Source organism: Ranitomeya variabilis, chromosome 2, assembly GCF_051348905.1.
Source record: "Ranitomeya variabilis isolate aRanVar5 chromosome 2, aRanVar5.hap1, whole genome shotgun sequence".
NCBI lineage: Eukaryota > Metazoa > Chordata > Amphibia > Anura > Dendrobatidae > Ranitomeya > Ranitomeya variabilis.
The window spans coordinates 345,292,930-345,355,233 of NC_135233.1; the positions used below are offsets into that span (position 1 = coordinate 345,292,930).

Here is a 62,304-nt window from a genome sequence, read left to right on the forward strand (position 1 = left end):
ACGTCTAAATATTATGTTCTGCTTCTTTCTATCTCATTTATTTCATGCTGCTTATGTAACAGATGCGACATAGCTGCAGTATATTTTGCAGGGCTTTGTAGACACTGACCTCGCACTTTAGTCTCCGTCCCAATATGGAGCTCACAAAATAATTTCTCTCCAAACTACGGTTCTGGGGTGTAGGAAAAGAACCCACACAAATATAAGTGGAAACTGCAAAAAAAAATGCAGGTAGTGGTCTTGGTTAGATTCATATCCTGGACCCAAGCGCTGCAATAACACGGAGCCGACCACTGGGGTCAGTTCCAGCTACATTCAGAGACAAAAACATATGAATGAATATGGTAGAAAAACCCAAGGGTCCCATTACCCTACATGTGTACATTTCTGGCTATAACTAGAGCAAATCTACCTACACACATCGACTGGCGCTCATTTAAAGGGAATCTGTCCCCAGGTTTTTGCCGCCAAAGCTTAGGGCAGCATAATGTAGAGGCAGAGACCCAGATTCCAGCGATATGTCACTTACTGGGCTGCTTCCTGCAGTTTTTAAAAAATTGTTTTTTTATCTGCTGCAGATCTAGCAGTTCTCTGACTGCTGAGCTCTGTATAACCCAGCACACACCACCGATTGGCTTCTTTGTGTGCAATGTGCATAGGCAGAAAGATGCCAATCGGTAGTGGGGGTGGGGATATACAGAGCTCATGAACATGGATAACTACCTGGCAGCAGGTTACTTGCCATCTAGTGATAAAACTGTGATTTTGATAAAAACTACAGCAAGCAGCCCAGTAAGAGTGACATAGCTGGAATCAGGATCTCTGACCCTCCATTATGCTGCTCTCAGTTTAGGTAGAAAAAAACCTGCTGACAGATTCCCTTTAAAGGCACGCTCGTATGGACTGATTTAAACTGTAAAGGTACTGATGGTTTGGTCCCCAGACAGTTTGCATACTGTTGGCAGCACGGGATGATGTGATACCGGCAAAGATGAATTATAGGTTTGTATAAATGATCTTAACAGCTGACAGAAGCATTTTCACTTTTTTTTGGAGGCTGCTCCCTTTATAAATACCAGTACCAAGCAGGATGCAGATATGGCACAATGTTGTAGTAGGGAGGCCATGCAAGTGTAAAATATCGATGAACAACCTCTCACATACTTAGCAGAATTCTGGAGGAAAACATGACCTACCAAGTCGCAATATTTTTGCGCAACTCAGAAGTTACGGAAAAGTTTTGTGATATTTGGAGTCTGCACACCAGCTATGACCATCCGTCAAATTTATGAGAAGTTGTCCACTTTAGTGAAGTAACTAACTCCAGAAATGTACTCCAGTCATTGACTGGAGTACATTCCTGGTTCCAGCGCATGAGAGTTGACAGATCAGTCTGACGGTGCAGTGAGACGGCCGCATAAATCAGAATGACGTGCACGGACTGGCCGGCGGCTCTTCTGACCCAGGAGTGGCAACTTCATGTATTTCTATGCAGCTGTCGTGGTCGGATTGGAAGAGCCGCTGGCCAGTCTGTGCAGTTCGTTCCGATTTATTCGGCCGTCTGACTGCACCCTAATTCATTAATTGTTGTGTGCCTCTTAGTAAACACAGTGCATTGTACTCCAACGAGCCCCTTCATTATCACAGGCGTGCACAATACCAGGCTTAATAAACCCGCCCAACATTTTCTCAGGCTATTTTTATTGTGTTTTCGTCACGTACTTAGTAAGTACTTAAAGAGTAATTCATATTTTGCCCTTTTTTTTTTTTTTTTTTTTTTAAAGGCCCTAAAATTCTGTCTTTCAGTGGAGGTCTGGGTCCTGAAATCACCTTCCTCCCCCCCACACCACACACCAATCCCTCTAAAGACCATGAAGAGCGCAGCTCCGGAGGCAGATGCACCCAGAGAAGAGTACAGATTCGGTAGAAGGTCATTGGCTTCCAATTGTATCTGTACTCTTTTCTGTTCCTTCTGAACTGCGCACTTCTCAGGAGGTCTTTAGAGCAATTTGAGAGGGTCTCAGTACCTGATGAAACATAAAAAAAAAATCAATTTAGACCTATATAAAAAAGCAAGAATTAAAGCTTTATTAGCAAGGTTGTAATTTACAGACTGGATGGCGTTTATTAGAGCTTTATAAAGAAGCCAAATTGTAGTGAGGACGTGATACCTTGGAAGAAAAACTGAACTCCAGAGTCATTTTAGGGAAAGTCAATCCAGACATGGCGCTGACTCTGGAACACATCAACTCCACCCGCATTTTTTTATGTTCATGGACAACCTCTTATTCCACGAAATATTTTCATAACAAAGGTCCTGAAAAACTGCTAAAAGGAACCCGTCATGTCGGATAATGTTATTACCCAGCAGATATAGGGTTAATTCACAGGTTAAGGGCTCCTTCTCACTTGCGAGAAATATGTCTGAGTCTTGCAGGTTAAAACCCTGCTCTGGCGCCGGCACTCCAGAGCGGAGCATGCGGCCGCACAGCAATACATGGAGCTGCACGCTCCGCTCTGGAGTGCCGGCGCCAGAGCAGGGTTTTAACCTGCGAGACTCGCACGTATTTCTCGCATGTGTGATCCCGGCCTAATAGCATTATGCTGGCTCCCAGGTGGAGTACTGAAATTGTGCTTTATTTCTCCGGGGAGCCGCCGGCTTCGAGTCATGCAGGCGTGCCTGCGATGCTACATTCACTGCTCACAATAGGTAGGCACTTCCCCGGCACTTTGACAGCTGGCTCTGTAGCGCATCAGTACAGAGTCGACTGTCAGTCAGTGCCGGGGAAGTGCTTAAAGTCACTATTCTCAGTGCTGTAAGAGATGACTATAATTAGTATGGGCACGCCCGCATGACTGAAAGCCGACGGCTCCTTGGAAGAATAAAAGCTAATTTTCTCCTTGGTGCCGCACTTTCAGCACAGCGACCGGACACCTTAGCCCAATATCTGCAGGTTTACAGTATTGTCTGACAGGTTCTCTTTAATAGCTATAGTAAAGTCATTTGAATAAAAATCTATTTTGCTTCCATGTGTTCACCACGGTGCTGCCTCCTTCTGGCAGCTGACCATTTAGTCCTCTCTTACCTCTCCTGCAGGAGTTTTCACCACTATCCGCCCATGCTGCCAAAAGTCTCTGCTCCTTACCTGACAAGCAGATCAGAAAGCTGCTGTTACTGGCTGCCCCCAGGACACAGAGGTGCACTGTGCAGAGGTAAGTGACTGAGCATGTGTGTCCAACCTACACCTGATGCTGCAGGACTATGAGTAAATATAAGAACTCATCCCTCGAGGTTTATTAGCATGTACATGGCACAGAGTTAACATTTATGATCTATACAAAGAATATAATATTTAAAGGGGATGTTCCATAATTCTATCTGCCCTAGGGTAGGGAATGGTATATATTGATGATGTATATTACTACTCTGACTCAACCTCTGCTCTGTAGAAATGCAAAGAGGAGACTCCTAATTCTTTTCAGTGGCTTCAAAATCCTTTTAGGACAACCCCTGAGCAGAAATCCTATTTAGGCATCATGACGTCACAAAGTTTCTAATTTTAGTGCTCAAGGTTTCTGCCCTGAGCCCCTCTATGATCCGAGGCTTGTGTAAAGATCGCCGTGATTGAGCAGCTTCCTCCTGAGATAAAAGCCGATTCTTAGGACAATTTATTCTAACAAGATTGTCGACTTAGGTAACAAATTTCCACTAGAACCTGATGTGTAAAATGCTTCTCATACTAAGACTTCCAAAAAGATGAGATCTCCATACAGCAGCTTCGTTCATCTAGCCAACCCTGATGATAATCCCAAGGGCTGCACTCAGAGCCCATGAAGAGGCGGCCACCAGGATGACCATCGTACACACAGGACCTACGTATAAAGACAAAAGAACGAGGGTGGACATCTAGATATTGAACGCAGAGGGCGGTGTATTCAGATCCTAATCTCAGGAAGCAAGTTACAGCTAGTTATTATATCAATCTTCTCCGACACCCCTTTCAAGTCATCAAGAGCGAGTCTGATATTGTGGGATGCATTAATGATTCCATTCTGGGAGTTGCTCAGTTGAGCAGTCAGCGTCCGGATCTCATTAGTGGTCGTATGGTAGACCTGACGGATGGTGGTGTTGACATCGTGGTAAAGACGAGCATTGCTTTCCAACAGTTTTTGCTGCAGTAACGTGCTGTAGCGTCCTGCCTGCTGTATATTGACCGTAGGCTTTTCTTCAAAACTAACTGGAGAACTTTCTCCTTCATTCCTGATGACCACTAAAGGAGGAAGGCCCTTCTCTAAACACACGGAAGGAGTCTTATTTCTCTTAACGCCTCCATCACCCTCTTCATCAGTCTCAGAGGCTTCTCCTTGGATTTTTACACCACAGGTGCCAGAGACTGACCTGGTTGGGATAGAAGTCACATACATCTCCTCTTCGTCATCAGTTTCAGAAGCTTCCCCCTTAATGATTGTTTGGAAATCTCGAGAAGACATTATTGACCGGCTGAGAACAAAAAAGACAAGGAGAATTCACTCAGATACTCGAATCATCATTTTGGTAACAGTCATCTCCCCCATATAACCGGAAGCTTGGCTCAGAGGAGCTCATGGGAGAACCGCTGCTAGACTCCTCAAATGGCGGCTTATCGTCCAAAGAACAAAAGGATCGGTCATTGGGAACCCAACATGCTTGATCCTTCTCTCTCAGACATCCTCCCGTACCGGCGCCATTCCCGCTGTGTCGGCTCTCGTGCAGTTGTGACTCCGGCGCCCAATCAGTGCTGGTGTCATTGGCTCATCTTACAGACAAATCGAACATGAAGAGGAAGTCTGGGCTTCGGAAGTTATCTGAAGACGGGGAAAGACGCCAGTGATGATTGGGCACCGGCATCACAACATCGCACGAGAGCGAGTGCCGACACCGCAGGAATGGTGCCGGCCTGGGTAGTAAAAGCTTTCATTAATTTATGTGGGCCAAACATTTTGATCAATAAGGGGGTGTCCTAGTAGTTGACAACCCCTTTAAGGTTAATTTGGTTCTAATGAACGTCATCCAGATGGTTCTAATCCAGACTCATTTGTGCATCCACATCTTGGCTGCAAGTCCAGTCCAGCTACGAATCCGATAACCATATAGTTTCCTATGAGGCGGATGAAATTGGGTCACTGTGACGCCCACACCCATCAGTTTTGCATGGACAGGACATGCACAATTATAGTCTATGGGCTGTCCACAAGCCTGGGTTTTTCTTTGAGAGGGGGGGGGGGGGGGAGAACAGATACAAAAAATGTATGAAAACTGGACCTGGCAAACGATGAAAAACCCGACATGTGAGCGAGGCTCGAGATAGCGAACTACTGAGTGCCGGTGATGGCAACAACCATCTAGCCACGGTCGGTGGAGCATGCAGGTCTCTCCAATGGAAAGCAAGATGCTGCCAGACACATTTATTAGAAATAGGGGGCGCCACTGAGCTGAGGACCTGCATCATGGAAAGAGAAGGGGCAGCAGCACAGTGTACATGGGGGACAGAGAGCACGAGCAGCGCCTCCATCACTGCGGGACATCCTCACCTCACAGCTTCTGACCACTGGTAACAGCAAAGGATCCACCACCAAGCAGCACTGGCCAGGAAAACAAGCTGAGGCTCAGTCAGTCACGTTACCGGAAGTGGGGCAACCGTCGCTCCTCAGAGCTGCCCACACGCTACATATGCCCATTCACTATCAGCTTCACTATCGCAGACGTGCTGCTTAGACGGACGCTATCACTCGTCTGCCAACTAGTGACCGCAATGCAAATTCATAAACTTTATAAACAATTTTAATTGGAAACATTGCGATCTCCGCCGGAAGTGGGGCATCAGGTGACTAGTGTACAGGAAGTGGAGCATCATGTGACTCTTGTACAGGAAGTGGGGTATCAAAGGACAAGTGCGCCGTGAGTAGGACGTCTTATGACACCGGAAGTGGGGCAGCAGGTGACGATGACGTTATTTTTACAGAGCCGGAAGTGTAGCTAGAGTAACCCGGAAGAGGGGAATTAGTGTGAATAAGCTCTCTTGTTGTAATCATCTGTGCGGGTGCAGCCTGCTCCGGGGTCCCGGATGTATAATAGTTACTAGTTAGTTTTTTTTTCTTTTTTTAAAGAAGGAAAGAGTGACGACTCTGCCATCTGTCACCCTAATGATAATGTGGTCACCCAGCCCGGGGCACAGAGGGATGAGATAAGACGCTGGGTTGTCGGAGGAAGCATCTAATGAGGCAGTGACCGGATCCCAGGCTGGCGATGGCGGACGAGACGTTATTTGCGCTGTTACATATGGAGATGATCTGTCATGCACATAAGAGCGCGGGGCAGGACGAGGAGGTAAGGCCACAAGACATTGATGGTGTATTCTTCGTCATCATCACCTCATCGACGTGACTGCGGCTCCAGCGAGCGCCGTGCCCCCTTTATTACTTGCCATGCACAGCGCCCCACACATTGATATGGCAGTGCCAGGTATTGCATTCTAGTCTTTCTTAGTTGTATGGAAGCTGCAGTACCAGTAGCATCCACTAGAAAGTGTACGGCGCTGTGTCCAAAAAATAATAAAGGGGGCGTTGAGATCCCCGGAGAGCCGCAGTCACTTGTCATCTGTGGACGGTATAGAGAAGGATCAGCCGAGCTGAATGACATATAGGTTTGTTGGAAAAGATTCAGTATAACCTGTATTTTATCCATTGAAATTTATGGGGTTTGTATACATAGGAGTCCAATGGGTGGTCCGACTGGTGATTGACAGCTGCGTAGGCATGTATAATTTATACAGGGAAGATTGTCAGTCAATAGTAGGACCGCCCACTGAACTCCTATAGCTATCAGTCACTAGTAGGACCGCCCACTGGACCCCCTACAGCTGTCAGTCACTAGTAGGGCCGCCCACTGGACTCCTACAGCTATCAGTCCCTAGTAGGACCGCCCACTGAACTCCTATAGCTATCAGTCACTGGTAGGGCCGCCCACTTGACTCCTACAGCTGTCAGTCACTAGTAGGACCGCCCACTGGACTCATAAGGACACCTGGGATTGCCATGAACAAAATTTAAGTTTTATTGATACTTTTCCCACAAAAAAAGCAGTGATTGGTTACTGTGGTCACTTGGATAATGGGCAACAATTCATCACTTCCGGTATTAGTGGGGACCACCTGAGCAGTGCGGCGTGCGAGGGGTATATTTTATAACATCACCTACTCTTTGGCCACTTATGTAAAATCATAGAGACCACCGTTAAGCTGAATGTAGACACGAGCTCACTCTTGTTCACTACTGGACAATCCCCTAATTCATGTCCCCAAAGTGCAGCATATATAAAAAAACTCAAATCTTTACTTACCTTGTGGACCAACGTCGCTCGCACAGTAATGTGAAGGCTGCAGCCGCTCAGGAGACACAGGGCTGAGAGCGGAGGAGCGCTGACGATCTGGGAGGTTAATAGTTGTTTGTTTTTTTATTTTACGTAGAGCCCAGGGGCCATTAATAAGAAAACCCCCTTAAATAATAATTTCAATACACAGTAACATCACCCTGTGGCTAATTCTGTATCACATCCAGTGTACTCCACTAATTCCAAATGTGGAAAATAAATAATAGGTGAAAAAAGGATGTGATAACATTTTATTAGACCCCGAGGTTCTCCCAGCGAAACGCAACTGTAATAAAAATTATTTTTAATGAATCACATTAATATTCGAAGGATTAGAGGTTTTCCACTACTTACATATTGATGACGTATCCTTTAGATAAGAATGAAAATCAGGACAGTCGGTGTCCAACACCCGGTGCGTCCTCCCCCATCAATTAGCTATTTGCAGTTCTGGCAATAAACAGTATATGGACCCAGGACATCTCCATACACCGCATATTGGAGTGACTGGGACCTGGGGCCGGACACTACAGTTTTGTATACTGTGTACATCCGCCCATCCCAAACAGCTGATCAGTGCGGGCGCTGGGGCGCCTCATAGGTAGTGGACAACCCCTCCAAAGACCGACCTGTCTAATCCTTCCTGTGAACTATACGTAGTGGATTCTGTCAGGATTCTCTAGAATGGATTCATCATGACAAATGTGATATGTATGGTCAGATCAAGGAAGAACCATAATAACGTCCCTGGCCACAGGCAGGATGATAATAATGATATTATCCTATCATAAATATTTACACAATGAAACATTCTGTTATAGGATCAAGGAAAACACATCCGGATCTTAGAAGGGATGGGTTTCCGTGTGGGTCAAGGACTGATTGAACGGTGAGTATTTTCCACTTTCCACATTTTTCCCATTTTTTTGCTGTACGAACCCTTGAACACAATATTCTGTAACCCGGTCACCAGGACGTCCTGCTTATATTGGGAGTGCTGGTAACGCCATTGGCACAAAACTGTGAAAGCTGAAAAACGTGTCTTTCCACTGCTGCTTGATTGATATATTAGAGCAACCAGCTTATTTCAGTTTATCCTGAATTTGACCTGTCCTTTCACACTAAACAACTAGAAAGGGATCGTCCTACCCTCATCCCCCCACAGCAAAAATGCTTTTGGAGCACATACCGAGTAATATACCGTGTCCAGCAACTGTCCCGATTCTCAAGCTCTGGAGCTTCTACACTTTTTGAGTGGCCTACACTTAATCAGCATTCTGTCAGCACTATAGGGACTGGACGTTCTTTTCCCAGCATGCATTGTGCATGTCCTCCCCTCCCATAAGCCTGTTATTCTGTATGTAGTTTGACAGACAGGAGAGAAGGAGCTTCGCCCCGACAATCTGTTATCCCTCCCGGTGTGTCTGCTCCAGGAGATGGATCCTACATGACCACAGGCAGGGAACAAGTCACATGGAATGGAGACACCTAGTGGTCAGCACTTTTAACTGATTTATTTATTTTTGGAGGGGGTAAGACATAAAACAATATGCTTTAACCCCTTAATGATATAGACGTTTTTGTTTTTTTTCCTCCCTTCTTATAAGTCATAACATTATTTATTTTCTCGCCTACACAGCCATATAAGAGCTTGTTTGTTTGTTTGTTTGTTTTTCTTGCAAGACCAGTTGTATTTTGGAATGGCAGCATCTATTTTTCCATATAATGTACTGAAAAACAGGAAAAATAAATCCCACATGTGTTTAAAGGGTGAAAAAAAGTTATTCTTTTTTTTTTTTTTTCATTTCACTGTGCTGTAAAAAATGACCTGGCACCACAATTCTTCACGTCAAGACGATTACACCGATACCAAACTTAGTAGTGTAGTATTTTTATTTTTATAGTAGCTTAAAAGAAATGCGTTACCACTTTCCAAGATCCGTAGCTTTTCTTTCTATGGGGCTGTATGAGAACTTGTACTTGGCATGGCAAGTTTTTATTGGTATCGTGGCACAGGCACAGCGATTCCGGTGTTTTGATTTTGTTTTCTTTGCCTTATGAATGAAATAATTTTATATTTTGATAAGTCGGACCTTTATGGATGCGGCTATAACAAACATATTTCTTGGGTGGTTGTGGTTTGTTTTTTTTTTTCAAACTTCAAGTTTTTTTATCTATATTTATTTATTCATTTATTCATTATATATATATATATATATATATATATATCTCTACTATATAATTGTCTAAGGGTCACTTCCGTCTGTCCTTCTGTCTGTCTGTCGCGGTTATTCGTTCGCTGATTGGTCTCGCCAGCTGCCTGTCATGGCCGCCGCGAACAAATCAGCGACGCGCACAGTCCGGAAGAAAATGGCCGCTCCTTACTGCCCGGCGCCCGCATACACCCCTCCGCTTACCACTCACACAGGGTTAATGCCGGCGGTAACGGCATTCGGGTACCGCTGCTATTAACCCTGTGTGACCAAGTTTTTTACTATTGACGCAGCCTATGCAGCGCCAATAGTAAAAACATCTAATGTTAAAAATAATAAAAAAATAAAAAATGATTATTATTCACCTACGCCGCCTTTCCCGCTCCTCGCGATGCAACTGCCACGTTCCGTTGGCACGGATGCAATATACTACGTGGCTGGGCATTATACCATGTGGCTGGGCAATATACTACGTGGCTGGGCAATATACTACGTGGCTGGGCAATATACTACGTGGCTGGGCATTATACTACGTGGCTGGGCATACTACTACTACGTGGACATACATATTCTAGAATACCCGATGCGTTAGAATCGGGCAACCATCTAGTGTGTGTATATGTGTGTATATATATATATATATATATATATATATATATATATGTATATATATATATATATATATATATATATATACATACATACATACATACATACATACATACATACATACATACATACACACATATATATATATATATATATATATATATACATATATACATATTGTAGCGTTTCACCCGCTACGGGTCTTGGGGATACTCGCTTGGCAGCAGGATAAACACTTCAGGCACGATATCTCACACATATCAGTCCATATGGTTTATTCAAACTCCGCATAAACCAGACGGGGTACAGTCCATTTCATTACAGCCATGAAACATTGGACAGTTCACGTAGCAGATAGGCTTCTCTGCTGTATATTATAATCCCGTTGTCCGGGGTTACCTCTCAGAAGTTCCACTCCTTATACTGACTTCAGGTCAGTCCCAGGTCCTCAATACAGACCGTCCAGGTCTACGGTCTCCAGGTGCTTCCAGGACGACTCCACTCCCAGGAGTCTCCAACACCAACCGTCCGTGCTATGTCCAGCACGCAGGCTCTCCAGCCTGGAATGGTCTCTGTGTGCTTCCAGGACGTCCCCACTTGGAACCGTCCAACACACAGGCCATTCTGCAGTGTCCTGCCAGGACACACCAAAGTGTGTCCACCCTGACAGACACTCACTCAATCTCTCTCTTACCATGTGCTACACACACCTCCTTACATAGGTGTAACCACACCCAGGTACCTGTCACATGGCTAGTCAGGTAAGTGTGACATCACCACAGGTCCTTTCACACAAAACCATCTTACGTGTTCAGACACGCCTCTTTGGCTGGGTTTGTAGGTGACTGAACCCACCCATCTCTCCAATACATACCATCCATCATTCACATGACCAGTCGCTATGCTACAATATACACACACATATTGTGGCTGGGCTTCACAAGAGTATCGCAGTGGCGATCATTGCGGTGGAATTTAGACCCCACCGATATCACACCAGTTAGATTCCACTGTCGGAGATTGACAGCGGCATTTTAGTGGTTACATAGCAGTGATCAGAGCCAGCTCCGATTATGGCTGTTAGAGGCGGGTGATGGCTGTATAACACAGCTGACACTCTAGCTGCTTGGAGCAGACTCCGCTCCGGAGCCTGCTTCATTCTCTTGCACCCTCCTTAATATATTCTGGGAATTGAAGAGGTTAAATAAAGAAATTTGCCTATTTATCACATTACCTATGAAATGAGATCAGGTTGTCTGGAAGTCTATTGACCAGTATCTATAACTTTGCCCTTTTGCCTCTAGGCTGACGAAGGATAGCCCGTCTTTCAAGGATGACCTGGATACCGTAAAATTCATCTGTAAAGAGTTTTGGAACATCATATTCAAGAAACAGATTGATAATCTGAGAACAAACCATCAGGTATTTCTATAGTTTTTGATGTAATGAAGTGTTACTCTCACATATGTGCAGACTGACAATGCTGCACGGATTGGAGGGTCCCCGGCAATCAGCACATTATCACCTGTCCCCCTATTGTCCTTCAGGAAAAATGTATCTGTGATACTTACCTTTCCACATCTCTTTGTGCAGGGTACATATGTCTTACAAGACAACAGGTTTCTGCTGCTGACCCAGATCTCCTGCAGTAAGCAATATTTAGAGGAAGCGCCAAAGGTACGACGTATTAATATGCATCCATCCATTACATATGCGGCACATTATGGCTGATGGTATCACCCGCTGTCTTTCAGTTTCTGGCTTACACTTGTGGACTCATCAAAGGTGCGCTCTCAAATTTAGGAATCAGTTGTACCGTCTCTGCTGAGGTCCCAGTGATGCCCACATGTGAGTTATTACTTGTATACATTGTTTTGATCAAAAATGTATCTATTACACCATCTCCATCATTGGATGGCTGCGGGCGTATAAGGCTCTGGAGCTGAGCTCACTCCATTCATACGTGCAGCCGGCACCTGTTTCCAGAAGCAGCGAACGGAGTGAGCTCTGATTACTGCTGATTTACCATTTACATGCATCTGTCAGCCCCTGACAGTAGCATTGGAACATTGCGATCATGGGGTCTATTGGGGTGTCTAATGCCTTCCCGGAATGTGACCATGGGGTGACGAGGGGGTGCTAAGCAGGGGAGCTGCTGAAGGCATCAGTCACCGCCATCTTGGTACTCCTATGAAGCATAGGCACAGGCTGGGCCTCATAAGAGATCGATATTTGTATTATATACTGCAATACCAAAGTATGTGCAGTATATAATGCGGATCCCAGGTTCAAGTACCCTAGGGGGAGTTAAAATTAAAAAAAATGGATTAAACAAAATTAAAAATATATAAAAGATTTGAATCGTTCCTCCTTTCACCATCCAAAAATAAATAATACAAAAAAAGCATCCTGTTTCACCACATCCACAACTGTCTTATCTATGAACATAGAAAATTATTTAAACTGTAAGTTAAATGTCGTAAAAAAGAAAAACGCAAAGTTGATATTCTCTGCTGATCAGTTACTGATCTATCCTGCCAGAGGTCTGGAACTTAGTTCCCTTTTACTTCCCTCCTGCACAGACATAGATGATGAATGCCAATTGTAGGGATAAAAAAAAGACCCGAACCACATGGCCACATCTGGATTGGAAAAGCCCGCTCGCCATTTACTGATAAGCTATCCTAAGTAGATCTTTGCTCTATTAGCTGTAGCGCTGCCTGTGCAGAGCAGCATCTGCTGCCGGGCTAAAGGTACCTTCACACGAAGCGACGCTGCAGCGATAGCGACAACGATGCCGATCGCTGCAGCGTCGCTGTTTGATCGCTGGAGAGCTGTCACACAGACCGCTCTCCAGCGACCAACGATGCCGAGGTCCCCGGGTAACCAGGGTAAACATCGGGTTACTAAGCGCAGGGCCGCGCTTAGTAACCCGATGTTTACCCTGGTTACCAGCGTAAAAGTAAAAAAAACAAACAGTACATACTCACCTGCGCGTCCCCCAGCGTCTGCTTCCTGACACTGACTGAGCTCCGGCCCTAACAGCACAGCGGTGACGTCACCGCTGTGCTTTCACTTTCACTTTAGGGCCGGCGCTCAGTAAGTGTCAGGAAGGGGACGCGCAGGTGAGCATGTACTGTTTGTTTTTTTTACTTTTACGCTGGTAACCAGGGTAAACATCGGGTTACTAAGCGCGGCCCTGTCTTGGTAACCCGATGTTTACCCTGGTTACCAGTGTAAAACATCGCTGGTATCGTTGCTTTTGCTTTCAAACACAACGATGCACGGCGATCGGACGACCAAATAAAGTTCTGGACTTTATTCAGCGACCAGCGACATCACAGCAGGATCCTGATCGCTGCTGCGTGTCAAACTAAACGATATCGCTAGCCAGGACGCTGCAACGTCACGGATCGCTAGCGATATCGTTACAAAGTCGTTTCGTGTGAAGGTACCTTTAGCCTCCTTGGCGCTTGGCATAGCTGCATCCCTGCACCATGTGGACAGATTGCTATAGCCACTCGTTCCATATGGCGTCACACTGCAGATGTGGAGCAGATAGGTAGATATCCTCATGCAGTCTCCTGCTAGCTGAAAAAACCCGCTGCAGTGCTGTGCGACAAAAAATTGAGGCCCCTTCAATGGTTTATCCAGTGCTTTTTTTTTTTTTTTTAACTTTGTTCCTAAAAACTAACAGGCAAGTAGTTGTTAGAAGATAGTCCTACCCGGCTCAGAGCTTGGTGATTCAGCTGCTCCACGTCAGGGCAGCTTTTCTTCTCCCAGGCTGCTGTCCACAGGACATGACTGTCGACGCCATACTGATTGACAACCGGCTCCCTGCAGTAAAGCAGCGGGGAGCCGGCTGTCAATCAGCATGATGTTGACAGTCACACCGTGTAAGGCCGGTTTCACACGTCAGTGGCTCCGGTACGTGTGGTGACAGTTTTCTCTCGTACCGGGAGACACTGACTCACGTAGACACATTAAAATCAATGTGTCTCTGCACATGTCAGCGTGTTTTCACGGACCGTGTGTCCGTTTGAAAAACACGGAGACATGTCAGTGTTCGTGGGAGCGCACGGATCACACGGACCCATTAAAGTCAATGGGTCCGTGTAAAACACGTACCGCACACGGATGCTGTCCGTGTGCCGTGCAGGAGACAGCGCTACAGTAAGCGCTGTCCCCCCAGCTTGTGGTGCTGAAGCCGCCATTCATTTCTTCTCTCCAGCAGCGTTCGCTGGAGAGAAGGAATGAAAAATCATTGTTTTGTTTTTTTTGTGTTTAAAATAAAGATCCTTGTCACCACCCCCCTCCCACACCCTGTGCGCCCGCCCGCTGGAAATAAAATACTCACCCGGCTCCCTCGATGCTTCCTCTCAGCGCCGCAGCTTTTCCTGTATGAGCGGTCACGTGGTGCCGCTCATTACAGTGATGAATATGCGGATTCACCTCCCATAGGGGTGGAGCCGCATATTCATCACTGTAATGAGCGGTACCACGTGACCGCTCATACAGGAAGAAGCTGCGGCGCTGAGAGGAAGCATCGAGGGAGCCGGGTGAGTATTTTATTTCCAGCGGGTGGGCGCACAGGGGGTGGGAGGGGGGTGGTGACAAGGATCTTTATTTTAAACACAAAAAAACAATGATTTTTCATTCCTTCTTTCCAGCGAACGCTGCTGGAGAGAAGAAATGAATGGCGGCTTCAGCACCAGATGCAGGGGACAGCGCTTATCTCTAGCGCTGTCTCCTGCATGGTCCGAGTGGTACCCAGTCGGCACACGGCTGCCGCACGTGTGCCACACTGATGTGCCACATGAGCACACGGACACGGATAACTCTGGTACTGATTTTTCCGGTACCGGAATTATCTGGACGTGTGAGACTGGCCTAAGCAGAGCGGAAGAAAAGCCTCTGCACTGTCAATGCGACATCATCAGAAGTCACTGAATCGCCAGCAGGGATCGGTAAGTGACCACTCTGCCAGCATTGATCGGCGCAGGTCATAACAGGCTAAAAAAAAGGTTCCTGATAAGCCCTTTAATCTATGACATCTCCCACCACTGGTGTGTGGGCTCACACTGTATCTGTGCGTGTATCCTGACCCCAGGAAGGTTCACACCAAGTGTGGGATTATTTCATGTATATTTTCCTACCCCAAATACAGATCTCTTTGACTCTATCAGCTTTATATGACACCCGGAGCTGTAACATAGATGAGGAAATGCAGCAATAATTCTGCCGGACCGTCCCTGGAGCGTCATTTCCATTGTGCGTCTTTCTTGTTCCCCGCTGTAACTCGCCCTTTTGTTCCTTTTAGGTAAATTCCAAGTTGTCGTCTCCAAGAACTAGAGAAATAACATCCAGAATTCTCGTACAACTACAATCAGGAGCCGTGTTTAATGCGGAGCACAGAGTATCCTAGAGGCAGCAATATTAGCTATGCAACGCGTTCCGCAGGTTCCACGTGTGCTGTTACGTCTCGTAGCCTTTCCTTCTCACTTCTCACCGGCGATCTTGCACTTTTTTGCTCATTTTGTCCCATCGATCCACAGTAAATGTTCCCGTCTCATGCGGTATTTATAGATGTATGTACATTGACAAGTCCACACTTTGCCTCTTCTTCACTGCCATGTTACATAATGGGAGCGGCTGGTATATTAACCCTTGATTATCTGCAGCCTCGTTCCCTAATGGTACGCGCTCTCACGTGACTGCAACGTTTACTGGTGACCTCAGACGTTCATTGCTTCGCAAACTTGTAGGGAAACTAATACTCCCAGCATGCCTTGGTAAGTGTGGGCGGTAATGACATGCTGGGAGTTGTAGTTCCTCGCCATCTGGGGAGTCACACTTTTAGAGGCCATTGGAATCGATGGTGGAAGTTTACTCCGTGCCCCTGCGTAGCCCACCACATACTACTGTACGTTACACTGTGATTATGTTTGTTAGTTTCACGAGCCTGCACTGTTTTGTAAAGTGACTTTCCGAATTCTTGGTTTGCTAATAAAGTTTAATTTAATACAAATGCGTTAATTACTGATGAGATCTTCAGTAGGAAATTCGTCAAGAAGTCGTCTTCAGAGAAGGTTGGATCAGAAAGCTAATGGAAACTGATCTTAGGAGCTGCTCCGCCCCCTACAGACATATTCATGTATACCATATTTGAGAATAATATATGCAGATGTAGCAGAGCAGATTCTGCCATGGGACTGACTTTTCACAGGAATCATTAAAGATTAGCTGTTGATGGTCTAACCTTAGGATGGGTTATCAGTATGAGATTGGTGGGGGTCTGACACCCGCCACCCTCTCCGATCAGCCATTTACAGGTTCTACAGTTGTCAGATGTAAGCATTGCCCAGCTCCATTCACTGTGTAGTGGCCATTCTCGGGTACTGCAGTTCAGCTCATGTTGCAATTAGCGTGATCTAAGCCGCAGTGCTTGAGAACGGCCACTAAAGCAGAGTATGGTGCTGTGCGACTTCAGCGCCCTGCACTGTGTACATCTGGCCGGATATGCAAAAAGCTGAGCAGTGGGGTGTCAGCCCCCCATCAATATGATGTTGATGACCCACACTAAGTATAGCACATCAATATCTTAGTAGTGGAAAATCCCTTTAAATGGGGTTGTCTCACTATGAAAACCACTTTACGTAGAGGGGGTCATCTACCATCAAGTGCATCATATGGCAACAGCAGAAATCCATTATCCTATGTGATCTGCAGTTGAAATCTAGGCCACTTCCCTCGCCCTTAGGCCGCATCCCTCGCCCTTAGGCCGCATCCCTCGCCCTTAGGCCGCATCCCCGGCCCTTAGGCCGCATCCCCGGCCCTTAGGCCGCATCCGTCGCCCCTTAGGCCGCATCCGTCGCCCCTTAGGTCGCATCCGTCGCCCCTTAGGTCGCATCCGTCGCCCCTTAGGTCGCATCCGTCGCCCCTTAGGTCGCATCCGTCGCCCCTTAGGTAGCATCTGTCGCCCCTTAGGTCGCATCTGTCGCCCCTTAGGTCGCATCCCTCGCCCTTAGGCCGCATCCCTGGCCCTTAGGCCGCATCCCTGGCCCTTAGGCCGCATCCGTCGCCCCTTAGGTCGCATCCGTCACCCCTTAGGTCGCATCCGTCGCCCCTTAGGTCGCATCCGTCGCCCCTTAGGTCGCATCCGTCGCCCCTTAGGTCGCATCCGTCGCCCCTTAGGTCGCCTCCGTCGCCCCTTAGGTCGCCTCCGTCGCCCCTTAGGTCGCCTCCGTCGCCCCTTAGGTCGCCTCCGTCGCCCCTTAGGTCGCCTCCGTCGCCCCTTAGGTCGCCTCCGTCGCCCCTTAGGTCGCCTCCGTCGCCCCTTAGGTCGCCTCCGTCGCCCCTTAGGTCGCCTCCGTCGCCCCTTAGGTCGCCTCCGTCGCCCCTTAGGTCGCGTCCGTCGCCCCTTAGGTCGCGTCCGTCGCCCCTTAGGTCGCGTCCGTCGCCCCTTAGGTCGCGTCCGTCGCCCCTTAGGTCGCGTCCGTCGCCCCTTAGGTCGCGTCCGTCGCCCCTTAGGTCGCGTCCGTCGCCCCTTAGGTCGCGTCCGTCGCCCCTTAGGTCGCGTCCGTCGCCCCTTAGGTCGCCTCCCTCGCCCTTAGGCCGCATCCCTGGCCCTTAGGCCGCATCCCTCGCCCTTAGGCCGCATCCCTCGCCCTTAGGCCGCATCCCTCGCCCTTAGGCCGCATCCCTGGCCCTTAGGCCGCATCCCTGGCCCTTAGGCCGCATCCCTTGCCCTTAGACCGCATCCCTCGCCCTTAGGCCGCATCCCTTTCCCTCACTCTTAGGCCGGCGTCACACTGGCGAGTTTTCCGGACGTATGAACGTATGGACGTATGATTATGCCCAAAGGCCACATGCGGAGCAGACCCAACTTTGTAAGTACAATAATGTCTTAACATTATGTCTCCTTCAAAAATGCTTGACCGACCTTTTTTAGTTCAAAATGTGACTTTTTATTCTGATATTCTGGCAACTTTTTGTCACAAAGCAAAGATGATTAACATGATATAGTGTTAACGGACATAGCTAAGATTGATGTTGCGTTGTGTCCTATTTTTGTAAGCACAAAACTCGTACAGAGGGTTGTGGGCCATGTTCTTTTACTCTGTCCTAATTGAGGTCTTACTTTAGGATAATAATTTCCTAATGCTTTTGAAGTATCGTCTTTAAAATATCCAGAAATGTAACTCCGCAAGGACAGGGTTCTCTCCCCTCAGTACCAGTCTGTCACTGTAAACTTGTTTACTGTAAAGGATATCTAGACCCCTGTATGTAACCCCTTTCACATGTACAGCACCATGGAATTAATGTTGCTATCTAAACAACTAATAATAAGATTATTTATCTATCAATGACAACTGTTTTAAGCAATGTGCAGAATGAGGGCTTGGTAATAACAAAATGTTGGACCATGTCATTGCAGTGGATGATGTTATGAGAAGATGGCGCAGCATCCGGGACCAGTACCGGCGGGAACGTCAGATGCGTGCAAGAAGTGGGTCAGCAGCACCACCAAAAAAAAGAAAATACATATATTATGACCGTCTGTCATTTTTGGATGGCAGTATGGATTTAAGGCAGTAAGTCATAACCACACAACACTTTTTTCAAATACTATTTTTTTATTTTATGTTTTTAAGGATATTCCATGCCACTTTGGATGTAAGGAGTGGTAAACATATGCAAATTCAAAATGGCTAAAAAATTTTTTAAAAATATGGGCCAGGATGAGAGAGGACACTGGCCGCCAAGCCTCACAAGCTCCAACAAGGGATGGGTGACAATACAGTATGCGTGGGTCCAGCTGTTCATTCTGTTTTTTGTTTCATATGTGTTTACTGCAGGTTATGTGATTGTTGTAAGAGGTGGGTCTTCACTCTGTTTGTGTAGCTTTTCAATGGTAGGCGACAGTATGATGTGTTGTGGTAGTCTTTTCCTCAGTTTGGGTGACTCACGGGATAAATCTTGGATCCCATTGTGTGAATAGCATATAACATGTGTTTTTGGAATGAGATCTATTGAGGATCTGATGTTTTGTGGACATATTTTTAATGAGATGAGGTCACAGATGTGTGAGCAAATAATGTCTACTAAATATTCACCTATTTCCTGGTTTCTTTTTGTCTTTATTGTTTAATGACAGAACACAGTCCAACCTCACAGAGAGGGAGACCGGGTCGGATTCGGAAGCAGTAATAGATCCGGTTGGTGTGGATGAAGAGGTGGCAGGCCCATCTTCTTCATCTGCTCACTCCATCATTCCGAGACCAACTGCTCCAGCATCACAAGACACAGCACCAAGTGTCCAAGATCCTGAACCACCACCCTCAGCAGCACATGAACCTGCAAGCCAGGAGGAGCAAGGCCAGAGCAGCAGTCCTACTGGCCCACCGGTGTCATCCCCACAGGCAGCTGTGCCTTTACCCAGAGGGCGCCGAAGGAGAGAGGTGCAAGCGACAAGGAGGGATGTGGACGCAGGTATCCTCAATTATTTGTCCAGGGCAGCTACGGATGATGGAGAGGAGGGCTTTTCTCGCAGCCTTGCCCGCTACCTTCGCCCCCTTCCCCGGGAGGTGAGGCTACGTGTGAGAGGGTGCATGCAAATCCTGATTGATTTAAGCACCCCTCCAAAAAACCCTATGAGGTATTTGAATTCATTGAGAGAAGGAAGCTTTCACAAACAAACCTCTTGCGCCTTCAATTTCCTCAACAGGTGCAGGATCAATCAGGATTTGCACCACCTACTCCACGTATGCCTCCACCTCAGCCCATCCCACCCCAAAATATGCAAAGGCCTGCACTGCACCAAATGGCAGCCTACAAACCCCCATTCCCAATATGGCCACTTTTCCAGACCCAGTGATGTAGGCTGGTCCCAACCTGGGTTTGGACAACATGGCCATTTTGGGATGGGGTATGACTACACCCAATATCTGCGTCAGCAGGAGTTGCAGAGAGAATTTATTTATGGCCAACAACCAAATGCCCAATATGGACAAGGGCAGAGTTCCGCTCCGCAACCATCTGCCTCCTCACAGGCTCAAGGACAATTGGCGCAACAAAGGCCCCCTGAACAGGACCCCGAGCTGCCGCTATCTCCCCCGCCTACTTACAGGGATCTGTAATTTCTATTTTCTTTTTGCTGAGGTCCATATATGTTATGCCAAACCATGGCTGTTGTTGTTTTGTATTGTCTGGATTGTTTATTTTGTTTGTTGTTTAACCCAAAACAAAAATTCCCCCAAAAAATATGTTGGCAAGTTGCCAAAAAAAGTTTGAGTCAGTTGGACAAAAAAAAAAATTCTAAAGCAAAATGATGTTTGTGGACTAATCATTTCAACACCAAACACATATGGTCTGCTCCAAATCTGGTAATTAAGGAAATCAAACACACACGTTACCGTTTAAAATGGCATAATAAATTGTATTTAAAAAATATAAGGGCAAAAAAATTACATCACAACTGAGACACAGCATAATCTTGCCAGGGAGTGGCACCAGGAGGAGAGACAAAATAATTGGTGAAAACATCCCTAACTTTTATGCCAGAAAGGGGACGGCGCGGAGGAGGGCCATGTGGTGTAGGCCTAATCACATTGCTCAACATGTGTTCACCAATAGCATCTGATGAGCAATCATGTATGCGGGTGTAATTGTGCAAAATTACACACGCTTTGATCACTTCGTTCACTGAAGTTTCACTGAGCTGAATGGCAGACTGGAGAACACGCCATTTGGACACCAGAATCCCAAAGGCACACTCCACCAGTCTCCGCGCCCTAGAAAGCCGTAAATTAAATATTTTCCTCCGGTGGTCGAGGTTGCGCCGTGGATAAGGCCTCATGACATGTCTGGTCAGTTGGAACGCCTCATCTCCAACAAAAACAAAAGGCACTGCTTCTGCACTGGAGCCTGGCAGTTGTTGAGGCGGTGGGAGATCTAACAGGTTGTCACGTAGCCGCCGACCCATAATGGACGAATTGAAGACCCTAGAGTCTCCAGTTCGCCCATAGACCCCAATGTCTACAATTATAAACCTGTAGTGACTGTCAACTACAGCTAACAGAACTACAGAGAAAAACTGCTTATAATTGTAGAATTGGGAGCCAGAGTTCGGCGGCTTACGTACCCTGATATGTTTCCCATCAACGGCTCCAATGTAGTTAGGGAAGTCACAATTTTGCTGGTAACCACGGGCTATTTGTAGCCAATCAGCCTGCTTTGGCTCAGGCATAACAAGGTCTTTCATTTTCTCCCATATTTGGCGACAGGTTAAACGTACAATGCCAGATATTGTTGAGCGTCCTATTAAAAACTCAAGGTGAAGTCCCGCATATGACAATCCTGTTGTCAGGAAGCTGAAAAATGAAACAAAAAAAATATTAGTTATGTTAAACCAGTACACACAAAACATTAATAGGCAAAATTTTTGTTGTTTTCCTGTAAAGCAGGATAAGGTCTACAAAAACAAAAAGTTACTAAGGCAACTTGACTAGTAAATTTTTGTAAAGCTTATATATATGTTTGTGACCTACTGTCCACATATACCTGGAAAGAAATGATAAAAAACAACTGTTTTAAAAGTAAAAGAAAACAGTATGTGAGGAGGGTGAATATGTAATACATACCGTAAGGTTAGGAGAAGACGCTCCTCTGCGGATATTGCTTTGCGCAACCTTGTGTCCTGATATGTTATACCGGGACGTAAAATCTCCAACAATCTATCAAATGTTGGGATGGTCATGCGACAGTATAGATAGAATTTATCGGGATGTTGCCGCAGAGCTGTATAGAGCCTCTTGAAATGGCCTTTAGTGAGGCGTTTCGTGAGAAGAGGATGCACCCACATTCTGGTTCTCCTCCTTCGCGGATCAGCAATAACTGGATATGGATGGCCATAGCGACGTGACAAGAGCCAGTTATACAAAACCCGCTGGGTTGGGGTGAAGTGAAGGAGGTCAGACATGGTGCAAAGGTTGAGAGAATACACCAACAAATGCACAAAAACCAAATGGCCATATGGGAGGGTGGCACTTGTTGTCGAGGCCTTAAATAGGGTTTCTGAGGCTGATTTAAATCAATTACAGCCTCCAAAACCGTTAAATGTCCATTTTGGCAGGTTGCGTGAAAAATACGCATTACGGCTGGCATATGGATTACATACGCAACATTACATGCGCAAAATACGCTGACACACCCTGCCTATGGATCACTATTTTGGGAACATTTCTCCGTATTACGGCCGTAAAAAACGGACCGTATTGTCTTACGCTGAGTGTGACGCCGGCCTTAGGCCGCATCCCTCGCCCTTAGGCCGCATGCCTCGCCCTTAGGTCACATCTCTCACCCCTTAGGCGAGAACAGAAGAATCCATAATTTTATATTTTACAGCTCGTTGCCCAGGTTACCGGCCACCTCTGCAATCCCAGCATGGCCGCTTACAGCACGCTCATGCTACGCACTCCTTCCTATGCGTTGCAGCCTGTTGGCGTCACTCTGAAGCTGGCGGATGTGTACAGAACAGGAAATGTCAGTCTATTGGGAGGACCAGTGATCCCGCTAGATTTCCGGATATTTTATTTTTAAACCACGACGTGGAAAATGAAGAAAAAGTGTTTAAAGGGGTTTTCCTTTTTCAGAAAACCCCTTTTACCGGCTGCAAGTTGTTTGAAAATAAAAACCATGTTGGACTTTACTCCCCCTCCCCGGGTCCAGTGCTGAGTGTCTGCCGCTGCTGCCAGTGTCCATTATTGTCTGCAGAACTTATGTCACATCGACAGCACTGCAGCCAATCAGCTCAGCGGCTCATGGTCAATTCTGGCAGAACTCAGATTGATGGCAGTGCTGTCTAGTGCAGCAGTCTATACAAACAGCGGGAGCAGTGCAGCCCTGGACCGGGGGAGAGGGGGGTTCACTGTTAGGTTTTCTTTAAAGGGAACCTATCACCCCGTTTTTTAAAGATTAGATAAAAATAGTGTGAAATAGGGGCAGAGCTGGGCTTTACATTAGTGCCTTTTCGGTGCCTTTACACCCCCGTTAGGCTGCCGAAATACCTTTGTGAAGTGGCCGTTTTGTCCTGTCACTCAAGTTGGTCAGGTCGGATGGGCGTGGTCACAGCGCTGTTTCTCCCCCAGATCAGGCTCATCATTACGTTGGTGGCGTAGTGGTGTGCGCATGTCCAAGGTCCCGAATCCTGCACAGGGGTGTGAAAATAGCAGCGATGTCCGTTATTTCATTGGTGGTCGGTGGGCGCGGCCATCTTGCTTTGGCCGCGCGTGCGCAGAAGCGGCGCTCTGCTGGCCGCGGCTTCAGGAAAATGGCTGCGGGCATCCGCGCGTGCGCAGATGGCTATCGCGGCGGCCATTTTCGTGAAGCCGAAATGTGAACTCTGCTTCACGAAAATGGCCGCCGCGATAGCCATCTGCGCACGCGCGGATGCCCGCGGCCATTTTCCTGAAGCCGCGGCCAGCAGAGCGCCGCTTCTGCGCACGCGCGGCCAAAGCAAGATGGCCGCGCCCACCGACCACCAATGAAATAACGGACATCGCTGCTATTTTCACACCCCTGTGCAGGATTCGGGACCTTGGACATGCGCACACCACTACGCCACCAACGTAATGATGAGCCTGATCTGGGGGAGAAACAGCGCTGTGACCACGCCCATCCGACCTGACCAACTTGAGTGACAGGACAAAACGGCCACTTCACAAAGGTATTTCGGCAGCCTAACGGGGGTGTAAAGGCACCAAAAAGGCAGTAATGTAAAGCCCAGCTCTGCCCCTATTTAACACTATTTTTATCTAATCTTTAACCCCTTAAGCCCGTATGACGTACTATCCCGTCGAGGTGGGGTGGGCCTTAATTCCCGGTGACGGGATAGTACGTCATACGCGATCGGCCGCGCTCACGGGGGGAGCGCGGCCGATCGCGGCCGGGTGTCGGCTGCATATCGCAGCTGACATCCGGCACTATGTGCCAGGAGCGGTCACGGACCGCCCCCGGCACATTAACCCCCGGCACACCGCGATCAAACATGATCGCGGTGTACCGGCGGTACAGGGAAGCATCGCGCAGGGAGGGGGCTCCCTGCGTGCTTCCCTGAGACGATCGGTACAAGGTGATGTACTCACCTCGTACCGAACGTCTTCTCCCTGCAGGCCCCGGATCCAAAATGGCCGAGGGGCTGTATCCGGGTCCTGCAGGGAGCACTTCCGGGTCGGAGCAGGCTGCAGATGAAAGCTGCAGCCTGCTCCGATGAAAGTATGATCGCGGATCTGATAGAGTGCTGTGCACACTATCAGATCTGCGATCTGTGATGTCCCCCCCTGGGACAAAGTAAAAAAGTAAAAAAAAAAATTCCCACATGTGTAAAAAAAAAAAAAAAATTCCTAAATAAATAATAATAAAAAAAAAAATATTATTCCCATAAATACATTTCTTTATCTAAAAAAACCAAACAAAAACAATAAAAGTACACATATTTAGTATCGCCGCGTCCGTAACGACCCAACCTATAAAACTGGCCCACTAGTTAACCCCTTCAGTAAACACCGTAAGAAAAAAAAAAAAAAAAACGAGGCAAAAAACAACGCTTTATTACCATACCGCCGAACAAAAAGTGGAATAACACGCGATCAAAAAGACGGATATAAATAACCATGTTACCGCTGAAAACGTCATCTTGTCCCGCAAAAAACGAGCCGCCATACAGCATCATCAGCAAAAAAATAAAAAAGTTATAGTCCTCAGAATAAAGCGATGCCAAAATAATTATTTTTTCTATAAAATAGTTTTTATCGTATAAAAGCGTCAAAACATAAAAAAATGATATAAATGAGGTATCGCTGTAATCGTACTGACCCGAAGAATAAAACTGCTTTATCAATTTTACCAAGCGCAGAACGGTATAAACGCCTCTCCCAAAAGAAATTCATGAATAGCTGGTTTTTGGTTATTCTGCCTCACAAAAATCGGAATAAAAAGTGATAAAAAATGGTCACGTGTCCGAAAATGTTACCAATAAAAACGTCAACTCGTCCCGCAAAAAACAAGACCTCACATGACAATGTGGAAAAATTATAGGTCTCAAAATTTGGAGACGCAAAAACTTTTTTGCTATAAAAAGCATCTTTTAGTCTGGTTTCACACTTGCGTTTTTATCTGCATGCGTTTTTAAAAAAAAACGCATGTGTGAAAAAATGCATGTAAACGCGGTAAAACGCATGCGTTTTTATAGAAAAACACAAGAAAACAAGAAAAAAACAAAAAACCCTAACCCTACCCCTAACCTGAAATACGTGGCACTGAAATACGTGGCACTGAAATATACGTTTATATACGTATATACGTATATACGTATATAAGTGCCACGATATTTAAGTGCCACGATATTTAAGTGCCACGTATTTAAGTGCCACGTATTTAAGTGCCACGTATTTAAGTGCCACGTATTTAAGTGCCACGTATTTAAGTGCCACGTATTTAAGTGCCACGTATTTCAGTGCCACGTATTTACGTGCCACGTATTTACGTGCCACGTATTTTCAGTGCCTGAAATACGTGGCACTGAAATACGTGGCACTGAAATATCGTGGCACTGAAGTATTTACGTGCCACGTATTTTTCAGTGCCTGAAATACGTGGCACTGAAATACGTGGCCCTGAAATATCGTGGCACTGAAATATCGTGGCACTGAAATACGTGGCACTTAAATACGTGGCACTTAAATACGTGGCTCTTAAATACGTGGCACTTATATACGTGGCACTTATATACGTGGCACTTATGACTGTCAGAAAATGTTCAGTAAACGGTTAGGGGTGAGGTTAGGGGTAGGGTTTCAGGTAGAATTGGGGAGTTTCCACTGTTCAGGCACATCAGGGGCTCTCCAAACGCGACATGGCGTCCAATCTCAATTCCAGCCAATTCTGCGTTGAAAAAGTAAAACAGTGCTCCTTCCCTTCCGAGCTCTCCCGTGCGTCCAAAAAGGGGTTTACCCCAACATATGGGGTATCAGCGTACTAGGGACAAATTGAACAACAACTTCTGGGGTCCAAGTTCTCTTGTTATTCTTGGGAAAATAAAAATTTGGGGGGCTAAAAATCATTTTTGTGGGAAAAAAAATATGTTTTATTTTCACGGCTCTGCGTTGTAAACTGTAGTGAAACACTTGGGGGTTCAAAGTTCTCACAACACATCTAGATAAGTTCCTTGGGAGGTCTAGTTTCCAATATGGGGTCACTTGTGGGGGGTTTGTACTGTTTGGGTACATCAGGGGCTCTGCAAATGCAACGTGACGCCTGCAGACCAATCCATTTAAGTCTGCATTCCAAATGGCGCTCCTTCCCTTCCGAGCTCTGTCATGCGCCCAAACAGTGGTTCCCCCCCACATAGGGGGTATCAGCGTACTCAGGACAAATTGGACAACAACTTTTAGGGTCCAATTTATCCTGATACCCTTGTGAAAATACAAAACTGGGGGCTAAATTTCATTTTTGTGAAAAAAAAAAAAAAATTATTTTCACGGCTCTGCGTTATAAACTGTAGTGAAACACTTGGGGGTTCAAAGTTCTCACAACACATCTAGATAAGTTCCTTGGAGGGTCTAGTTTCCAATATGGGGTAACTTGTGGGGGGTTTGTACTGTTTGGGTACATCAGGGGCTCTGCAAATGCAACGTGACGCCTGCACACCAATCCATTTAAGTCTGCATTCCAAATGGTGCTCCTTCCCTTCCGAGCTCTGTCATGCGCCCAAACAGTGGTTCCCCCCCACATAGGGGGTATCAGCGTACTCCAGACAAATTGGACAACAACTTTTGGGGTCCAATTTATCCTGATACCCTTGTGAAAATACAAAACTGGGGGCTAAAAAATCATTTTTGTGAAAAAAAAAAATAATTTTTATTTTCACGGCTCTGCGTTATAAACTGTAGTGAAACACTTGGGGGTTCAAAGCTCTCAAAACACATCTAGATAAGTTCCTTAGGGGGTCTACTTTCCAAAATGGTGTCACTTGTGGGGGGGTTTAATGTTTAGGCACATCAGGGGCTCTCCAAACGCAACATGGCATCCCATCTTAATTCCAGTCAATTTTGCATTGAAAAGTAAAATAGCGCTTCTTCCCTTCTGAGCTCTGCTATGCGCCCAAACAATGGTTTACACCCACATATGGGGTATCGTCGTACTCAGGACAAATTGCACAACAACTTTTGTGGTCTAATTTCTTCTCTTACCCTTGGGGAAATAAAAAAATGGGGGTGAAAAGATAATTTTTGTGAAAAAATATGATTTTTTATTTTTACGGCTCTGCATTATAAACTTCTGTGAAGCACTTGTTGGGTCAAAGTGCTCAACACACATCTAGATAAGTTCCTTAAGGGGTCTACTTTCCAAAATGGTGTCACTCGTGGAGGGTTTCAATGTTTAGGCACATCAAGGGCTCTCTAAATGCAACATGGCGTCCCATCTCAATTCCAGTCAATTTTGCATTGAAAAGTCAAATGGCGCTCCTTCCCTTCCGAGCTCTGCCCTGCGCCCAAACAATAGTTTACACCCACATATGGGGTATCAGCGTACTCAGGACAAATTGCACAACAATTTTTGGGGTCCAATTTCTTCTCTCACCCTTGGGAAAATAAAAAATTGGGGGTGAAAAGATCATTTTTGTGAAAAAATATGATTTTTTATTTTTACGGCTCTGCATTATAAACTTCTGTAAAGCACGTGTTGGGTCAAAGTGCTCACCACACATCTAGATAAGTTCCTTAGGGGGTCTACTTTCCAAAATGGTGTCACTTGTTAGGGGTTTCAATGTTTAGGCACATCAGGGGCTCTCCAAATGCAACATGGCGTCCCATCTCAATTCCAGTCAATTTTGCATTGAAAAGTCAAATGGCGCTCCTTTGCTTCCAAGCTCTGCCATGCGCCCAAACTGTGGTTTACCCCCACATATGGGGTATCAGCGTACTCAGGACAAATTGTACAACAACTTTTGGGGTCTATTTTCTCCTGTTACCCTTGGTAAAATAAAACAAGTTGGAGCTGAAATAAATTTTGTGTGAAAAAAAGTTAAATGTTCATTTTTATTTAAACATTCCAAAAATTCCTGTGAAACACCTGAAGGGTTAATAAACTTCTTGAAAGTGGTTTTGAGCACCTTGAGGGGTGCAGTTTTTAGAATGGTGTCACACTTGGGTATTTTCTATCATATAGACCCCTCAAAATGACTTCAAATGAGATGTGGTCCCTAAAAAAAAATGGTGTTGTAAAAATGAGAAATTGCTGGTCAACTTTTAACCCTTATAACTCCGTCACAAAAAAAAATTTTGGTTCCAAAATTGTGCTGATGTAAAGTAGACATGTGGGAAATGTTACTTATTAAGTATTTTGTGTGACATATCTCTGTGATTTAAGGGCATAAAAATTCAAAGTTGGAAAATTGCGAAAGTTTCCAAATTTTCGCCAAATATTCGTTTTTTTCACAAATAAACGCAAGTTATATCGAAGAAATTTTACCACTAACATGAAGTACAATATGTCACGAGAAAACAATGTCTGAATCGCCAAGATCCGTTGAAGCGTTCCAGAGTTATAACCTCATAAAGGGACAGTGGTCAGAATTGTAAAAATTGGCCCGGTCATTAACGTGCAAACCACCCTCGGGGCTTAAGGGGTTAAAAAACGGGGTGATAGGTTCCCTTTAAACAAACTGCAGCTGGTGACTGGAGTTTTCTGAAAACGCCTTTAACTTAAAAACTTTATTCAAACAGTGAGTTATTTTCTGACCACACAGCCCCTTGAGGCTGGAACACGACTAGTTGTTACAGCCACTATGACGTAGTCCACAACTGTCATTACTGTAATCATTTTGGTCTCCAAAAAAATGGCGTCGTCACCGGCCTGTAATTCAAAACAGTCACGTGACTCTTAGCCAATGAACGCGTTTACTGTCAGGGAGGCGTGGCTAGTTCTCGAAGGGCTGACAGGACTCTGCGTGCTAACATGAATGGCAGCGCGCGGTGTATGACGTCACTCTGTGGGCATATACCCCGCCCACATTCGCCTTCGCAGCATCCTGGAGAGTAGCTTTGCGGCAGCGCATCATTTCCGGTCTGTAGGAGCAGGACCTGGTGAGGAGGGTTGTGCAGGGACGGGGTTCTGGGCTCGTTGCGTCCTTGTGCATGGCGCTATGTGGTGCTGCTGTGTGGGGGGATGGGTGCGGGGCGCTGACTGGTAACAGCCGGGAGGCTCCCACCACTGGGTGATGCAGGGCCTGGGAGCTGCTGCCATGACAGCTGTGTGCAGCGTGTAGTCTGCAGCAGGCGGAGGTGCGCAGGGCTGCGGTATCCGTACATAATGCATTCTGCAGATTGTATCTATCATTTCCGGGTGTTGCCTCTTATAACTTCCCCCAGGATTGGAGCAACCTGTTCATCTGCACTGTACTGATCCGGAGCAGTCTGTGCTGTCCGGTCCATGCTGGTGTACTGTGATTACATGGAGCCTGAGTGCAGTGTCTTCTAAAAGGGGCTGTCCACCCTTATATAATAGTTATATAGGGGCAGAGACCCTGATTCCAGTGATGTATCACTCACTGGGCTGCTTGCTACAGGTTTTTTTTTTTTTTTATAAAAAAAACACTTTTTTTCTGCCGCAGACCTAGCAGTGCTGTGAATGCTGAGCTGTGTATAACCCCGCCCATGCCACTGATTGGCAGCTTTCTGCCTATGCGCAGTGTATGGGGAAATGCAGGGTTAAACACAGGTCATGAATATGGAGGACTACCTGGCAACGGTTTCCTAATCCTCTAGTGATGATCTGCTGCTGATAAAACAGTGTTTTGTTTTTTATTATAAAGAATACAGCAAGCAGCCTAGTAAGAGACATATTGCTGGATGAAGGGTTTCACAATCAAAACTATATGCATAAGTGATTCTTTCGAAGAAAATTCCAGCAATACCTTTACCTAGATAGATGGTTCCTCCCGCCCAGCGCTGCCTTCTCTTGCTTGACTGATGGCTCCTTTGCCTGTAGTCACATAGCCTACAGCCTGTCAGTCAAGGAGGAGGAGGCAGAGCTGGGCGGGGAATAGAGCTGGAGTGACAGAGGCTTCAGCTCTACCATAGCCTCTCATCTGCATATCAATTCAAACGCTGATTTCATGTGCACTGTGGATGTTGATGTGGATTTTGTTTTCCATAGGTTAACATGGTACTGCACAATACATGGAAAACTGCTGCAGATCCGCAGCGTCTTATCTGCAACGTGTGCACATAGCCTTAACCCCTTCCCGACATGCGCCGTACTAGTACTGCTCTGCGGGAACTGAGTTCCCGCAAACCGCAGTACTAGTACGGCGGCACGATCGCATGCTGGTGTCAGCTGTATGTGACAGGCGCCGGAAAGCCTCCTGCACTGCCTGTCAGATCGCTGATCTGACAGTGCTATGCAAAGTTTCAGAGCAGCGATCTGATGTACCATAGTGATGTCCCACCCTGGGACAATGTTGTAAAGTAAAAAAAAAAAAAAAACCCTTGTGGGGGGTTTCTACTGTTTAGGCACATCAGGGGCTCTGCAAACGCAATGTGACGCCTGCAGACCAATCCATCTAAGTCTGTATTCCAAATGGCGCTCCTTCCCTTCCGAGCTCTGCCGTGCGCCCAAACAGTGGTTCCCCCCCACATATGAGGTATCAGCGTACTCAGGACAAATTGGACAACTTTTGTGTTCCAATTTCTCCTGTTACCTTGGGGAAAATAAAAAATTTGAGGCGAAAAGATCATTTTTGTGAAATGTTTTTTTTTTTCTTTTAAACGGCTCTACATTATAAACTTCTGTGAAGCACTTGGTGGGTCAAAGTGCTCACCACACATCTAGATAAGTTCCTTAGGGGGTCTAGTTTCCAAAATGGTGTCACTTGTGGGGGTTTCCACTGTTTAGGCACATCAGGGGCTCTCCAAACGCAACATGGCGTCCCATCTCAATTCAAGCGAATTTTGCATTGAAAAGTCAAACGTTGCTCCTTCCTTTCCGAGCTCTGCGGTGCGCCTGAATAGTGGTTTACCCCCACATATGGGGGTATCAGTGTACTTAGGACAAATTGCAAAACAACTTTTGGGGTCCAATTTGTCCTGTTACCCTTGGGAAAATAAAACAAATTGGATCTGAAGTAAAAATGTTGTGAAAAAAAAATTAAATGTTCAATTTTTTTAAACATTTCAAAAATTACTGTGAAGCACCTGAAGGGTTAATAAACTTTTTGAATGTGGTTTTGAGTACCTTGAGGGGTGCAGTTTTTAGAATGGTGTCACTTTTGGGCATTTTCTGTCATATAGGCCCCTCAAAGTCACTTCAAGTGTGAGGTGGTCCCTAAAAAAAAAATGGTGTTGTAAAAATGAGAAATCTCTGGTCAACTTTTAACCCTTATAACTTCCTAACAAAAATTATGTTTCCAAAATTGCGCTGATGTAAAGCAGACATGTGGGTAATGTTATTTATTAAAGTAAAAAAGGGGGAGAAGCCAGCGCTACTTGTGGTCAGAACGCAAAACATAAAGTGCACATGCACATATTGATTTCTGAGTTTCAAAAATGAGACATTTAGCAAACAATTGATCAATTCTTTGAGCCACCCCGTGGTCTTGCTTCTAACATATTAAGGAGGCCGTAATGGCACAGCGAATATAAAAATCATAGAGTAGGACTGCCCCATGAGAATGCCGTGATGTGGTGGGGTGGCTCAAAGAATTGATCAATTGTTTGCTAAATGTCTCATTTTGATATACAGTTAGAAATTAATATGTGCATGAGCACTTTTTGTATTGCGTTCTGACCACAAGCAGCGCTGGCTTCTCCCCTTTTATAATGTTATTTATTAACTATTTTGTATGATGTGACGCTCTAATTTAAGTGCATTAAAACTAAAAGTTTAAAAATTGCAAAATTTTCATAATTTTCGCCAAATTTCCATTTTTTTTTCACAAATAAACGCAAGTCAAATCAAAGAAATTTTACCACTATCATAAAGTACAATATGTCACGAGAAAACAATCTCAGAATCACCGGGATCCGTTAAAGCGTTTCAGAGTTATAACCTCATAAAGGGACAGTGGTCAGAATTGAAAAAAGTTGCCTGGTCAGGAAGGGCTGTAGGAACATAATTTTCATGCTTTAAAAAAAGGTTACACTTTTTTTCCTTTGTTACTGTTGAGATTCCCTGCTGATTACATGGTGTCCAGCAGCACGTTATTGTTGTGGCACGTTTGCTCTTTGGACTAATGTGTTGTCTGTGACGACTACTACATGATTACATTAATTACGGAACTGTTTTGATATTAACATGTCGGATTGTGGAGAGTTTTCTTTACTTTGTGTATTAGCAGATGGCTGCAGGGATTTTCTTGTATTTTTTTTTCCAACTGCAGCTCTGTGCCGGGATCCTCCCATAGATAAAAGCAGCTTTATTGTCGATAACATAGGTTGCTCATTCTTTTTATGCAGATTTGTAATCTCTTGTTTCAAGAGCAGGTTTATAAACTTGTTCTGCCAGTTTTACACATGAGATTTGTTGTCAGCCCCATATTTTCCCCCTACTTTTGTGGGGGTGTCTTGTCCTATGACCCTCAAGCTTTCTCCACAAACATCCACAGGATCAACCACAATTTGTGGACTTCATTCATTCGTTCATGCATTCCAAACGTTTTGTGACAGAATGGATTGTATGAATCCTATGTCATCACACCTTTTGATAATCTGCATGGGAATTTTCCTTTTTGGTTTATACACCCCTTCAAAATATTATTATTATTATTTAAAATTGACAGTTGTCCCTTAAACAACAATTTGCAACATGTTATTAAAAAAATACTCCTGTTATCAAAAATGAAGGGGTGTTTAGTTTTATATTTGTTGCCCAGGCTGGCCACTGATGTTGGCAGTCTGTGGTATTTGGTCTCCTAGGCTAGGAGCCAGCGCTTACCAGATTTTTCCAGTAGAACTTGTAAGGTCTTCTCTACAGCTAACCAGATCTCTGAATCCGTCCAGTTTTTTGCCCGCGCGCCCCTCTGATGCTGCAAGAAGCAAAGCTTTGCTGCATCGGTGACTAAGTTGGGGTCAGCGGCTCATCAATCGATCAGGAATACACAGCCGCCTGGCAAACAGGAAGCCTGGAGGAAGGGGATCCTTGGGCTCTTGAAGATTGAAGATGAGAGTAATAGGGACAAGTAGTGGTCCTGGGGTGCTGCATAGATTAAAAAATCTATACTCCTCCACACATAATTTCTTTTGACCGCTGCAGACAACCATCAACTGCTGATTGGCTGCAGTCTTTACATTTCAACCTATACTGAACGGTGCAACAATTGTGGAGCCTCTGTCCTCTAGAGTCACAAAGGCCGGTCCTGGCTTGATCGACATCCCATATGCCAGGATATGTGATGGTTGCAGATGAGGCCAGGGCAGTACAGCTCACACCATTGCCCACGGGCCACAACTGGCCTATAATGATGTGCTCTGGCCTGTGGGAGGTCAGGATGTGATTTTAGGAGACCAGCCAATATGACTTTTCAGGAGAGAAGGCATCGCCCTTGTTAGAAACTTCTACCGTATTCAGTTGGAAAGTTTCTATAAAGTTTGTGCACAGTCTGCATGGTGCCAACTGTACAAGGGGTACGATCACGTGCTGTGGAATTGGTGCAGATACTCTTTTTCAGGCAATAATTTCCTCTAATGCTGAAATGAAGTGTGTGTGTGTGTTCCCCTTTTTTTTTTTTTCTTCTATTAGACTAGTGTAGTCATTATATCACACTTACTAACATGTCTTATATTCCCCATTTTACTCTAGGGGGAAAGACACATTTATTCTTATCCGTTTTTGATAACTTGTGCTGACTTTGTTGTATAGTTTGTTATATAAGCGATGTATGTAATTATGTATTATGTTTATTCTCTTCTTCCTCCTCAGTAAGTTGTCGGATGAAGACTGGATCGAGGATGTGGCATGAAGCTCGTAAGCACGAGCGGAAGCTGCGGGGGATGATGGTGGATTATAAAAAGCGGGCTGAGCGCCGGCGAGAGTACTATGAGAAGATCGTAAGTAGACATGATGTTGTTTTTTTTTCTTTCTCTAGGTGAGTTGCTTATTAAAGTTATAATATTCACCTTTGTCCACAAGCCTTATTAGGGTGTCATTTAGGAACCCTTCCTATTACATGGCATTTACATGTCTGGGTGTCAAGGTCCATGATTCGTGGACTGGCCGTGGGTCTCCTGACCTGAATACATCATCCTAAGGACTCATGCAGGTCCATTCAACAGGGTCCAAGCACGGACAACAATGCATGGGCTGGCCACCGCTCTCCGGACCTGATTGTGACAGCCCTATAGTAATGTATGAAGCTGTCACTCCCGAGTCCGTGCATTACGGTCTGTGGTCGCCCGTGTTGCAGGGACGTGTGCATAAGCCCTTGAAGGCGTATAGGAGGCTGTAATGTTTGGGTCAGGGGTCTCATCTGATTCACTCTAGTCAGGTACTGGAGTGAGATTTCTGCCATACAACTCATCACGAATTAGATGATCCGTAGCGTCGTTTCCCTGAACCTGGCATGGAAACTCAAGGTTTTCGACAATTTTGCAACTTTTCAAAGCTTTTACACCACTTTTTGGGGGGCGTAAAAGCTTTGATGAATTCGGGGGTGGTGGTGGGGGTGGGGGGGCAATGTTATATCGCATCCGAGCATAGACTACTTAAATGATGATTTCTAAAAGTAATTGCTGCTGTGTTGGTTCTCATACAGAAACAAATTTACCTGTGAAACCACAGGATTGGCCAGAAAATGACAATTGGTTCTTCCTCATTAGTTTTGTACTTTTTGCATTTTACTTAATTGCCATTTATACGTAGTTTTGGTCATTTTTATTTATTTATTTTTTTAAATGAAATATTCTCTTTTCAGAAAAAAGACCCAGCTCAGTTCCTTCAGGTACATGGACGATTCTGTAAGATTCACCTGGACTCTGCTGTGGCACTGGCTGCTGAAAGCCCTGTTAACATGTGAGGATCCTGATAAAAAAAACACATTTTTCTGTAATTCCGCTGCGGACTGCTTTACCATCCTCTTACATACATTTTTTTTTTTTTTTTTCAGGATGCCGTGGCAGGGGGACCCTAACAACATGATTGACCGCTTTGATGTCCGCGCTCATCTTGACTATATTCCAGAATATAAACCTCCTCTTCTCACCACAATGTAAGCCGTGGCCATTTCTGCTTCTACTTTTTTTTTACTTTTTTTTTTTTTTTTTTTTTTTTTTTTTTTTATTATTTATTTGTTTTTATGTTAAAGGGTTTTATATAAATGTTTGTTGGGGTCAGATGACTAGATTGTTTCCATATTCCTTAAAAGGAACCCATCAGCCCATTTTTACATATAGAAGCACTAATATGGTCGTATATGCGCCTGTTCCCGTAATAGAAAAAAATTATATAATTTTTTTTTTTCCTAGAGATCCATTGTGCATTTTCATGAGAAATCTATGGAAGAAGCCATATGCTAAATTCCCAGGGGTGTATCTGTGCACATGAGCAGCTTCTTCCAAGTGCAATGACACCCCCCCGATGCACTTTCAACCTGATTTGCATATGGCTTTTACTCTAGATTTCTAATGACTGCTACATCAAATTTCAGTAAAGAAAAAGTTCATTTTTATTGGGATCCAAGCAACTATACAGCCATACTATTGTATGTAAAATGTGCTGACAGGTCCCCTTTTAAATTCTTTAGTTGTCACTGGTAATCATATTTTATGAAAAAATGAGTGGCCCAAATATCTTGCATAATTGCCTCGCGTCCTTGAATTTGCTATAAATGGTAATGAGTTGTTGGAATATCCATGATGGTTTTTATTTAAGATGCGGTTTCTTACAACAGCTAAGTTTCCTTCATTTTAAAGGAGTGGTCCTCCCTATATACAAGGGGTTGTATAACCTCTTAATAATAACCACAGAATGCTGCATAAATGCAAAGAAATCTATACTGACCAAAGACCGGCCTCGCCCCTCTGCTCCAGTCCTCGCCCCATACAGTGTTGCATGAGTACTGCAGTCAACCGGTTTTATGTCTGGTGTCCTTTGGGGGACGGAGGACAGAGAATGGAGATGTCATTTATTTAATTTTTTTCTTTTTGATAATATAGCTGCGCAAAGAGACGGGTAAATAATTTTGAGGTTTTTGTCTTTGTGGATCTTCAATCTCATTTTCACCAGTATTTTTGAAGGCTTATAGTGACTTTATTTCTGCCTTTACCAGATCACCTGAGCAGGAAGCTGATGACCGAAAGTGTAATTACGAACGCTACCGTGGGTTGGTACAGAATGACTTCGCTGGAAGTATGTATTAATGATTTAATAACAAAAAGATTATGATCTTGTGATCTAAATCAATTTTAGAAAATCCTCATCATCCTGCATTTACAGATGTTGCAATTCACAAATGAGCTGCTACACTTTGCTATTTTAATACGTTTATCATCTGCTTTTTTGTGTTATTTCTTCAAGATTTAAAAAAAAAAAAATATATAGTTTTTTTAAATGCAGAAATGAAAACGCATGCAAGAAAAATAAGAAACTGTGTATTTGATCATGAATGCACGTATGTGTTTTATTGTTTGTTGTATTTCCTTCCCTTTTTAAGTTTCTGAAGAGCAGTGTCTGTACCAGATTTATATTGATGAACTGTATGGCGGCCTACAAAGACCGGGGGATGATGAGAAGAAGAGGTAAGGGTCACGATGATTCCCATTTATATCATTACAGCTTCAGCGCTGCCCCAAGAATGGAAATTGATTTAACATCTGATCTTTTTTTAAACCCTTTGTTATACCATCAGCACCCCCCCTCCTTTTCTTGATACACTATGGCGGGGTGTCGATGGGTTACTATGGCAGGCAGGGGTCCGCTAAAGTCCCTCATTGCTGCCATTTTTCGTCTTATAAAGTAGAGTTAACAAATTTGCTCATGTACCTGCTTATTCGGCAAGCTATAGCGCTTACCGATTTAGGCTGCAGAGGGAACCCGGCTTCCCAGGTCACTCCCGATAATCAGGTGTCCGGCTCCGCAGCTACTTATGTCGCGGCTGTGTGACAAGTCACAGCACATGCATGGAGAGCCCAATACACAGGCGACACATGCATTTTTCGTGACTGTCACATAGCCGTGACACATGCAGCTGCGGAGCCGAACAGCTGATCAGCCGGCGCGATACAGGTATCTGGGTTCCCTCTGCAGCTTTTATTTATACGTATGTATGTTTCTTTTTAAAAAAAAATGACCTGGCTCTCAACGGAGTAAAGGGAATGGTTGATTCTGACTTTCTGTGCTCCCATCAGCTTGCGCAGGGTTGAAATAAAAAAAAAAAAAAAAAATTGTTTCTTGCCCTTCTTGGGTTCAGCGCTGTTTTGGACTTTGTTTTTGGCTGGAGCGGTGACACTGAGCTCGAAGGCTTTTTCTTTTTTTTTTCTTTTTTTTGTAGGTTGGCAGAAAAGAAGGCCTCCATTGGGTACACATACGATGACAGCACAGTGGCGGATTTAGGAAGCTCTGACAAAGAGGATGAAGATTCTGATGATGAGAGCAAATCTGATGAAGATGAGGTCATACCAGACATAGGTATCTTTACTTGTTACTGTAATATTGGCTCTGCTCTGCTGCACGGTGGTCGTGGGGTCTGACTTGGTTTGCAGAATTTGTCTAGAGCTTATATATGTTTCCCTTAGCTTAACTGTTTCCTCACTTACTAAAAAATAAAATGTCCAGGATTGAAGCATATATACTTTCATTGCCCTGCGTGATGTAACACTATAGCTCAGTTCTTGTAGAACCAGTAGCAAAGCATGTCCTGATAATTAGTGGATCTGGACACAACACTCTCCTGACCTAGAATTTCCACATAAGCTGTCCTGCCGAGGTTGCAGGAGCACCGCACCACGCCAGAGGGTACTGTCAGTTAACTACAGTTTTCATCTACAAATGGCCCTATGTGTGCTCTGCTGTGGCCGGTAGTGCACAGTGTCGGCAAGCTTGTAAGCGCTGCTCTGACATCGGCTGAATTACTGCAGTACACTCTTTTCCCAGCGATCTTCTGTTCGGGTATGTGCTCACTCAGTCTTTTTCCTGTGTTTTCGGAACAGAAACTGAGCAGAAACTTTCCAAATCCTCCTGAAAGACTTGGAGTCTCTGCTCAATTTCCAAAAACTCAGCAAAAAGACCCAGTGTGCACATACCCTTTTCTGTGCTACTCAAAAGCCATAGACGCAAGTATATACCTCCATATAGAAGTATCGGGAGCACGCAGTCCAGGTCAGCAGTGCAACCATAGCTCTAGTCTGGTCAAGCAGCAGCGCAGCACCCCACAGTATACAGGGGAGCGGTGTGCTGAAAATACTGCAAAAAAGTGGTTTTAATTCTTTAAAGTCATCATGATGAGCTTGGATATTACCTGTATTAATCACCGACACCTAACTTACTGTTTTCAGATGTGGAAGTGGATGTAGATGATATAACGGAGGAGCAGGTTGCTGATCTGAACAAGCAGGCCACCACTTATGGAATGGCGGAGGGAGACTTTGTCAGGTATTTCAGCAAGACATGTGGGGTCCAACACTTGTGGCCTCCTGCTGGTGCTGCTACTGCTCCATTTGGTGCCATAAATGCTGGATCCTAACAATTTTCTGATTATGACACAAAGTACTTTTTACGGTGCAGCCCTACAGCCGTATAAATCGACCTGGCCTGCGGATCTCCTGACCTGAGTGACGGCTGCATATATTTTTATGAAGCCGTCACACTGTGGTCATGAGAGCCGCGGGCGGTCCAAACTTGGTCCAATTTATATGGAAAAAAGCACCATATTTACTAGCCAGTTTTCCGCTACATGAATGTTCCGCTTAATATTGCGGACTGTGATGGACTCCTGTGTTTTTTGTGTTTTTATTAGGATGCTACGTAAAGATAAAGAAGAGTCTGAAGCAATAAAACATGCTAAAGCTTTAGAAGAGGAGAAGGCCATGTATTCTGTAAGGATCTGCACCAAAAGACAGCGGGACGTGACATGGTTCATTGCAGCAGGCCTGACCTCTTCAGACAGTATCTTACCCACATCGCCCTCTTTATATTGGATTTGTCCTTAGTACATTTTCCAGATTGTTCCTTCCGATCCCTTTTACCTTTTTAAACATTTGTTTCCGAGGGATCGTGTAAAAACTTTTCTCCATGTAATTGTAGGGACGACGTTCCCGACGGCAGAGAAGAGAGTTTAGAGAAAAACGACTCAAAGGAAGAAAGATCAGTCCACCCAGGTAAAGAGAAATGGTTTATTCCTATGAGAAAATGGCAAGCCTTGGGGCACGTGCTGACTACTGCATTATTGGTCTGAGCGTGATCCAACAAATCATCTGATCTTACTCGGACCATTGTTATACTATGGGGCCGTGCACATGTCTGAGATTTTCTTTTACTTTTCTGGGGGATGAGCCAGTCCAAGAAATAAAACGCTTCATGCCAAAGTTTGATCCGATATTCAGGTCGCGCTTGGCAATGCAAGTGCGATCTGGGTGTAAACCACCAGACTGCACTCGGATGACATCTGAGGTGCAGTCCCATTTCCATAGACTGACAGAATGGAGAAAATGGAGACTTTTTTTTTTTTTTTTTTTATCTCTCTCTTTTCATCCAAAAGAACCTGATCACATTATGAGCAAACTTTGCTCCGAGGATGATTTGCGTAATCAACCAGATTTTTCTCCTGCGCCTCATTGGAAGACACAGGACCATGGGTGTTGGGCTACTTTCACACTTCTGTTTATTTATATCCGTCACAATGCATCATTTTGGGGAAAAAACCGCATCCTGCTAATTTCTTATAGACTTGTATTGCCGACGGATCGCGACGTATGGCCACACGTTGTGTCCGTCATGCACTGGATGCGTTGGGTTTTGGCAGCCCATCTCGGAAAAACGTTCAAGGGAACGTTTTTCTGTACATCGCATCCAGTTGCCCGGCAGGAAATCTCTCTGACTCTTTCCTGCCCGACAACGCAGACGGAAATGTGAAAGCAAACACTTCCGTCAGTACGTCGCACCGACGCTTCGTGACGGCCCCGTACTGACGGAAATGTGAAAGAAGCTTTAGGCTGCTGCCACTAGGAGGTTGTCACTAAGTAAGCACAAAAAGATTAGCTCCTCCAACCCGATTTTTCTCGGATGAGAATACGTCCGGTCATCTGCACCTAGGCTTAAGAGCTATTTATTGGTAGGCAATAAATAGCAGACTACATAAATGACTTATCACTTCTGTACCTTGCATCATAAAGTAAATCATTACCATTTATTTTCTTTCTTTGAACAGTTATGCACGACGAGACAGTCCAACGTATGATCCTTACAGGAGGTGAGTAGGGTTGTTCACAAAATGCAACTTTGCCATGTATTTTAGTTGACTTACTTTCTGTATGAACTCGCATGTAATTATTGTAATATTTGTGATTTTTTTTTTTTAGCTATCTTTTTTTTTTTTTTTTTTTTTTTCCTCTTTTAAAACTTTTGCGCTCCAAATTGGAGATGCTAATACTTTTTATATGGTGTGTGCCTAAAAGGGATCTGTCACTAAGTTCTTGCTACCACATCTGAGAGCATCCTGATTACAACGAAGTGTCACTGGGCTGCTTGTTGCAGTTTTGATAAAATCAGTGTTTTTTTTTTGTTTTAGATCTACCAGTTCTCTGAATGCTGAGTTCTGTATAACCTCGCCCACACCACTGATTGGCAGCTTTAAGTGTACACACTGCATAGGCAGAAAACTAGGTCCAGGTTATAGAGAGCTCATGAATATGCAGGACTACATGGCAGCAGGTTTACTAGTCCTCTAGTTAAAATCACTGTTTCATTAGCAAGCAGCCCAGTAAGTAACAGATTGCTGTGATCAGCGTCTTTCTTTGCCCCTACATTATGCTGTCACAGAAGAGATGGTAAAAATCAGATGACATTTTCTTTAAATGCTAAAATATAGTCCTGTACATTCGAGACCGCAGTGTGTTCGGTTAGTATATCCTGTATTATTTCTGGAATCTGTCGCATGATTCATGGCTACTTCATTAGAAACATGTACCGTATTTCTCGGATTATAAGACGCACTTCTGTTTCCCAAAATTTTGGGGGAAGTTTTGGGGGTGGGGCAGGTGTGCCAGCAGCACGGGGGGGGGGGGGGGGGGCGGCAGGTGTGCCAGCAGCACGGGGGGGGGGGGCGCAGGTGTGCCAGCAGCACGGGGGGGGGGGGGGGCAGGTGTGCCAGCAGCACGGGGGGGGGGCAGCACGGGGGGGCGGCGGCGCAGGTGTGCCAGGCCAGCAGCACGGGGGGGGGTCAGGTGTGCGAGCAGCACGGGGGGGGCGGGGTCAGGTGTGCCAGAAGCACAGGGGGGGCAGGTGTCCCAGGATGGGGGTTATATAGATACCAGGATGAGGGACATGTATATGATTTGTAAGACTGACACTGGCATTATAAGACCGACCCCCATTTAACATAAAATTATTTTTTTCTTCACCAAATTTGGGGCGGTGTCTTATAATCAGGTTTACTGTAAGACGCCATGGTATTTCAGAGATAAACCTAGCTGAAAACAAGGCCACGGACGTGGTGACTAGTCGAGGTGGGGATGTTCCGGCCAGCTTCTCCCCGCCTGCTCAGATTGACTGGTCTCCTGCGACATGTATCCATCTGTTCCCTGGTCTTAATCATGTGACAGGTTCCATTTAAATTCTTAAGTCCTCTCTGTCTGCACAGCAAAGCTGGAAAGTGAGCAGCCGAAAACCTGAACAGATTCTTATAAATTTACGGTCTTATAATTGTAGTGTGATATGTGTTCAGCATAGAATAGAAGAAGCTGAGCACAATGATCTATATGATTGTTGGGAAAGGTTCACGATTTTATTAACTGACATGCCTGAAGTTTAAAGGAAACCTGCCACATTGTACACGCGGTGCCGATCTGTGGACAGTATAGAGAAGGATCAGCCGAGCTGGATGACATATAGGTTTGCTGGAAAAGACTCGGTATAACCTGTATTTTATCCATTGAAATACCTGGTGTTTGTATAAGAGTCCAGTGGGCGGCCCTACTGGTGAGTGACAGCCATCTGCATGCTCGGTCAAACAGGGGAGACTGTCAGTCACTGAGTAGGACCGCCCACTGGACTCCTACATCAACACCAGGGTTTTCAGTGAATTCATTGTTTATTTAAAATGTTCCCATAAAAATGTATAATCCGTCTAATCAGCTTTTCCGGCTCTATAATATCTTGCAGATAAAGGGAACCTGTAGAACATGGTCTATTAAGTAAATAATATATTGTTAATGTTCTTAGATGCATCTGGTTTTATTTTCTGCAGGTCCCAATCGGAGACTTCGTCTGCTTCACGTTCCCGCTCTCCAAGCCAAGGGCGTGAGGAAGCTATTACTTTTATAACCAGCTTTGGGGGCAGTGAAGATGAATCAGCTTCTGGCCCCGCAGCTCAAACTCCTGCGAGCAGTGGCAACAAAAGGGCCCCACACTCACAGGCCCCTGGGACTTCTTCAGGTCGTAAAGAGGCCTCCCGGTCGGTAACTTTCGATTCTCCCCAGCCGTATGTCGTGTGGGTCGGAGTTTACGGGGGAGGGCGGGAGGCCCCGAGTCTTCTGCATTAGAAGGGCCGGAACTCCCCACCCGGTAATTGGAATGGGGCAGTGATGCTGTCTGTATACGGCCCTGTTGTTGCAATCATTACATCTAAATGCTCTAACATAAATTCTTATGAAAGAGTTTTGTTAAATATACTGGCACCTTAGTTGAAGAATCTACCCAGCCAATTTTTTTTTTTTTAAGTTGGGGAAGGTTGACAAGACCTCATTGTGCCCATATTTTCATATCCGTATTATGGATGCAATTTCCAACCCACCCAATGGTCTCGTGACCAGAACTTGCAGCACCATAGACATTTATATGATGCTGTTAGTTTGGATCATAAGTAGTAATACGGATGTAAAATACACCCACTATACAGTCAATTAATTTGTGCCTTAATGAATACTTCAGGCAAAACAGATGTGCTTATCCCCAGTGCAGGCCTCAGAGGTGACACTTTTATTTTAAAGGCTACATACTCCTTTGTGTTGAGAGAGCAGCCAGGATGAGGGTGTACTTATATCTCCTGTGTGTAGGGAGGGAAACATCTACAGTAGTGATGAGTGTCTTCGGCGTGCTCGAATAATATGTTCGAGTCCCTGTGGCTGCGTCTCTCCTGGCTGTTCGACAGCTGCAACACATGCAGGGATTTCCTGTTTGTTAGACAATCCAAATAGATCAATGGCTGCACTCCAAATTTACTGTGCTAAGGCAAGGAAATGTGCAATGTGTTGCACATTTCCTTGCCTTAGCACAGTAAATTTTGAGTGCAGCCATTGATCTATTTGCTATATGACTTTTCTGGTTATGCACCAGTTCAGACTATATTGTTCAGTCAGTTTTCTTATATTTACTATGTTAGACAATCCATGCATGTGTTGCTGCTGTCTAACAGTCGTGAGACATGCAGCCGCAGGGACTCGAACATACACTGCTCAAAAACTTAAAGGGAACACTTCAACAGAATATAACTCCCAAGTAAATCAAACTTCTGTGAAATCAAACTGTCCACTTAGGAAGCAACACTGATTGACAATCAATTTCACAGATGTGACAGTGACGTGACAGTCTGGAGACGCCGTGGAGAGCGATCTGCTGCCTGCAACATCCTTCAGCATGACCGGTTTGGCAGTAGGTCAGTAATGATGTGGGGTGGCATTTCTTTGGAGGGCCGCACAGCCCTCCATGTGCTCGCCAGAGGTAGCCTGACTGCCATTAGGTACCGAGATGAGATCCTCAGACCCCTTGGGAGACCATATGCTGGTGCGGTTGGCCCTGGGTTCCTCCTAATGCAGGACAATGCCAGACCTCATGTGGCTGGAGTTTGTCAGCAGTGCCTGCAAGATGAAGGCATTGAAGCTATGGACTGGCCTGCCCATTCCCCAGACGTGAATCCGATTGAACACATCTGGGACATCATGTCTCGCACCATCCACCAACGTCACGTTGCACCACAGACTGTCCAGGAGTTGGCGGATGCTTTAGTTCAGGTCTGGGAGGAGTTCCCTCAGGAGACCATCCGCAGCCTCATCAGGAGGATGCCCAGGCGTTGTAGGGAGCTCATACAGCCACGTGGAGGCCACACACACTCCTGAGCATCATTTCCTTGTCGTGAGGCATTTCCACTGAAGTTCGATCAGCCTGTAACTTCATTTTCCACTTTGATTTTGAGCACCATTCCAACTCCAGACCTCCGTGGGATATTAGTTGTGATTTACGTTGATGCTTTTTAGGTTTTATTATTCTCAACACATTCCACTATGTAATGAATAACGATTTACAACTGGAATATTTCATTCAGTCATATCTAGGATGTGGGATTTTGGTGTTCCATTTATTTTTTTGTGCAGTGTATCTTTTGAGCACACGGAAGACACTCGGTTAGCACCCGAGCATGCTCAGATAACACCAAGCATGTTCACTAATCGATAGTCTTATGAGGGCAAATAAAATGGGGTGTAGAAAAAGAACAAGGCAAATGAAGCCTGTGCAAGATAGAAGCTGTGCTGAAAAATGAGCGCACTAGATACTCACAGATCACATCCAGCCTGTATCGCTGGGAGGGCCACTCACAAGACAAAGATGACACTTTGATCACGTGGCAAACTCTATATTGGGGGTCTGAAAATGAATGACTGGATGTTGTAGACTGAAACTTAGTGCAATTTTATTAACTAAAGCATACGCAAAAATTATTTTTGCATGTCAGAGGTGTTCATAGCCTTTAAATCTGTGCTCTGTTTATAACACTGTGTCTGTTTTGCCTAAACTGTTCATTTCATTCCCTACATTTTCTATAGACACCTCATCCTGCCTGGCACTTGTTGCTACCAGTGAAGTGTGAGGTTGGTGATATGTCCCCAGTTCTGTGCTTTCAATGGAAGTTTGCACTACAATAACAAATGGAAATAAAAGATATAAATGCAGATTGTCAGGAAAAGGGAGTCCATTTTTTTTTTTTTTTTTTTTTTTTTTTTTTTAATTTTTCATCACTGTGTTTCATTCAATTTTAAAGTAATTTTGTTATGGTAAGTAAGGATGTTGTCAGAAGGAGCAACAGCCAACTAGTGTTTTTTTGATTACTGTGATTATATATTTTTTTTCTTATTATAATATTTTTCTCTCATTAATGTACTAGCCCTGTTGGGAGTAGTCTCGTACGCTTGAACTGCCCTATAGCTACTTTAGAACGTAACATTTTCCTTACTTCTTTTTTTCCTAACTTCCATATTTAGACGGAGGTCTTCGTCTTCATCTTCCTCTTCGTCTTCCACTACATCGTCCAGCTCCAGAACAACGTCCAGGTCCAGGTCTAGATCTAGGTCTAGGTCAAGCTCCAGATCAAGGAGGGATAACCGCAGACGTAGGTCAGCGTCCCGATCCCGCTCTCGTTGGTATTCTCGAAGCCCCGCAAGAAGGTATTCTGGTGGAGGAGGAATAAGAGACAGCAGAAAGTATTCCAGATCGAGATCCCCAGACCGTGACCGATATTATGGCGGAAGGCGGAGGTCTCGGTAAGTTGTATATAAACACAAAGTTGTTACACCTTAATGTGAAATCTGTTTTAAGACATTAAAAAAAAAAAGAAAAAGAGAATATCCTATGAAATGACACTTGATTAATGACTTGTCATACATTAAAGGCATGGGGCTTTTTTTTTTTTTTGTTAAAGGGGTTATCCACTACTCAGACAAACCCATGGAATGGCACTGGAATAGAGAACACAGGCTGTTTTTATTGTAGATGGGGGACTATAATGATAGAGGGGCTTCTCTGAGACGTGGGCAACCCCTTTAAATGCATATATTTGGGGCTAAAAATAATTTCTTTTCAATTGGGTTTCATTACAAATTATACAGTTTGCGTTTCTGCACTGTTTACTCTGTCGCCTCATTGGGGGACACAGGACCATGGGTGTTATGCTGCTGTCCACTAGGAGGCGACACTATGCATAATCTGAAAAAGATTAACCGTGGCTCCTCCTGTGCAGTATACACCCCTGGACGGCATCAGCCTTCTCCAGTTTTTGCTTAGTGTCGCATAGGAGGCACACCTAAAAGATTTTTACTCCGTTTTTCCCGACGGGATTACAGATGAAGACCGGCATGGCTCCTTTCTCGGCCCCCTATTATGGGGTGCCCAGTTGAAGTTGAGATGGCTATTCCCCATGCTGCTCCTTCCCCAACCCCTCGGGTGTTGGTTCGAAGTCGAGACCCCCCTCCTTCCCCAATTCCTTTTGGTTTCTGGGTTGAGGTCGAGGCGAGGATAAAGGCCCCTGATGGTGACAACAGCACCACTCCCTAATCCCCCTCTGGGGGTATTAGGTTGAGGCACCTCAGGTAGGGCCTGTACAGGCAGCATTCTACAGCTCCCAGCAATGGGCCAGCACACTGCGCCTGCATCCAGGGACCCCAGCCCAGCTGCGGGCTCCTGTTGGGGCTGGGGGGAGTGCAGGCAGGCATGGCACAATACAGACACAGGGCTCCCTGCACCCCTGTCTCTGCGGCAGCACCAGCTCTATACTGCCTCAGGGAGACCCCAACCGGGCTCCCCCTCCTGCTTATATCCCCACCGCCATCCTGCCTTTAAATCCGGGGGGGGTCCAGTTCAGATCCGACCCCCTCCCGGACTTTTGCGCCGGCCTGGAGCCCTCCTGGGCCTCAGGCATCTAATTTAGGCCCCGGCTTCGGCCTAGCTGAAGCTGCCGCCTCCTCTCCGCCCCCCGGCCCGCCCCCCGGATGACAAATATGACACTCTATAGTGTCATAAAGGGGGTGAATCGAGACAGAAAGGGCGCGTTTTTACACCGCCTTGCCTTCTTTTATCCAGCACTCCGCCCCCTTCTCAGCAGCCATTTTTCTGCTGCAGATTAACCCTGCATCTCCTGGTCTGCAGGACCAGGCAGCCAGTCTCCGGGGGGCACAGGACTGTGGATCTTCGGCGCTGGACCTAGGGGCACACTGGTGGGGTAAGATCACAGCTGGGTTTTTTACTCAGCTGTGAATCCATATTACCTATAAGGCTCCCCTATAGGTTTCTCTACCCCTGTAAGGTCCTCTGCTGGCAGCCCTTCTGCACTCTGTGCACTATGCCGGGCTCAAGGTCCAAGAGAACCAGGCAGAACTGCTATTATGCATTCTGCACAGCCTGCGGGACCGCTCTCCCCAGTGGCAGCACCTACCCGCATTGCCAGAACTGTATACAAACTAATGTGTCAGAGCCCCAAGAAGCCCCTGCCAATGCCTCGGTGTCTAATGCCACGCCGGAATGGGCTACTCAGATATCGCAATCTATGACGCAGTCTATAGATAACCTAACCTCCACAATGCTTCAGGCTCTGCAGAGTCATGCCTTGGCTATGACCGTTCCCAGCAAAGTGAGCGCTTGACTCAGGAACAAGATGACCCTGGCACATCCACGTCTAGGTCAGGACGCAAGCAGACCCATAGATCAAGTCCATCTGCGTCATCCCATAGCACACGGTCATCCCCCTCTAGGGATAGACACCGTAGCTCCAGGTCATCTAGACCGTCCCATTCCAGGGACAGACAATGCAGATCTCCACAATCCCCGACCAGAGAAGGCCTCCTCCCCGGCTCACTCAGCAGGGGACGCCTCAGTGATACACAGGATTCGGAAGGCATCTGCGACTCTGACTCAGACAGGGAAACGGAGGGGTCCCTAATCCCAATCCTCCCTAGCAATACAGCGCTAGTTGAGGACATTATCTCTTCCATCCATCGGGTGCTGGACATTTCTGATCCGCCACCAGAGGCCCCAGAAGATAAGATTTCCTTTTGAAGGACCTCTCAAGCCGCCTAAGGTTTTCTCTAACCACCCAGAGTTTAAGGCGATCCTTAAAAAGCAGTTCTCACAGCCTGAGAAAAAATTCGCTAATCGCAAATATCTGGAGGCAAGGTACCCCTTCCCACAGAAGGACACCAAGGAATGGACAGACCCACCCGAAGTGGACCCCCCTCCAGTCTCAAGGCTAGCAGCACAGACCCTCCTTTCACTGCCAGATAGCTCAACCTTCAGGGACGCAGCAGACCGGCAGGTAGAACGCATGGCTCGTTCATTTTTCGAGGCAGCAGGGGCATCCCTGGCTCCCGCGTTCGCCTCAGTTTGGGCTGCCAAGGCCATTCTGGCCTGGGCAAAAAAATTTACAAGGTCTCCAAGCATCCGTTCCTGAGCTGTCGGACCAAGGGGTTCAAATAGCAGTTGTAGCAGACTACATGCTTCATGCAGCTCTGGATTCAGCAAGGGGAGTAGCGGGGATAGCATCAAACGCCATCACAATTCGGCGTATCCTCTGGCTGCGGGAATGGATGCGGGAACTGTCCTCCCAAAACCGCCAGCCAAGGCTCGTGCCTACCACCAAGCGGTCTCCTCGCTTTTTCAAGCAGGAGTCATAGTACCGGTCCCCACGACCGACCGCTTCCGAGGGTTCTACTCCAATCTGTTCGTAGTTCCCAAGAAAGGAGGCAGCGTACGGCTCATACTAGACCTAAAACAGCTCAACAAATATGTACGGGTCCGTCACTTCCGCATGGAGTCCCTTCGGTTCATCTTGCGTCCATGGAGAAGGGAGAATATCTCGCCTCCATAGACATAAAAGACGCATACCTGCATATACCCATTGCACCTGCCCATCAGAGGTTTCTCAGGTTCGCAATAGGCCTGGACCACTACCAATTCGTGGCTCTCCCTTTCGGACTCGCCACGGCTCCCAGAGTGTTCACCAAAGTCATGGCAGCCACCATGGACGTCCTGCACTCCAGAGGCATAGTAGTCGTTCCATACTTGGACGATCTACTCATCAAGGCTCCCACCTTCAAGGACTGCAAGCTCAGCGTCTCCATCACAACCGATACTCAGTCGCATGGGCTGGTTAATCAACTTACAAAAGTCATCACCAACCCCGAGTCAGTCCCTGACCTTCCTGGGAATGCTATTCAACACCTCCAGGGGTCTAGTGCTCCTTCCCAAGGACAAGGCACTGGCTCTCCGCCTAGGACTTCGCACCCTCCTCCGGCAAGATGGGGGCAGCAATACAAGCGGTCCCATTTGCCCAGTTTCACCTCAGGCCTCTCCAACTAGCCATTCTCAAGTCCTGGGACAGGAATCCCTTTTCTTTCGACAGGAAGTTCCAGCTGACGTTGTCAACCAGGAGGTCCCTGCACTGGTGGCTCAAGCCAACCTCGCTAGCAAAGGTGAAATCCTCTCTCACAGGTCAATGGAGGGTTCTGACCACCGACGCGAGCCTGACAGGTTGGGGTGCGGTGCACCTACACCACAGGGCAAGTGGTCCCCCAGTGGAAGCGACCATGCCCATCAACATCCTGGAAATTCGTGCCATCCTCCTGGCATTGAGGGCCTTCCATCACTTACTGGCAGCCTCTCACATCAGAGTACAGTCGGACAATGCCACGGCTGTGGCATATGTGAATCACCAAGGGGGGACCCGCAGTACCCAGGTGATGCGATAAGTGTCACACATCTTCCGCTGGGCGGAGGACACAGGGTCAGTCCTTTCGGCGGTCCACATGTGGACAACTGGGAAGCAGACTTCCTCAGCCGACAAGGAATAGACTCGGGAGAGTGGTCTCTCCATCCCGAAATTTTTCGCCAGATCTGTCACCACTGGGGGACCCCGGATGTGGACCTAATGGCATCCCACTTCAATGCCAAGGTCTCCAACTTCATGGCCAGAACACACGATCCACGGTCACTCGGAGCAGACGCTCTGGTTCAGGACTGGACCCAGTTCCAGGACTGGACCCAGTTCCAGCTTCTGTACATTTTTCCACCTCTCCCCCTGATATCCAGAGTGGTGAGGAAGATCAAACAAGAGGGAGTTCCAACCATCCTAATTGCACCGGACTGGCCCTGACGTACATGGTACGCCGACATCGTACAACTTACAGCAGACGCCCCCTGGCGTCTCCCCGACCGCCACGATCTTCTATCACAAGGCCCGTTCTACCACCAGAACTCAGGGGCTCTCAATTTGACGGCGTGGCCCTTGAGACCTGGGTTCTAACCCAGGCAGGGCTCTCGACGGACGTCATTGGAACCATGATCAGGGCACGGAAGCCAGCCTCTGCCAAGATTTATTACCGTACCTGGAAAGCTTTCTTTACCTGGTGTGAATCTCGTGGCCAGACCCCACTCCCTTATTCTCTACCCAAAGTACTTGGTTTTCTCCAATCCGGTCTGGAGGCCAGGCTGTCGTTGGGCTCGCTTAAGAGCCAGGTGTCAGCCCTCTCAGTGCTTTTTCAAAGGCGCATTGCTACCAAGCCGCAAGTAAGGACTTTCCTTCAGGGGGTTTCCCGATTGGTTCCCCCCTACAGACGACCACTAGAAACGTGGGACCTCAACCTGGTCCTGACAGCATTGCAGGAACCACCCTTCGAACCCCTTAAGGAGGTCCCGCTCCGCCTTCTCTCCCAGAAGGTGGTTTTCCTGGTGGCAATCACCTCGCTACGCAGGGTGTCTGAACTGACAGCACTCTCCTGCAGACGGCCCTTCCTGGCTTTTCACCAGGACAAGGTAGTTCTTCGTACGGTACCATCCTTCCTCCCGAAGGTTGTGTCCGACTTCCACCTCAATGAGGAAATTTCACTACCATCCCTTTGTCCGGTTCCGGTTCATAGAGTGAAGAAGGCTCTGCATACGCTTGACCTCGTCAGGGCATTGCGTATATACGTGTCTAGGACTGCGTCCTTCCGGAGGTCTGATTCTCTTTTCCTCCTTCCAGAAGGTGGCCACAAGGGTCTGCCCGCTTCCAAAGCTACCCTTGCCAGGTGGATCAAATCCACCATACAAGAGGCCTACCGCCTTAAGAATTCTCCTTTTCCAGCTGGTATTACGGCACACTCTACACGGGCGGCAGGGACCTCCTGGGCCATTCGGCACAAGTGTGTAAGGCGGCCACTTGTACTAGCCTAAACACGTTTTCTAAACACTACAGGGTTCATACCCAGTCCTCAGCGGACGCGAGCCTGGGTAGATGTGTCCTGCAGGCGGCGGTGCCCTAAGTATAGGGGCCTGTCTGCACACTATTCGTCCATTGCTTCCCACCCAGGGACTGCTTTAGGACGTCCCATGGTCCTGTGTCCCCCAATGAGGCGACAGAGTAAAGGAGATTTTTGTGTACTCACCGTAAAATCTCTTTCTCTTAGCCTCTAATTGGGGGACACAGCTCCCACCCTGTTGCCCTTTTCGGGCTGTTACTGTTGAGTTCTCATTGTTCGTTGAGCTCGTACATAGTGGCCTTCTTATAGGCATGTCTGTCATTCATGTTACATTCCTCCTACTGCTTTTGCACAAAACTGGAGAAGGCTGATGCCGTCCAGGGGTGTATACTGCATAGGAGGAGCCACAGTTAATCTTTTTCAGATTATGCATAGTGTCGCCTCCTAGTGGACAGCAGCATAACACCCATGGTCCTGTGTCCCCCAATTAGAGGCTAAGAGAAAGAGATTTTACGGTGAGTACACAAAAATCTCCTTTTCCTGCATGTTCAATTTTAATGTGGTCATAAATCAGCTTAGAGGAGCTCAGAAAAAACTAATTAGAAACTCTCCCGTGAGAATATACTCACTGACGGACTGTCAGATAACTTATTCTGCTGACAGACTTCCAGTTGACTCTTTCTGTAGTCAGCAAGAGACAGTGTTTCCTAACGGTGTTTTTTCTTTTTCCCCCCTCTTCATAGAAGTCGTTCACGGTCACTTGACCGATATGGCCGCGGTGGAAAGACCAGTGGGCGTTCTCAAGAGAGTAGCCAAAGTAGTATTTCTAGAAGTCCTTCTCCAAATCGAGAAAAAGGAGCTAGAAGGACAATATCTCCAGCCGTGGGAGAGCGATTGAAAAGGTTAGTAATCGCCTGCCACTTTTACCAATTCAGAACTTGCATCACATGGATTATCTAATCAAAGATGACCCCTTATTATGAAATCCAAATATACAGGTTCCCTGGGCGTTCAATTCAGAGGAAATGTAGTATTAAATGGCCTTCAATGGGTATTCCCATCCCCCAAGATCATATCCCAATATATATATATAGTAGGTGTAACAATATTAGCAAATACCTCTAATTATACATGTAGTATAGTTCTTCTGGTTCGCTATGTGTCTTTCCTCATGTGCAGGCATTGCAGGACCTTAGATATCCATGTTTGCGACCACTGATATAGTGACCGTTATCTAGTTGCTAGTGGTTATAACCATGGATGCCTAAGGTCCTGCGCATGAGGTAAGCGACATAGAAATGTATAGTTTTCCTGGTTTGCTAATTAGAGGTATTTGTTGTTATTATTAATAATAATAATAATTATTATTACATCTACTACATATTAGGATAGGATCCTGGAGATTGGAATACCCCTTTAGTTTGGATCCCTGAGAAGTCACTGCTTGTTAGTCACTTTTCTTTCTTGCTCATACGTGGGGTCACATTAGGGCAACAATGTTAGAGGTTGTTCGCTATACTTTATCATTGATGACCTACCCCGAGGATAGGTCAATAATGTCTGATAGGTCGGCACCCCTGCCGATGAGCTGTTCTCTCTGTCTCTCTGAGTCTCTCTGTAGTCTGATAGTAACCGCAGGCAGATGTGTAGTACCCCTGCTCCTATTCAAATCTGTAGGAGGCAGATGTGCAGTACCCAGCCGAGGCCATTATCAGAAGACCTGAAACGGCTCCGAAAGTGAGCAGTGGTGGCCGCCGACCCAACACCGATAACTTACCGGCAGGGGTGCCAGACCCCAACTGATCAGATATTGATGACCTAGCTAAAGGATAGGTCATCAATCGTAAAGTAGTGGACAACCTCTTTAAGTTTGTGTTTGTATAGATTTCTAAGATATCTATATCTTTTGAAATCTGTCCTGAATGTTTTATTTTTTCCTTTTTGTAGGCCTGAACTTGCCGTTTCCAGAGAGAGCGGAGCAGCCAAAGTCAGTAAGAATTCTACCGCTTTGTTGATTGACGCAGGATGCGGTGTTGTGGTTAGAGGCATGTGTATTGCACAGAGCATGGCGTATATATCCATCCTTATATCTCACAGCGTGTCGTAATAAACCATCCGCTGATAAGATTTACACCGCAGGCCGATGACACAATTTAGTATATTGTCATTTTTGGTTAATAAAAGGGAGAACACTGCGTGAAATGTGGGGTTACATGATGAGCTTCAATTATGGAAAATTCTGATTCTATTTGTTTTATGTTAATGGTTCTGTAATCCATCATTCTTCTGACGTCCTCGTTAACCTGTTATTCTTTTTACAAGCAGAAATTCTCGCCTGCGCCAACACTGTTTCCACAGAATAATTTCTTTACTACTTCTACTAATGCTTCTAATGACTTCCAATATTCCTAGGCCAAGTTAACGCCACAGGAGAAACTAAAACTTCGTATGCAGAAAGCCTTAAACAAGCAGTGTGAGTATCGTGCCTTATAGCCATGGTGGTCGTACGTTTGATAAAATGGGTATGGAGAAAAAAACACAAAAATGCATGTTATTGGGAATCCAGATACCAGTGAGGTGGATCGATTTGCTTTTTGTGGAAGAGACAGATCCTTTTGCTTTTATTTTTTTTTTTTTGTAGTTAAAGGGTAACAGCATAGCCACTTAATCCTGACTTATAGACAATGGTTAGGGATGAGCGTTCTCGGATATTGTATTATCCGAGTATCTCGGGCATGCTCGAATAATATATTTGACTCCCCACAACATCATGTCTTACGGCTGGTACTGTTGCTATCAGATAAGAATTATTGTGCCTTTTGTGCTTTATATTTTAGACAAGGCAGATAAAAAGGCAGCTCAGGAGAAGATTATACAGCAGGAGCATGAACGCCAGGTAAGAGCTGCTCATTTTCTTGGCCACACTGCTCTCAAAGGGGCAAATACAAAGTGTCAGCTATTGGAACAGTCCTATATGTATCTTACTACTTATGTAATCTCTTCCTTAGGAACGTGAGGATGAGCTCAGAGCTATGGCACGGAAGATCCGCATGAAGTGGGTTATACTTGGCACATACGTTATGGCTCATTTTCTACATATATTTAGTTTTATTTTTATTATTTTGGGGTGGGGGGGGGGGGGGGTTCTGCTGCTTTGCACCACTGTGATCTTATCACTCTTGATTTCTCATTGCTCCTTTAAAACATGCCAGGACAGCCTCATCATTTTTTATAGGAGTTGCCCACTACTGGAGAACCTCTTCTTAAATACTGTAATCCCCCATGTAGAATAAAAGTACCCTATACTCCCCTCCCATGCTGGTGTCGGATCTCCTGAGGCTTGCATGACGTCAGCTGCAGAATTCACATTGCATAAGTCAGTGGCCGTTGTTGAACTTCTTTTGGAAGAACCTCCGAGGTCTGGGGGTGTTCTGAACTTTGCAGCCTTTATTTGGCTGGCGTTACTTTGTCACGTTTACCTCTTTAAACCCGGCGCCGACATCACTGGAAAGGTGCTAGTGCCGGAGGGGAGGTTATTTTTCCAAATTCTGAAGACTGACAAACCCTTGGGGCAACTGTTTCTTATTCAGTTTTATTAATTTCTACGCTAACATTTTAAAAAAATGTTAAATGATATTGTTTCTTTTCAGAGAACGAGAGCGGCGGGAGAGAGAGCGTGATGAGTGGGAAAGGCATTACACGAGAAGCCGATCGCCTTCTCCGAGACACAGTAAGCGCACTGTAAATTGTTGAGCCATCGTCGTAAATTTACCCAGCAGCGGATTGTGCTACAGTTGTGGAATCCACGGTTACAGATGTCTGCCGCCACATCATAAACAGTGATTGGGAGAAATATATATATATATATATATATATATATATATATATATATATATATATATATATCTATATCTATCTATCTCCTGTTGATTGATCAACTAGAGCGGTGCTGGGAAAGCCGACCATGGGCCGCACCAGACTCGTCATGTTTCTCCCTATGGTCCCCGGCTTTTCACACAGTTTTCTCTGAAATTACCCAGCATTTCGGAGTAAAACATACCTGCCTGCTATCATGCCTAATGTTGGGGCAGCATGAATGTAGTGACTTTGGGGGGGAAAAAAAAAATATCTGTTTTTAAAAATTGTTTGGTGTGAAGACATGCTGTGACTGGGACCAATTGATGGATCATCATACCGAGCCCTGAGCCTTGTTGGCTCCCATTGGCTCTAGAGTGCGAAGTACTTACAACCATTTGTAAATATTCCTTACATATTGTGATGAAAATACTTATCATTTGCAGTTCCACATTAATGAACTTTTTCCTATTGCAGATCGGGATTACAGCTCTTCAAAAAGGTAACATACACCGGGTGCTGCTTTAGCTCATAATTCATATTCTTCCATTACAACATGGTTAGACAGTTTTCAGCCCCAAATGGTCTAGTACTTTTCTTTTACATTAGCATTGTGAATAAAGCTTAGCCCCGACTTCCCCCCCCCAAGCCCCCCCCCCACGCTAGAGAACGTATGTGCATTGATTTTATTTAAGATTCAAATTCTTGAAAGATTCCCCCAATCTGCTGTCTCTCCAAATGTAGTTTTTCTGAAGTTTTACAAGATTAACAGATTGCTTCAATTACAAAGAATTATCAACACCAATTTCCAGGAACGCTCTTGTCCCCCATCTGAAAGGAGTGGCCGCTCGCATGCTCCACCATCGCACCATTCATTATCTATGAGAAAGCAGAGTGCCGCACCTTTTCCTTTCGCTGTCTTATAGAGAATGAATGGAGGAGTGGTCAAGCATGCTCCCTACCCGATAAGAGCATATATATGTAATAAAATGGTTTGTTCCATAAGGCTAACTCCTAACTACACTGCCATCAGAGAATGGTGTCTCATGCATGCCCCCCCCCCCCCACTTGCCAGTGATGGCAGCCTAAGCCGTCAACTACCCAGACCTTCTTTTATTTGCCTGACTACCACATAATACTACATTTCCGCCAAAGCGATCAAGATGAGCAGCCTTCCCAATAGTCTAGTTTGCCAGGACGTTGGTCTTTGAGAAATCAAGTAATCATCACGACACCATCAGATTAAAATAGTGGTGCGTGGTGCGACCACCCCATGAATAAAGACGCATTTTCATATGTTGAGGGATCAGATGGGTGGTCCAGATCAATGTGAAGGTATTTGCTTACCTACCGATTGTATACATTTTATTTTTTTCAGGAGATCACGCTCAAGATCTAGGAGTCCACATCATCGACACTAACGGTGCAAGGTTTTCTTAGTGACTCTGCCCTTGTATTATACGTCATACGATATAAATATGGCTCTCGCCCAAGTGACTGTACATTCCATATATTTGACTACGTGGAGTCCGAGAGGATGTCGCCTCCATATACTACAGACCACTAGCTATTTAGGCTCAACATTACCTCATAATTTACCCGTGCTCTCTCAATGGCAGGTTTCCTATAAACTATACATCTTGTAGATCGGTGGTGCCATGTGACGTTTTGATGAAGTAGCATCACCTCTTACTCTGGTTCTGCAGATTTAGGCTGAAATCACATGTGCAGTTTTGGATGCAGCTTTTTTGAGACAAGGCCAGGAGTGGATTCACCGAGAATAGCAAGTATAAATGGATGTGTTCATCCATCCACTCTGGCTTTGGAACCAAAAAAAAATGCACCCAGGTGAATTTGCACCAAAAACTGCACGTGAGGGTCCACCCTTACAGAGACGTGACAGCGCGCCACATTTGTCTTCTGCTCTTTTTAATCCATAGATGGAACAAATTATGGAACAATTATTAGTCACAAGCACCTACAAGATGGCGTTTGTTTATAGGAGAACTGTTAGGAACAAGTTTTCACTGACATTTTGTAAGGAGCCAGAAGATGATTGTGGTAAGGCTATCCCCCACTCTGGTGCTTTTGTATTTTCCCCTTTTTTTTTTTTTTTTTTTTTTTTTTTTTTTTTTATATTTTTGGCTGCTGCAAGTGCCATTTTGGGGTCTTTAATGTAGATCTGGCTCTCCACTTTTTTTTTCTTTCCTTTTTTTTTTTTTTTTCTTTTCTTTAAATCTCTATCTCTAATGGTACTGTTGTTGTTTTTCTGTGGTGTCAGTTTTGTACCTGATGCCGTCCATTCTGATACGAGAAGTCTCTTCACGTCTCTGGTATTATAGACCCAGCTCAGTGGCACAATTTATCAGTTGTGTCTTGCGCAGGCACGAAAAAAAAAAGAAAAGCTGGACACAACTGACACGTGATCCAGTTTTTAGTAAAGTCCTATATGCAAACAAGTAAAATGTTTATGCAAAATAGATGAATTCTATACTAAAAGTCCAAGTGCAGATGGTAAGTTTTCTTTTTTTTTTTTTTTTTCCTTCCTTCCCTCCTCCTCTTCCCAATATGACAAACTTGGAGCAGTTAAGTCTTCCAGGACATTTGTTTTAAAAGGGATCTGTCACCAGATTTCACAATATAAATTGTATAACTTTTTTGATAAATCTTTGACCTGATGAGTCTGGAATACTTGCTTTGAAAGTCCATGCAAGAATGGCTGTAAAATAGTTTAGGACAGTTTTCCTATCTGATTTTAAAGTACAAATTTTAGGAGTCCAATTCTAGTTGTATGCCGGTGTCATCAGATCTAATAGCTGTTTAATAATGTGTTGTGAAACCTGGTGACAGATCCGTGTTTTGTTATTTTTCTTCTTTTTTTTAATAACCCTACTTTCGATGAAACGTCTGCTTGTTTGGCAGGTGGCAATAACCCATCTCTAATGGAGAAATGTAAATTCATGCCACTCTCTAATATTTTCTTTTGGTCTATTATGGGCTTTATTGGCATTATCGATCATTTTCTGATCTGACCAGATTATACATTTGCAAAGTTTATCTGCACTTACTTTCACAACTACTTCAGTCACTAGGATGCAGTGGTGTAATGAGTTCTGTAAGTGACATATTCTTTCCAATTTACCAACCAGTTTTCCACAGGAGGTTGACCATTGTACAATATTATGTTGGTTCCTGAATAGCATTTATTTTATTGTTAATGTAAATAAATTTATTTTTGCTTTCTAATGCGGAAGATTTCTGTGTGATTGATCGACTTTTCCTATACTATATACCATGACACAGTGGGTAGTAATCTGCAGGTGCAAATCTACAACTTGTGGCATGCCCTGACAGAAAACTTATCGCTCTGAGCTAAGTAAAACTTCAGCATGTGCACATAAATGGTGCAAATCTATTTACAGGACCGGTTGCACCGCTGTCTACCTTCTGTTATTTGAGGCTCTTCTTTTGATTTTTCTGGGCCGGTGAAATTTTTTTGTTGCAGCGTGACACCTGACGTCTGCCAGGCCAGAAACGTGAAAGCGGTGGATGCTGAGAGGTAAAAGTTGGTTCTCGACTCCTGTCCAGCAGCCACAGATTACTGACGTAGCCGCAGGATCGGGTCCTGCAAATCAACTCTCACCAATTCTAACGAGGACCATGGTTTCCCAGCAGAACATTGCTTGCACTGATTTCCTTATCTTATAGTGCATCATGGTGCTAACTCTAAGGAACAGGGAGCAGAGAGGTTTAAAGCCCTAATGTCTTTTGGTACCGATCAGGACAGGGACTGAAGAGGTCCTTTTGTACCTGACGCTTCTGGCTGCTGGTAGGCTTGTCCGATTTTTGCCAGATGGTCTAGGATCGATTACGTTTGCTACTCCGTCCCCTAAAACAGTCTGTACTGGATCTCTGCCATTCAGATGCATTTTGGCCACACTGGTTGACTGCACTCGTAGGGGTTATATGTTTATCGATGAGATGCTTTCTGCATCAGCCCTGCTTTGTTCCCTTCTCAGCAGTGTTCCCCAGCACATGAGCTCTATCCGGAAGTTGCCTGCTGAGGGCACATGATCTTGCATGTTATAACGGGTCACTTGGCCTGCCGTGTTGACCTCATACTCTGCCTGTGATTTTTCGTTTCCAAGCAAGTATACTGCGGATTTCAGATTTCTTTATACAGTTATGGTGGATTCGTCGCTGGAAGGAGCCCAATACAGCGAGCCTCGGATTGACCTCTCTTTCATGCATGGTTGCCTATTCATGTTAGGATATGGTGTCACTTTTGCAGCCTTGGTTGTAGCCGAAGGTGTCTGTTTCCATTATGACAGTGTCCTCATCCTCACTCTGAATCAGTGGAGCTTCCACTACCTCCTGCACAGTGAGTATTTGCTCTTTGTGAGCATTTATCATCCTAAGACATCGCCGCTGTTGAAATTTTATGCAAGTGTAGTATTGGGTTATACTGTCAGTTTCTTCTTTCTCAAAATTAAGTGTGCCATTTGTCTTCCGAAGCTGGCAGGGTCATGTAAAAATACCCCTTTATAAATCCTGCTCATAAAAGATTGTGAAATGAAGAACTGGCTCCATCGGATGAACTGTGCTTGTTAATTAGGCAAGAAGTCCAGTCATCTATTGCTGAATTAAACATACACTCAAAGCTAATCCAGCACTAAGAAGCGGGAATACCATGACGAGAAGAAGTTAGGGCACCGGCGTTATTTCAAGAGGCAAAAATAAAGGTCAATGAAGCCACAAGGGTGGGAGGAAGACTATCTGCTTTCAGCTATAGCTGTAGGAAAAAAGACATGGACTGCACATCCAAAAGTTTGATCTATTGCAGCTAAGCAAAATTTACCAAACTGAACATGAGGTCGTTAGTCTAACATTCTGATCGCACTATTTGCTTTCATCCTACAAAGGGAGTCCATAGCCAAAAATCAGTGGATTCTGAGTACTATGACGAATGTTTACAACATGGTTTCTCTCCCACCCATCCATCTAAAGTTTTCGCTTTACACATCAAAATTCTCCACATCTGCCGAGACTGTTAGCTTGACTCTGTTTGAGAGGTCTTCTAAGGGCAGTCATTCAAGTACCAGTTTCAAAGCAAAGGCTTTGGTCACTAGTCTCAATTTGCTTTTAGTCCAAAAACACACTGTCCCCAGTAGCCTATAATAATCGTTATATCATATGCAAACACTTCAAAATGAAAACTGTAAAGACCAAAATTCCATTAAACAAGGAGAACTGTTCTAGGTGCAATAAACTTTAAAATACGTCCACTTTCACCTACCAATCCATCAAACATTTGAAATTTTCCATCCGCCAGGAAGGTCACTTTCAACACTATTAGTTTGTTGCCTTACTCTTCGGCATTTCTTCAACCCCCCAAGGCTTTTTAGAAACGTTAAGGTGAATGTCGTAGCATTCCCAAGGCTTCACGACATAAATCCTTATCTAGACTTCTTTTCTGTAAAATGCTAATTCTTACTGAATTCTAGAAGAAAATCTAAAACAAGGTGATAGTTGTTCAAAGTGAGATGGATCCTGAATGTTAAAAGTCAAACTTTTCTCCTTTGCACAGGAAAAGTGTTCCTTAAGTTTTTGTTAAAAAGAAAAAAAAAAAAACTCAAGAAAGCAATCCTCATTCCTTCTGAAAGAGAAAAAAATATACACTCACCGGCCACTTTATTAGGTACACCATGCTAGTAACGGGTTGGACCCCCTTTTGCCTTCAGAACTGCCTCAATTCTTCGTGGCATAGATTCAACAAGGTGCTGGAAGCATTCCTCAGAGATTTTGGTCCATATTGACATGATGGCGTCACACAGTTGCCGCAGATTTGTCGGCTGCACATCCCAAAGATGCTCCATACAAGGCAGGATGGATCCATGCTTTCATGTTGTTTACGCCAAATTCTGACCCTACCATCCGAATGTCGCAGCAGAAATCGAGACTCATCAGACCAAGCAACGTTTTTCCAATCTTCTACTGTCCAATTTCGATGAGCTTGTACAAATTGTAGCCTCAGTTTCCTGTTCTTAGCTGAAAGGAGTGGTACCCGGTGTGGTCTTCTGCTGCTGTAGCCCATCTGCCTCAAAGTTCGACGCACTGTGCGTTCAGAGATGCTCTTAGGCCTACCTTGGTTGTAACGGGTGGCGATTTGAGTCACTGTTGCCTTTCTATCAGCTCGAACCAGTCTGCCCATTCTCCTCTGACCTCTGGCATCAACAAGGCATTTCCGCCCACAGAACTGCCGCTCACTGGATTTTTTTTCTTTTTCGGACCATTCTCTGTAAACCCTAGAGATGGTTGTGCGTGAAAATCCCAGTAGATCAGCAGTTTCTGAAATACTCAGACCAGCCCTTCTGGCACCAACAACCATGCCACGTTCAAAGGCACTCAAATCACCTTTCTTCCCCATACTGATGCTCGGTTTGAACTGCAGGAGATTGTCTTGACCATGTCTACATGCCTAAATGCACTGAGTTGCCGCCATGTGATTGGCTGATTAGAAATTAAGTGTTAACAAGAAGTTGGACAGGTGTACCTAATAAAGTGGCCAGTGAGTGTATATCTGGGTAATTTGGATGTTTTGGCTTGTCATTATGATTTAAAAAGAGAAAACAGTAGTTTGACAATAAATGGCTTCACCCAACCACTAACCAAGAGTGGAGAAAAAGTTTTGGTAATTTTGCCGGGGTATGTAAACTTTTGAACACAACTTGTATGTATGTGTGCGTATTTTCTCCATCGCCACATTGAGGGACACAGGACCGTGGGTGTATGCTGCTGCCACTAGGAGGCTGACACTAAGTAAATACAAAAAGGGTTAACTCCTTCTCTGCAGTATGCACTGCCCACTGGCTCCGAATAATACCAGTTCTTGCTTAGTGTCCGTAGAAGGCACACTGCGTCTGTTACTTTCCAGACGTTCTTACCCTTATTTTTATTTTTCTTTGCGCAAGAGGATGAAGGGCGACGGACCCTTTTAAGGGGTCCGATCTCCCCCGAA

The 62,304-nt window shown here is 45.3% G+C and overlaps 4 protein-coding genes across 7 annotated transcripts; 3 read left to right on the forward strand and 1 right to left on the reverse strand.

Moving 5' to 3' along the window:
- Positions 1–2,065: 2,065 nt before the first annotated feature.
- Positions 2,066–5,777, reverse strand: BLOC1S3 (biogenesis of lysosomal organelles complex 1 subunit 3). Its single transcript, XM_077285464.1, has 2 exons — positions 5,572–5,777; positions 2,066–4,501 (listed from the first exon to the last, which is right to left on the reverse strand). Exon 2 carries the CDS (start codon positions 4,489–4,491, stop codon positions 3,937–3,939), a length of 555 nt encoding a protein of 184 aa, XP_077141579.1. The 5' UTR covers positions 4,492–4,501; positions 5,572–5,777; the 3' UTR covers positions 2,066–3,936.
- Positions 5,778–5,843: 66 nt separating this feature from the next.
- Positions 5,844–16,258, forward strand: TRAPPC6A (trafficking protein particle complex subunit 6A). Of its 3 annotated transcripts, none has more exons than XM_077285467.1 (7): positions 5,844–5,938; positions 6,148–6,367; positions 8,230–8,297; positions 11,535–11,652; positions 11,824–11,907; positions 11,985–12,078; positions 15,551–16,258. In XM_077285467.1, the coding sequence occupies exons 2-7, from the start codon at positions 6,287–6,289 to the stop codon at positions 15,580–15,582; spliced, it is 477 nt and encodes a 158-aa protein (XP_077141582.1). In that variant the 5' UTR covers positions 5,844–5,938; positions 6,148–6,286; the 3' UTR covers positions 15,583–16,258. The 3 variants fall into 3 exon arrangements, with proteins under 3 accessions (XP_077141582.1, XP_077141581.1, XP_077141580.1); XM_077285466.1 differs by lacking the exon at positions 5,844–5,938 and adding an exon at positions 5,946–6,045; XM_077285465.1 differs by lacking the exon at positions 5,844–5,938 and having other exon boundaries at positions 5,999–6,367.
- A 2,347-nt stretch (positions 16,259–18,605) lies between these two features.
- LOC143809398 (uncharacterized) lies at positions 18,606–20,767 on the forward strand. The gene is made up of 2 exons (XM_077292468.1): positions 18,606–18,824; positions 19,388–20,767. The coding sequence occupies exons 1-2, from the start codon at positions 18,646–18,648 to the stop codon at positions 20,367–20,369; spliced, it is 1,161 nt and encodes a 386-aa protein (XP_077148583.1). The 5' UTR covers positions 18,606–18,645; the 3' UTR covers positions 20,370–20,767.
- An 8,481-nt stretch (positions 20,768–29,248) lies between these two features.
- On the forward strand, positions 29,249–58,532 carry CLASRP (CLK4 associating serine/arginine rich protein). Of its 2 annotated transcripts, XM_077285468.1 has the most exons (21): positions 29,249–29,375; positions 34,207–34,334; positions 35,198–35,295; positions 35,390–35,491; positions 36,551–36,630; positions 36,935–37,019; positions 37,772–37,908; positions 38,775–38,871; positions 39,236–39,314; positions 39,523–39,596; positions 40,646–40,687; positions 42,683–42,889; positions 45,690–45,968; positions 52,175–52,333; positions 53,379–53,418; positions 53,844–53,904; positions 54,269–54,327; positions 54,440–54,486; positions 55,082–55,161; positions 55,764–55,788; positions 56,665–58,532. In XM_077285468.1, exons 2-21 carry the CDS (start codon positions 34,218–34,220, stop codon positions 56,705–56,707), a joined length of 1,911 nt encoding a protein of 636 aa, XP_077141583.1. In that variant the 5' UTR covers positions 29,249–29,375; positions 34,207–34,217; the 3' UTR covers positions 56,708–58,532. The 2 variants fall into 2 exon arrangements, 1 of the variants encoding a protein (XP_077141583.1); XR_013221327.1 differs by lacking the exons at positions 55,764–55,788; positions 56,665–58,532 and having other exon boundaries at positions 53,379–53,422.
- Positions 58,533–62,304: the final 3,772 nt, after the last annotated feature.

Bases quoted from the DNA above. Each gene is read 5' to 3' on its own strand.
- BLOC1S3 (XM_077285464.1), bottom strand. From the start codon at position 4,491: ATGTCTTCTCGAGATTTCCAAACAATCATTAAGGGGGAAGCTTCTGAA.
- TRAPPC6A (XM_077285467.1), top strand. From the start codon at position 6,287: ATGGCGGACGAGACGTTATTTGCGCTGTTACATATGGAGATGATCTGT. The intron at 11,908-11,984 runs GTACGACGTATT...GCTGTCTTTCAG, and splicing joins ATTTAGAGGAAGCGCCAAAG to TTTCTGGCTTACACTTGTGG. The intron at 12,079-15,550 runs GTGAGTTATTAC...TGTTCCTTTTAG, and splicing joins GGTCCCAGTGATGCCCACAT to GTAAATTCCAAGTTGTCGTC.
- LOC143809398 (XM_077292468.1), top strand. From the start codon at position 18,646: ATGTTGGACCATGTCATTGCAGTGGATGATGTTATGAGAAGATGGCGC. The intron at 18,825-19,387 runs GTAAGTCATAAC...GTTTAATGACAG, and splicing joins GGCAGTATGGATTTAAGGCA to AACACAGTCCAACCTCACAG.
- CLASRP (XM_077285468.1), top strand. From the start codon at position 34,218: ATGAAGACTGGATCGAGGATGTGGCATGAAGCTCGTAAGCACGAGCGG. The intron at 35,492-36,550 runs GTAAGCCGTGGC...TGCCTTTACCAG, and splicing joins CCTCCTCTTCTCACCACAAT to ATCACCTGAGCAGGAAGCTG. The intron at 45,969-52,174 runs GTAAGTTGTATA...CCCTCTTCATAG, and splicing joins GGCGGAAGGCGGAGGTCTCG to AAGTCGTTCACGGTCACTTG.